Source organism: Panthera uncia, assembly GCF_023721935.1.
Source record: "Panthera uncia isolate 11264 chromosome A1 unlocalized genomic scaffold, Puncia_PCG_1.0 HiC_scaffold_17, whole genome shotgun sequence".
NCBI lineage: Eukaryota > Metazoa > Chordata > Mammalia > Carnivora > Felidae > Panthera > Panthera uncia.
In genome coordinates, this window is record NW_026057577.1 from 128,849,935 (window position 1) to 128,922,023 (window position 72,089).

The window sequence follows — 72,089 nt, forward strand, 5'->3', positions numbered from 1 at the left end:
TAAATTACAAAATTCATAGTATAAGCATATTGACCCGGTATAATTTGTCTTTTCTTTGTCAATCTGTTCTGTTTCTTGCTATGCTCCCAGAGTAATTTATATTTTCAGTGCTGCAGTCTTTTCTTTCTTTCTTTCTTTCTTTCTTTCTTTCTTTCTTATTGGTTAGTTATCTTTCTGAGGCTTACACTTTCCTTTTCCTTAATTTTCATTTAGAAAGTTTATTTAACATACAATTGGCTGATACGTGGAACTGCTTCTTTTCTACCTACACTATGTTTACCTAATCTTTTCTTTAAATTGTCTCATTCTTTTTTTAATATAATAAGTTTATTCTTCTAAAAGAAAACTTCTACAATGCTATAAATTTAAGATCATTACATTTGCAGTAAGTAGGAGGTAATCATTAGCGTTAATGCAATGAGAACAAAATAATTTTATTACATTCTAGTTAGATCTCATGACCTAGCAAAGAGGCAGTAGACTGAGATATTATATTCTTTTTCCAAGTGAAGAAAAATGTTGTATAGTAAAAGTAATTTTCATAAGCCCTAAAAGCTGGGAGGTGAGGTTTTATTACAAAGCCTTTCATATGCAGAAGACAATCTATCCTATTTTTGGATTTCAACAAATATTTTTAATGCTGCTGTTTATTTCCTTTTTTAATGCAACATTTTTTTCTTCATATTGCTCATAAGTTCCCTTATCTGTTTTAGTGTATTTATCAGTAGTCTCACCATAAGTCAATTTACATGTGGCTGTCCAATTTTATCCCTACCTGTTATGCCAGTGTAATGATTAATAGTAATAGTAATATTTAACTCTCCAAAGTGTACCAATACAAATGATAGAGTATATGGTTGCATTTTTTTTTCTAATCTGTGTGCTTCTGATAGGGGCTATGATCAGTATTATTATTATTACTTTTTCTTTTGAAGTAACTGTGCTTCTTATTTGGGCCCATGAGTTCATAATCCCTTGGCATCACTGGCTATGCATTATTACCCATCAGTCAGTGCATCTGGGAAAAGGCCAGACTGCCATACCTGTTGCCCCTGACTTTCATACTGAAGCTGAATGTGCTCAGCTGAAAAAGCCTCAAGCACCAAAATCACCTTCAGTCATTTCTCACTCTTACTTCTCAAATCAAGGTTTCACCCTTTGCTTCCAGTAGAGAAGTGGCTTTAGGAAGGACTACGCTTTTGATCTTAATCCAAGTCATAATAGTTTGGAGGATAGCAATAAGCCTAGAGTTACCTGAGCCCCATCCATTTCTCTCAGCAATTTAAATCACACACATTTGGTGATGTCCTAATTTTACTGATGAGGACACACATGGACCAGAGCATCAGTCATTGCTGTGGACTGCGGTTGGCACTGTTTGTTCAAAGGCAATGGTGAGGTGGGGCTGGGATGGTAGAGACGGCAGAGGGGGGTGGGAGGTGAATGATCATGGCCCAGTGGAGGTGGCCCATGTGAGAGCAGCACTCCATAATTTACTGCCTTATGTTATCCTGCCATAGTGGTGCCTGGATGCCTCCTGCTCCAGTCTGAAGCCACCACTCAAGCCATACCAGTTCAACACTGACTTCTGTCACTTCATGGTCTTCACATCATTTTCTCTGTTTCTCATTTTCCTTCTGTCATTCTTCCAGGCATTGATCCTTGAGGAGAGAACAAAGAGTGATACTAAGTTCTGTATCTTCGTAGGAAGTAGAATCCAGTCAGAATCGAGTCAGGGCCTGTTTTAATTTCTTTTATGTCCTAAAAGGCACCTATTAAAGCTCGGATGGTGACCAGCAAGACTCTCTCAGAGGAAGGATGTTCTGCCTTTGGTGGGAACTTGCTGCTATTGCTGCTAAAATTGTGCACGATTTGCCACATGGCACTCCTCATACCATCCCTTTCTGAATATTTCAAAGTTTCACCAAGACTTAAATAATGGGAGCTTGCACACAAATAAGAGGGCTGTGTTTGTTTTCTATCATAGAGCGACACATGACTGTTTATTTTGCAGCTCTTATTACCTCACAGTTCTATCAGTTGGAATTCTGAGCACTCTGTGGTGGCAGAGTTCTCTGCTCAGGGTATCACATACTGAAATCAAAGCGTCAGCCCAGTCTTCTATCTCACCTGAGGCTTGGGGATCTCTTCTAAGCTCACTAGTTGTGGCAGAATTTATTTCCTTGCAGTGACAGGGCTGAAATAACTGTGGTTACCTTGCTGGCTGTCAAAAGGGGCTGTTATTAGCTGCTAGCGGCTGTCTGCCATTCTCTGCCATGTGATCTCCAAAACATGGCATCTTGCTTCTCCAAGGCTATCGTCACAATCTATCTCACTCCTTTTAAGGATTTTGCCAACCCAGCGTACTATCCTTTTCAATCAACTCAAAGTCAACTCATTAGAGACCATAATTCCTTCTGCCATAAACCATAACATAATCATCAGATTATGATGACAGTCCTATCATATTCACAAATCCCCCTGGCATTAAGGCTAGGAAATTACAGAGGGCATAGGCCAGGGGGCCTTATTAGAATGCTAAGAATCTGCAGTAGCATAAAATAAATTCAAATATATATTACATTAATTATAAGGTCAATACCTTGGTCAATAAAGAATAAATCACAATTTCTATACCACCCAAAAACAATTTAAGATGTATACCATTACGAGTCAAGTCCTTCCAAAATCTAAACTAAAGTGCACAGAAATTAAAGACCACTGAATAATTTAAGACGGTCTTTTGCCAGGATTTGGTCCTAGGGAAAATACTAGCACCTTAAAAATAGTTCATAAATGAGCAATAATGTATTTTCTTCTTTTGAATTCAGAGTAGGTGGCTTTATGAAACTCTATAATTTAATTATAAAGGATCAATAGACTACAAATAATAAGTCCCTAATATTAACTTAATTATACCTCCACATGGTAGACTCCACTCCTTTTTGTTACATTCTTCTCAGAAATCTCAAGTCTACCTTTCCAACCCTCTTAATAATTGTTTAAATATATGTAAATTTGCTAAATCATCAGGCAATATAGTTTAAATTGATCTTTCATATCTGAACATAAAAGAACAAATCTAAGACTGATAATTTCAGGAGAGTCCTATAAAAATCCCAGCTATTGAACCAAGCATAAAGTAAGGATACTTTAGTTAAAGAAAAGGCTACCAAATCATACAACTTCTTCTTTAATCTCTAACAGTTTATGATAATCTGATGCACAACAATTTTTATTTTATAGGTCCTGTTTCATAACACTGTATGAAAGTTGATAACTTTTAGAGATGGTCAGTTTGAACGAGGCTGAAAAAGAAAAAAAATAAGGCATCATTTTCACATGAAAAGCAGCAAGTTGAGTACTGAGGGAGCCATTTTTCTGAAACAAATGTTAAGTGGTTCTGAAAACTTTGTAAAAGTCACAAGGAAATGTACATTGCAGTCTTTCTCCTATATATAGGCTGCAATAGAAATTTTATCTGTTTTGAAGTTCTGTCATAATGCATTACACTGACATTAAACTGGGACATGGAATTTTGACAAAAATTAAGCTTTTAAAAATATTTCAGTTGCATAAGTCATAAAATTCAAATAGAACAAACTATTGAGCTTAAGGAATAATTAAAATATTGGCAAAAATGAACTGCTGTGATAGTTAATAGTGGTCATATACTACATAGAAAACTGTGTACGTTTGAATGCAATTAATGTAATCTTCCACTTTATATTGTGATCCCTTGTGTCAATAATAAGTTAATCCACCTGAAAATAGAGGCATTGCTAATGGTAAATTGCAGTAGGTTATATGTGCTGAATGGGGGTCTAATGGCAATCACTCCTTCATGAGATTTATCTCTGTGCTTAAAAATGATCACAAATACCAGTGAACATTCTTTCAGGGGTTGCATATTCTGTATTGATCTATGATTCAGGTTATACTTTGGGAAGTAACAGAGCACAGTGGGAAGGACAGAAGATATGGGAATCAGGGAGAGAGGGTTCAATTGTATTCCCACTTTGGCTATCTTGGTCAAATTGCTTCACCACTGAGAATTTGATTTCACGTCTACAAACTGAAATAATAAAAAGACATTGCTCATAAAATGATATGATGATTAAAGAATCAAATAAGATATATGAAGTGCTTAACTGAGTGCCTGGCATGTAATATATATTCAATAAATGGTGGTACTTTTAATTCCCTAAAAAATTAGTTACATAATCCAGTGAGTTTGGGAATACAGGTTTTCCCCTCTCTTTAAAAGTTTGCTTTACACCACTTAGCTTTTATGAAAGACCTACATCAGCACCTGTTTTTTGTTTTTTTTCTAACTAAAAGAAATCCAAAGAGGATTTTCACTTTAATGAAGTGGTAATTTCTTCTTCACCTTACATGAGTCCCACTTACAGAAGGTTTCATAAGAATGCTCTACTTTCTGATAGAGGGGGAAGCCTGTGTCCCACCCTTCAACTATTTTTTGACAACTCACAGTGCACAAAGGTTAATGAAATGCTCTGGGGGGAACTTGTGGTCTCTTTATATATTTATTTAAGACTAATATTATGGTAATTATTTCATAGGGAGTGTGTGTGTGTGTGTGTGTGTGTGTGAGAGAGAGAGAGAGAGAGAGATGTTTCATTTTACTTTCATTCTGAAATAAACTACACCAATGCTGTATTTCTACTTTATCTTTTCATCATCAGAAATAAGGCTCTTTCTGTTATATTAGGCCTATAATATAATTTAAGTTGACAAAGCTAAAATTGCATGTGAAAGCATTTTCTGTTGATTTGAACAGTTCTTGAAATTCTAGACAGAAATTTTTATTTTACTTTTTCCTTCATAGTGGAGGTGTGGTGTCTTTTTAGTTTGGCTAATGAGATATATTGGTTTGGAAAAAAAAATTAGAGTCCTAGAGATTTCTTTACTAACTTATCTGGAAGCAATTCAAGTTCTGTTAGTGTAAACTCACATCGTTTTAGATCTCCCTATTTGATAATTAAATTTCCCATAGACATTTCTGTGCACATACCAAATAGTGAAGTTTTTATACTGGGAATTGTGTCGCACTTTCCACCATTATAAATATCCTCCATTCTGTAACATGGGGTCAGTTAATTACTTAATGCTAAAAGAAAGCACTATGAGAATTTATCAAAATGATTTGTTTTGGGATTAAATACTTTTTAATACGTGTGAATTGCAAATCAAACACACTTCAGACAAATTCTAAATTTAGGAAAAATGCTGCTATGTTTAAGGCATGGTTTTTTTTTCTTTTTTTTTAGTTATAAGCTGGGGACTGAGGAAGAGGGAGGGGAAAGCTATAAGGAAAGATGTGCATTTGCACCTAAATGGCAATGATTTAATCAATTGGGGAACTCTCTTTCCAGATGTTACCCTTGGAGCATATTTGTAGCAGCTGTGCACATTTTCTAATATTACAGGAGCAGGAAAATGTCCTTCTTTTAACTTGCCTCTTTTCCCAGAGACAACATTGGCAGGTAGAAATGGCTCTCTGAACACAGTTGAATGCACAGCTTTTAAAAAGAAGTGTGGAGGAGGCGGGGGAAGCAGAGGGTAGTCTTATGGGTTAGTGGCAGCTTTCCGGAAATCAAAATCAGAGAGTTAAGTATATTCACTTTCTTTTAACTATTATTGCCTTTATTCCCTTCTCAGGGTTCAAATATATGAAGGTTTATTGAAAACAACGTTTCGTTTTGTCTTGCTTTCTGTTATTGTTATTTTCCTAAAGATCCTAATGTCATGTCAGGACAAAATTCAGGATGGACTGTCACCCAAGAATAATAGCCATGCGGGACGTTTCTATTCCTCATCTTCCATAGTCCCCTCATCTTTCCTTTGCCCCCGTTCGCTCCCTCCTTTACATGCCATGTGGCACATAATCATAATTCCCTAAACAAATCTGCTCACAAAAAGATTTTATATTTTTTTCATGAATATACACCCAAATGTTATCTCTCTAAAGTTTATTTGCATTTTAAACCTTATCTCAGTCTGTGGAAGCAAAGAATTTAACACCCTGTAAAGGGGATTTTAAGCATCACTTGGCAGGCAGAGGTATGTTTTCTGTGAGCAAATCCTTTCTCTGCTTCTCAGAAATTGTATTCTCTGTAGTCGCTCCTCCAGGTGGGAAGGCAAAATAGCTTAGAAATAAAATCACAGGGTTTAGGGGCAGGCAGACATGAATTTGGATCCTTGCTTCTGTCAGTTACCTCTTGAATGATCTGGAAAAAAGTCACTTGACCTCTCATTTTCCATTTCCAGTTAAGTAAGCTAAGAAGTCAACTCTACCTGTGGCTATGTGAGAATTGAATAGGGTATTGACAAAAATATGTAGTTAATAAATGGTAACTATTATTATTGCATTAACCTGGTTTTCGTTGAACAGAGTAATCGATTGACCTTTCATTATTATTTTTTTAAATAGAATGATGTGAATCTTACCTGCTCTTGTATGAAATGTTAAAAACTCTTAAAATATTTATCAGCTTAGATGGCTGCCTATGTCCAGTCCAGCATCCTTGGAATTCTCCTCGATGTTTCCACTTGAGTGCCTGCCTGCCACCTCGTATCTAGAATTTTCTCAGTTCTTCTTTGCGCTAGGATCAATACTTACCTATAGCTGCCTGGCCTCCTTCTGACAAGATATAATGCCTGAGAACAGGAATGCCTCAGGCTCAGCAAGAATAAAACAGATTAGAGAGCAAGGAAAGTCAACTATAAACTCACAGATTAACATAGCATCACCAGCACAGAAATTCAAATTCATACCTTCTTACCACTCAGGGTTGACATTCTATCTCCATAAACTAAGACCTGACTTAACTGGTTTTCTGGACATGAAAAAACTAGTGGTGATATCCAGTGATGTTTTTAAGACTTTCTTTTCTCAATATAATAATGTTCAGTTATCTGATAACACCTCCTTATTCATCCTATCCTATGGCCTACTGCTTTTATTCATTAAGCAATTTACATTCATTCAGCAAGCGTTTACTGGATGCCAGTGATAAGTTTCTGGCGAGTCAAAGCACTAATGTGTTCACCCAGGATCTGGGCCTTTTTAAAATAATCTGTTGTAATGTGGTCAGAGATAAATCCTTTATTATCACTTCAGCCAAATTCTTCTCTTTGTTTTACATTTTAGTCTAACATGACCCCCATTAGGTAATAATGCAATAACAAAATTTCCTGGCTATAATGTCTGGCTAAATCTTCCTGAGTAATGGTTCCTGTATCTCCCACACTACTGTTTTAAAATTCTGATTGCCATCAAGTTAATTCAGATTCTTACCATTTTACGCTAATACACATTCTTTGATTCCCTCTTTACTTTAGACCCAAAACATTGAGTGAAAGATCTATTTAAGTCACCTTCCACCTTGCCATTCATATACAAATAAGCAAATAAGGAAACAGCCTAAATGTATCTTCCCATCTCACATCACACACAAATATAAATTCCTAGTGGAGTAAAGATCTGAATGTAAAAGATTTAAAAATGATGCCGAGGGGCACCTGGGTGGCTCAGTTGTTTGAGCATCGGCTTTGGCTCAGGTCATGATCTCACAGGTCATGAATTTGAGCCCTGATTTGGGCTCTATGCTGACACCTCAGAACCTGGAGCCTGCTTCAGATTCTGTCTCACTCTCTCTCTGCCCCTCCCCTGCTCGATCGCTCTCTCTCTCTCTCTCTCTCAAAAATAAATAAACATTAATTTTTTTAAATGAAGCTGAAAAATACTGAAGCCTATCTTAATGATATCTGGTTAGGAAAAGATTTCTTAAACATTATATAAAAAGAAAATATCAGGAAGGAAAACTCATTAATTTGAACACTTTGTTATAAAAAGTTCTGTTTACCAAGTAGCATCATAAAACAGTGCAAGTAGATACCTTAGACTCTAAGAAAATATTTGATTTGCAAAGTGCAGACAATGCCCGTGGAATTCAGAATATATTAGAAATCCCACGGGGAAAATGTGGCAAATTTCTATTTTAATCAAGAGAATGCAAATACTGTTTCACACTGTCACATGGGTAAAGTTAGAACCTCTAAAAATAGCCACTGTTAAAGTATAAGGATCCTTCTATACTGCTACTAAGAGTATTTTAAGTAATGGGGCTATTTTAAATAGGATACATGTTCTGTAACATGAGTATAAAATTAGAAAATAATTTTATTTATCTGTCATGAAGAAGTCCAAACTCTGGTACCTCTTTGTAACTTGGAAATCTTCAAAGAATTCAAACTCTATTTAATTGTTTTACATTTTGGTGGATCCAAGATGACCCACTACCATTTGTTAATCAACAGCAATGAAGAATGTACTGAAAAATCAAGATGAAAAAGGGTACAGAGATGTTTATTATCTAGAGAGAAAATCATATTTAAGAGATAGTTTTTTTATTCAATGGTATATTCAGTAAGTACTGAACAACCATTATGTGACAGGCACTGGCCTGGAATCTTTCTTTATATGGCATTCTATACAGAGAAGTTACCACCACTGGAGCTGGACACTTAGATAAAACATTTTCATCATCTATATATATCGATAAATCAAGCTACATGTTATGAAATATAATGCCAATGCTATATATAATATCAATGTGCCAGTTATCCACCTGAAAACTTGGAGCAGGGAAATGTTTTATGTTTTGTTTTTTCATAACATCTAATATGGTTCCCAAACCAAAGCAAATAGTTAAATACATGCTAATGAAATTAATTTATTGGTTTATATATTTATGTATTCCTCATATACATTTGGAACCTTGACATATTTCAGGTACAATGACAGACTCAAAGTATAATAAGAATATTTGACAAATATTTGTTCCCAAAACATTTCTACATTTTTGTGGGAAAAGACATATAAATAAGTAATTGTAAAAGAATAGATTAAATATAATGATAAAGCTACATCTAGAAATTTATTGGATCATGAAGGAAGATTGGCTATATGATGCAGTTAAGAAGCTAAGCAAATCTTTGTAGAGAATATGATGCCTGAACTGAGGATGAAATGGAACTGGTCAAAGACAAAGAAAAAAAAAAAGTAGGACATTTTTAGTAGACAGAAGAGCATAAACATGATTTGAGATAAAAAAGGATATGGACTGTAATCAAAATTAAGAATATTCAGCATAAATATTTCCATTTCAACACACTGGTATGCATTTTTTTTGGAGAAAAGTGTTAGATTATCAAACGCTTTTATTTTTGGCCCATGTTATAATTTATTACAGTGCTGAGATTATGAAAGAAGAAAGAGGTGGGGAAGGAGGATAAAGATGAGAGGGTGGCGGGCAGGAAGAAGATCAGGGCAATGGGTACAAAGATCTTCAGCAACCAGTTGTGGTAATTACGTTATTATAGGAGACTCATTAATGTATCAATTTACTAATTATTCTTTCCTTATATTCTTAATATTTTCTCACCTATATTTGATTATAATTTTCAAAAATAAAAAGAAACAGATACTAATCATTAGTTCAGACATCTGCTAGTACAAAGATATTATGCATTCATGTTTGTTTCTGTTGTAAGAAAGCCTTCATGATGGTCTGCCCTGAGTATTCCACAATTGCCCAATAATTGCTCAGCTAAGAGATTGTTAATGGTGTATTATTTATATGTATTAATGGTGCATTATTTATAATGTCTTTTGAAAGCCAGATTTACATGACAGAATTTTAATCAACAGGTAAGGCAAATGGTAATTCTGGTCGTGATGTTACAAAAGCAAAGCTATAAGAGGTTTACCAAAAAAGAAGAAGAAGAAGAAGAAGAAGAAGAAGAAGAAGAAGAAAAGAAGAAAAGAAAAAGAAAACTCTCTGTGTCCCAAGTTATTTTTATAAAAATTTATTTAACTAATAATGTAGGTGACTTTTGATGATGAAAAAGCACAATGCAGGCTACTTAAACTCAAAACCTTTTATTTACTTATGGTTATTTTGTCTGTATTCTTTAATTACTAACAAATATGTACAGGCGACTTTTTCTGATAACCCCCTGACTCCAGACCAAAAAAAAAAAAAAGTATTTCATGTGGAGTCTAATGTTTTATCTGTTATTCACATTTTTCATTTTATCCAACTTTACCCCTCATAAGAAGGTGTTTTCTTCATGTGTTGCTGCTGGATCCTATCCGTTGTGTTTCATGCCTTGATACTATGAACACATGTAAAGTACAAATGTCTCAGTCTTTATGGGCAATATCTGCCTCCTCTAACTTCTCAACGAACGTAAAAGGATGTTTGTTGGCTCTGGTTATTGTGATTCTGGCTGATCGTGTGTTGATGGCAAGTACATTTTTATCACTTCATCTGAATAATTGAACTAATAAATTCAAAGAGAAAAGTATTGTTTATTGACATATCTAGGGAAAATACCACATATTGTGTGGATAATTTGTTCTTAATTTAGAAACTCTGCAAATGAAAACTATCATATATATGCTTATTTATGTTTATGGAAGTGGAGTTTTAAAAAATGAACTTATTTCCTCATCTAGTATATTTCCTAAATTATCCTAATATGTCTTTGTCTCCCTTTTTTTAAAATTTGGGTGGAGGAGAGGAGTACAAGATGATAAGTTATAGTCAAATTGATTAATAAGGTGATTCAGTTCTCCAACAAATGTTTGTACTCTACTATTAACAAAACTGAAAGATAAATTATTTTGTTACTGGTTTCTTTCTGCTAGCTTGGGATTCATTTCTCAATTGCATAGGTTAATAAATTCATATTAATATACTCTTCAGTGAATCAGAAAAAAATACTTAAAAGGATACCACATTAGAATAGAACCCTTGATTTTCTATGGGTGATATCTAATTCAATGAATACATTTATTTCCCTAGATGTTTGATTTTAAAACATGTATTTTATATGATAAGAACAATTAGCATAGGGATGTTTGGCTGGCTTGCTTGGGAGAGTATGCAACTCTTGATCTCAAGGTTATAAGTTGGAGCCCCACATTGGCTATAGAGTTTACTTAAAAATAAAATCTTAATAAAAAGAATAATTAGTATATAATTTAATTTATATTTTAAGAATTCTAGCATTAAAATTTTAATTTTTAAAATAATAACAAAAGAAAGAACATGATATGCTATCTTTCCCAATTATATCGTATTTTTTTTGGTCTTCCAGACCCAATTTAATAAGTTTGACTAGGATACACAACCTTAATAACCACCACAAAGTGACATTTTTAGCACAGTTTTATGAGTGTGTGTGTGTGTGTGTGTGTGTGTATGTAATATAGGGATTATTTTACTCTAGGTATCTAACATTTTTCTAAGTTTTTAAATTTAAAGTAGATTGAATCACTTATCTCATAATACCCTCATCTCATTTTATATTTTGCAATGTTGTAACTTGCTCCCTGTGAGAAGTGCATTCATAGAGTTGCAAAAATCTGTCATTTAGTCAAACATATTAAGTTGAACAATTATAATACTTTCAGCACACATTTTATATATTGTCATCTACTTTATAAATACTTTAGTTAGCAGTAGCTAGATACTGAGTGAGATCATTTATGCTTACCCAGAGTTGTCACAAAATTTACAGTTAATTTAAAATTTACAGTTAAGACATCCAAGTCTCCTTACCTCTTTTTTGAAATGTTTATTTATTTTTTGAGAGAAAGAGGGCACAAGCTGGGGAGCGGCAGACAGAGGGAGAGAGAGAGAATCTAAAGCAGGCTCTGTGCTGTCAGCACAGAGCCCAGTGTGGGGCTCAATCTCACAAACTGTGAGATCATGACCTGAGTCAAAATCGAGACTAGGACGCTTAACCGACTGAGCCACCCAGGTGCCCCCCAAGTCTCCTTACTTCTAAATTCAGAAAGATTCTATCAGTTGAGGCCAACCACATTCCTAGGGGTCCTCTAATAATTGGTAAAAGCCACTCTTCCAATATCTGCCCTCATGCCTTCTACTGCGCATAACTTGAAAATAAATCTGGGGAGAAAGCAGAATCACCTTTCAGGGAGTGTAGTGTTTGAAGAGAATGGTACTTCCCAAAAGAATAACTACATGTGAGCTAGAATGACATTTCTTCTCCTGTATGGCCACATGCTCACTCAGGAGGAAGAGGTGGAAGAGAGAGCTGTGATTACCCAATGAAGCTGAGGACTACCCTTCATGTGTGTGTTCATCAGTGTGAAAGAGTGGAGACATCCCACAGACAAATGGCCTAGAATAAGAGGGACGACCCACATGGACAGTACTGTGAGCTTATGAGTCAGTAAGGAGTCTGCCTTGTGCCAGTTCCCCCAAGCTGCCTGTGGACTAAGCACTTGGAACGAGGAAGAAAAGTTGCTATGGAAAAGCAGACCACACGACCCCATCCACTCCAAGTCTCAAGAGGAACAGGCTTAGCCTTAGCTGGTGGAGAGAAGAGCTCTGAACTGAATAAGAGACTGAGATTTGCATAAAGTCCTAAGTAATAGAAGTGAGTTTTTAATAATGAAGAATTGCTGAGAAACTGTAGAAGTAAACTGCAATATTGTTAAGGAGTGGACACCCCCAGTGATAAGATGGAGACAGGTTGGGGTGGGGGTGGTGTTCAATGTATTATAGATGGGACAGTTTTTGAAAGGCAAACAAACTTCTCATTCCGTTTTCCTGAATTGATCTTCAATAAAATAATTACATGCACATATCATATTAATTACATTTATACTATTAATATGATGTCCAGTAAGTGTCATGTTGCCCTTTTGTGGCTCTAGACTCTGCTTATCTCTGTCATTTCACAGACCATGTATTTACACTATAATCCCAAATGCTAATTTTTAAATCCTATCATGGTTAGAGGTATTATTTGTTTTCGTATAAATTATCTTAGTAGCAGCATTTTATAAAGTATTCATAAGAACCTTGAATAATCCTTACAAAAAAAAAAAGATCTCTTCTTCCTTATAGTTAAGCATTTATAGCTTCCTTAACTGTGGAATGGACACAGTGATAATAGTTTCCCTCTATCATAGAAAATCTGAGGTAATTAGACGTACTCTAACATATTTCTCATCATCATTATTAGTATTATCATTATCTGAGAGAACACTAATAGGCCAATAAGAATATGTCTTCTTAGTAGATGTCAAGAAAGCACTCCTTAGAGATAATTGCTGTAGGACTTGTAAAAGATATTTCCTCTCCATTCTCCAGCAGGCAGATTCTTCTCCTCAAATATAATCTGGTTCTTTATTTTCTACAAAATCTGGTCATTGAGATGAGAATTTTGGATCTTGAGGCAGGACAGATTGTGTAGCCCAGTCTCCTTATTTCATCAGTGTGACATCTAAGGAATCAGGATGGCCTTCACGGTATTTTGTAAAAGCTATAGCTCAGGACACAAGCCAGCCTTTGTCCTCCTATGCATGCATATTCTATTGGTCTTCCTTCTTTTCTAAGCCATTTGAGCTTAAAGACCCATTTAGTACCCAGTAGATCATTCCTAGAAGACCAGGCACAAAATCCTGACTTTAAAACTTGATATTTGTGGAAGTAAATAAAGTACAACCAAATGAGAGAAGCAAAGGCTATTTATTCAGAGCTTGTCACAGCAAGGTTGTCAGCCACCATTACATGCGTTTTGGCAGAGAATCAAAAGCAGGCAGAGGAGTAGACTGGACACAAGGAAAGGCTTCAGCTGAGCCCTGATTGTAGGCTGTTGGCATGAAAAAGCTGTAGGCATGATGTTTAAAAGCTGAAGCATAGGAACAAAGTGAAGATATATGATTAGTTAGGATTTTGAGAAGTCTTTTCGCCAGGTTAGAAAGTGTAGAGAATATCATTGAACAATGTATGCAGGAAAGTGATAATCAAGTTTGCATTGTGCCAAAATCACTCTGATGTGGTGATGAAGCACGCAATGGGAGGCAGAAAGCCTCCAGAAAGCGGCCCAAGAGTGACCCAGGTATATAATTTGTATTTTATCCACCCCTTCTCCCTTTCTAAATCATCCAGTTAGAACTGTGAATATATTTACTAAGGTGATAGAATTTAAATAAATGATACAAGTATTACATAATTTAAACTTACTTCGTTATTAAACCAAGAAGACAATAGATACATCTTAAATGGAAAAAAAGCTTCATATTTTCTGCCCTGTCATACTTTTTCCATTTCCATTTTCCCCTTCCTTGTTCTTGTCTATTTTGCATCTGTTTTTTTTTTTTTAATAAATATATCTCCTCCTGTGTATCTCCTCCTTGAAATCCAGAGGGGCATCACTTTTCCATAAGCCAAAGGAACAAGATCATCATTACTTGATGCCCTTAAATAAATGCATTAGTCAAAATGACAACCACATTGGCAATCAATAAAGACATAGAAAAAATGGCTGAAGCAAGTAGTGAGTTCAGAAAAGCAGTCTAGTTAAACAATTGCTCACCTAACTGAACAAGATTAATAGTGATTGATTTCAAGTACACCTTACAGAGCATATTTGTCTAACTATTCATCCATTCCTATCTCCTTCCCACCTTTCCCCTTTCTCCCAGTGTCACATTTACTGATGACTTACAGATTTAGTGAAAGAGCTAATTATGAAGTCTTACTTTCTCAATACAAATTGAAGGTTGGAAATATGTTAATATCAGTGATTTATCTGTATTGAAGAATTTTATACTTTATAAGAATGATATTAATACTTGTTTGTGCTGAAAATACTATAATTCTATAAATTGCCTATGTGTACATGGTTGAAATTTCTAGAAGAAAATGAAAATGACCCTTCCCTACCATCTCTTCATACCCCAATTCAATTCAGTTTTGTGCACATCTAAAAAGCCAACTTTTCTGATAATACCTTTCTTTACTTAATTATTTTTTTTATTCTTTATTTATTTTTGAGAGAGAGGTAGAGTATGAGCAGGGGAGGAACAGAGAGAGGGAGATAAAGAATCCAAAGTAGGCTCCAGGTTCTGAGCTGTCAGCACAAAGCCCAACACGGGACTCCAACTCACAAACCGCGAGTTCATGACCTGAGCCGAAGTCAGACGCTTAACCAGCTGAGCCCCCCAGGCGCCACTCTAATAATACCTTTCTGATCTTGGTCATCCTCTGCCTCTTTCTTTTTCTTTCTTTCTTTCTTTTTTTTTTTTTTTATACTTACATTTATTTTCGGAATGAGTTATATATGAGAGGAGAGGGTCAGTGATGACAGCCAGGTTTTTAGTTTGGGCAACTGAACAAATTTGAGGTTGTTTTCTTGTAGCAAAATCTGATGAAAGCTGACTAATTTGAGTGTGACAGACACCATTCTCTCAGATAAATTGCACAGGAAAAGTAAAATATTTCTTTCACAGGTATTGAGTTCAGTCACTGCTGTTTTGAGTTTGAGGCACCTATAAAATGTCTAAGAAGTGTTATGAAATCAACTTGGCTGGAGCTAAAGATGTAAGAGTATCAGAAAATCTTTGGTAGTCTTGTTTGTGGAAATTGTATACAGAAAGAAGACAAAGAAGACAAAAGACTGAGCCTGATATTTAAGGTCCCCTAATCAGAAGAAAAGCAAATGGGAAAAACAAACAACGACAACAACTTCACAGGAAAAAAGAAAATAAAATAACCAAATGGGAATTGATAGATAGAAAGCAAACCAGGATAAAACGGGGCTAAGGGGAGAAAAAGGATATTTCAAGAAATGAGGGAGAAACAGCTTTTGTTTTAAGATAAGGAACCAAAAAGTTACCTTCAGTTACAAATTACTGTCTTAGGGCAATTCTACTGACACTTATAGTATAGTCCTGACTATTGACCAGGATTTTACAATAAGCCTGAATGTTGTTAGTGGAATTATCCTGCTTGCCCATAAATCTGGTTGTTTTTTTTTTATTCATTAAATACAACTGTTATTATAAAAATACTCTGTGCCTTTGACATACATGACTAGACTCTCTGGGTGTGTGTCAACATGCCATAGAGACAAAACTATTTGCCCTTGAGAAAGACAGGAGTGACAAATTGGAGTGTGTATGTGTGTGTGTGTGTGTGTGTGTAGTATGTGTGTATGTGTGAATTTAATACCTATGAACATGTTTTACAACATTCACAGAATGGAACTTATTTACAGTTACATATATAGTTATGGAGAATGTAGGAAGAAGGTAAATTTTGAAATTTTGGGGAGTAAACAACCATGTGAGGAAGAAGAAAATATCTATGTATGAGGCTATCTAGGGATAGAAAGATGGAATCAACTACTTAAAAGCTATAATTTTATCCTTGTTCATGAAGTTAACTCATATAGGACAAAACAGACCGGTTCCTATGGCACCCATAAACACAACATTGTGTGAAACTTTCATTTACATCAGGTTAAAACACAATTTTATATTCCATAAGAAATTAAGGGGCATCGCAGAATTATTTACCCCATGTTTGCCACACTACATTAATATTTCTGTTAATCTAATTTATAAATCAAAATACTAACCACTTGAAAAAATATATATTGTAGTTTATGTATGCAAAGTGGTTTCTATTTAAATGAGTCATCAGAAGAGAAAGAGTTTTGTTTACCTTGCAGTTTCCATAAATATACTTTTACTTTCCAAAACCCTGATGTAGAAAACGCCACTGTATTCAAGTTGGTCTCGGCTGGCTTAGTGACATTAAGGGAACAAACCAATTTCTGCAGTGACAAGGACAAAAGAAATAAAGAGTAAAATATATATGTGGAAAAAAAAAACAAAGCAAAACAAAACAAAACCCCAAACTCGTTTTCATTGTCTTTGAGTCAATATGAAATTGCAAGAATGAACTTGCCGTGTGTTTGGAGAATATCTTTTAATGCTTCTTGCTGTACCAGATAAAATAGAAGAAATAAAAGAGAATAAGGAGAACTATGTAATAATGCTAGTAGCTTCTCCTGTGACCTTGGGCAAGTGGTTTAACCTTCTGGTGACTCAGCTTTTCCATCTGTAAAACTGAATGGTAATTACCTCATTTATTCTGCACTCAATAGGTTGCAATTTGTATAAGCCTTGTTCAGCATCAAGGACATTTCTTCAAGGCTTCCTTCTTTTCATTGCCTGATGTCTATTTTTCACAATTTTAATAACGATTAATGTGATCACTATAACAAAATGGGGAGGGGGGACGCATAATTTATCTACTTTTGCTGAGCAATAGCTCATAGTTAAGCCATATCTTATACATTTTCCTGTGGGTAAAAAATGGCAAATGAAAGGCAGGAGCCAAAGACTAGAACAAACTACATTTAAGTAGATAATTACCTACCAGTTATTTCTTAGTGATTTCTGTATTTTAATTCAGCTCCTAAAATTTGATAAACAACCTCAAATCAGAATCAAAGCCATCCATGGAGGGGACACCATCTGTCGTTCATGCCCATTTTTACTGAACTCTTTTTCAGTGTTTATTCATGAGGTCAACTACTTACCTCACTCTTCTACTTTGGAAAAATGCAAACAGATGTTCTGTTTTTCTCTTGCATATCATCAGTTCTGACTAATGATGGTACAGTTCACGTTGGTGAATTTTCCCTGGCCCGCATTATATCTTCCAAATAACTTTGAGTCTCACCAGCTTCTTGACATCGCTTTTATCATTCAGTAAACACATTGATTACTTGACAAAGAAGACTTCAGCTAAATTGAACATTTTTAAGATCGATTTAGACACTGTCTCACTATTAGAAGAGCTAATACAATTTTAAGCACATTTATTTTTCTCACATCTGGGATGCTGGCCTCCAAACGCACTTTAAACCAGTGTATAAAAATCTTCAGTGATTCTTACAACCCAGAATCCACAGTTATATTACAATTAACATCCATAATCACTAACTCTAGAATTGCATATAAGTAATAGAGGAATGCAATGTTTAGATTTAATGCATAATTAAAAACTCTGATAACTGTGGTTGTAAGTTTGTACATCCAAGTATCATAAAGAAGTGCTTAACTAGAAAATAATTTAAAAGGAGAAGGTGAGGATTAACATACAGTAAAAGTGGTGTTTCAAGTCACAGAAGCTTAGTGTTGCCCAAATCAACTATAAACCAACCGTGAAACATTCTTATTGGACTAATAAAATACCATCGTGATACGCATTCCCAGTTTTTTTTTAATTCACATGTGTGTATCTTTATTATAAAATACTTATTATAATAAAATTTCACAGCAAACAATGTTATTGATTTCAGTGTGCCTCCTATTGCAGCAAACATACACTGTCAAAAGCTTTCTTGAACACATGGTATAAAGAACATCTGTCCATTGTTCTAGTTTTCCACAAGTCCAGTGTCATCAAATCTTTCACCATGTAATAGACGTCTCCTTTTCTCCAGGTTGCAATAACATTTTCCTTATTGTCTTTAAAACCCTTACCAACTCTTCTGGAAAAAGAAAAAGAAAGAAAACAACAACAACAACAAACAACGAAGAAGTCACCAGTGTGTACCAGCATACGCAAATATTAATATTTGGCTGTGTTGTATAATTAATTTTCATTGGCAGCATGCCTCCTTGTGTGTTTAGATTTGCTAATGCAACAACTAAATGCACTTTGCCAGTTCTTGTGAAAGTTGACAGACATCAGCTAAATTAAACTGTGCTACAGACAAAAGCTGGAAGCTTTTCCAGCTTTTGCTAATAGCCCCCTTAAGTCCCATAGCATCTGCCCTCTGTTCCATCCCCAAAGAAATGTCATATGTTGAGGATATCTGGGGAAAACCCCTCTTTTAAGTACTAGATTCTTCTTTGGTTTCCTATTTCTGCATAGCAAACTACCCAGCACTAACTATCCAGCACTAACTGCTTTAAACAGCAACTTTAAAAATTAGTTAGCATGCTTTCCTAGGTCAGGCATTTGGGTAGAGCTTGGCTAGTTAAGTCTTCTGCACCATGTGACGTCACATGAGAACATGCACTTGGCATTGGGGCTCAAATGGAAGATACACAATGTCTTCACTCACATGTCCAGTAGCTTCGGAAGGATGACTGGAAGGCTGGGCTGAGCTGGAACTGACAGAGGCGCCCGTAAGCTTTTGGTGGAAACAGGGTACAGCTCAGAGACCCAAAGGGAGGGTTATGAACTAACAACCTGTGGCTATTCCCTACGGACGTGGCAGCAGCGTGCCACGTGACTATGGACGTGGCAGCAGCTAATTCTCTCGTGGCAAGCAGGCATGAGGAAGTAATGCAATAAAATGGAATTATTTGGAATTGTAGTCAGTTGTAAAGGAAAAACAAGCAAATAAATCTTTGTCACATTTTGGAGGATTTCAAAGAAACGAGGGTGCTAAAGAAGAACAATACCTATCAACAAATAATTTCTCCAATAAGGTATTAGAGTACAACAAAGATGTATTTTTAAAGCAGTTGGTTCTGCCTTAGTGTCAAGAGAAGTTAGATCTGAGTCAATCATGTACCAATTGGGGTTCCAGTAGAAAAAGATGTTATGGCTTCATTAGGATGAATCAACGGATGTTTAATAAAAGGACTGTTTACAAAGGTGTGTGTGAGGGGTGGAGAAATTGCGAGGGGTAATACAGTAATCTAGGAACAGGAAGAATAAAGATACAATTACTTTTAATCCCAGAAGTGACAAGGAGAGGAATGGCTACAAGAACTTGAGAACTGTAGATCGAGACTCCCTCAGTGGAGCTATGCGCTGTGTTCAAGGGATACAGTCAGCCCAAGATGTAAACATGGAGAGAGTCACGGAAATATAAAATATAACCATATCCCTCTCTGATTTTCTACTCGGGTTCTTTATTGGCCAAATCCAACTGAAAGCCAGAGACTATGGCCTAATCAATCTGATCATTAAAATATCAGACAAATCCCAGTTGAGGGACATTCTACCTGAATAATACTGCCCCCCCCCCCGAATGTCAAGGTTATCAAAGGAAAAAAAAAGAAAAAGAAAATGTAGGAGACTATCACAGCCGAGAAGAACCTAAAAAGACATGACAACTAAATGTGATAGGGTATTCTTGGTGGGATCATGAAACAGAAAAAGGACATTAGGTAAAAAATGGGCAAATGTGCCTCAAATACGGGTTTGAGTTAAAAAAATGTATCAATATTAGTTTACTAATTGTAAAATATGTACCATATCAAAGATATTAAACACTATGGGAAAGTTTCTTTTCCTACATTTTGCAATTTTCTGTAAATTAAGAACTGTTCTAAAGTTAAAGTTTATTAAAAAAAACAAACTTTAAACATCTTTTTAGTGTTTTTCACCTTATTGTCACCCAGCTTTGACTGAAATATATCTCCCATTTCATTTATAAAGAGGAAACCACCTTAAAGGACAGAACATGCCTCTGAATCTCAAAAACTCTAAGGAATATCAGTTGCTTCAGGTATTTGTGGTTCTTTTCCCATACCTAGTAGACGGCCTGTTATATTGATGGAACTCAAATTTAAAAGTAACTTTTTAAGTTCATAAATGTTAAAGATGTATCCACAGTTTGAAATAAGTCATTTTGCAGAGATTTATAACATTGATGATATTCAAGAATGAAAAGATTTTAGCATTAAATAATTTTCTTATTGATTTAATAGTAATTATGAAATGTTGAACTACATACATGACTTCACCTAAAAGTTGAAATGTATATAAATAAGGTATAACTTGTAAAAACAAAAGAAAAAGAAAAAGAAAGACAACAACAACAACAAACAACGAAGAAGTCACCAGTGTGTACCAGCATACGCAAATATTAATATTTGGCTGTGTTGTATAATTAATTTTCATTGGCAGCATGCCTCCTTGTGTGTTTAGATTTGCTAATGCAACAACTAAATGCACTTTGCCAGTTCTTGTGAAAGTTGACAGACATCAGCTAAATTAAACTGTGCTACAGACAAAGCTTAAATAAATACTGTACTGTGTTAAAAATAATGACTGTAATGGTTATTCCAATAACCCTGTGTAAAGTCGCTTCTCATCATCTTTTGGAATCTTAAAGTAACCGTATGAGCTATGGAAAGAATCCATTTCAGAGGGACACGGAAAAAAGGCAATGTATTTGAACATATTAACTCGCAAAACAATCCGTTAACCTATGTATGGGATTGTGCAACTGGTTGTTAGAGCTCTCTTGCTGGTATTCTGACATGAGAATTGTTTAACAAGCATCCTGGGAATTAGAGGCTCTTCCTCAGTAGTCGCATATGGCCTTCTCTGCTGCATACATAGCAGCGCTTCTGCACCTCCCAGACTGACCTAGCATTAACTAAATTGGATGTCAAGAGTGTCAACATGCTTTAACTGCCAGTGACATTGTTCTGTGGGCTTCTCAGATGAAAGACAAAAGAGGAACAGAACACAGGATTTAAAAAAGCAGGGTGGAATGCAGAGGATTTCTTTTATTTTTGGATTTATTATCTTCTGATATTTTAGTGCTTTACTGAAACAACTGCCATAAACTTTCCATCAAACATGGAATTAGAGGCATGCTTGCATCCATAGATGCACCTAGACTCACGGAGCAGCGCCATTAAAACCGTGTGCTGAAACCTGCAGGCCTCAGTTCCTCTTAGATCTTATTTCATAGCATGAACCTACCTCTTACTGGCACCTAACGAAATTTTGAAAGGTATTATCGTAGAAGTGATTTTTTCTTTATTTGCATTTTCCTAAATATTGGTAACATTTAAAAACATGGCCACAGATATAACTACTCAGGTTTCTAATAGAATGAAATTTAGTGCAACCGTGTTATCACCATAAAATAAATAAAACATTTACAAACTCAACTCACTTCCTGTGATAGAAATGCTACTTCTTTATAAAAACTGGTCAATGGTCTCATCTAGATTTGATTTCACTCTGTTTCTGAACTATGAATTCATAATACCAAATGAAGAAATTCTTGTTTTAATCCACTCTTTAATACCCAGCTGAAAGTATATCCACTTCAGTCAGCTTCTCTGAATTTCTCCAGATTTTAATGGTGTTATATTTATAGTTCTGTTAATGTTTCCGGCCTAGGCCATGGAATTTGTATTGCTTATTTATTATATTGATTGTTTCCCTTCAAGGGAGCACATTATCTAATATGGAAGGAGAAACAATATATATAATAAAGTGAAAAAAATAAATCGACAAATAATTGTAGCAATCGCTGTTGGACATTTATCAGTAACCATCACCCCCCATCTTTTGTAGTCACTAAAGTCCAAATTTTTATCCCACACAGTTGTCCAGAATAAAAGATCACATTTCCCAGCATCTTTTACAGGCCAGTGAGATTATGTGTTAATGTCTCAACAGTGAAATACCAGAACGATTTATGTGAAGGGCTTTCAGGAAATCTTTATATTAGGACATTATTCTTCTACTCTGCTGCCTAGAAGGTCTGTGGTGATTGCTGTTGCTCTAGCTACTGTTCTGAAGCAACAGGCGTAATTGAGGATTTTAGAGCAGGAGAGCAGTACCTGAAGATGTATCAGCAAGTTTCTATAATGTCCAAGACACCCAACTTCAGATTTACTTTTTGTGGGGTGCCTGGGTGGCTCAGTTGGTTAAGCATCTGACTTTGGCTCAGGTCATGATCTCATGGTTTGTGAGTTCGAGCCCCACATCAGGCTCTGTGTTGATTGGTCAGAGCCTGGAGCCTGCTTCAGATTCTGTGTCTCCCTCTCTCTCTGTCCCTCCCCCACTCGCGCTCTGTCTCTCTCTCTGTCAGAAGTGAATAACATTAAAAAAATTAACGAAAAAACACATTTATTTTTTGAGATAAGCTCATATTTTCTTTTAGCCACACTAATATGGTATGTTTTCTTCTAGGATCAAACCTGATCCTAACTAACAGGGAAGAAGAGAGAGGGATGATAACACCTTAGCGCAATTATAAATGCAGATTTTAACACTCTACTTTCAGTAATTGAAAATAAATTTTGAGAGAAAACCAATAAGGAATTAGAAGGTCTGAACAACACAATCACACTTGACCTAACTGCTTTTTTCTAGAACATGACATTTAAGAATGGCAGGAAGCACGTTCATTTTAAGTATAAATAGTAGATTCCCAATATTAATTGCATACTGAATAATGAAACATGTCTCATTACTTTGAGAGACACATTCAAATATTCAAATATTTCTAAGTGAATAAAAAAATAAATCACAACATATTTAAGGTAGTGGGAAGGAGATAAGCAAGGCTTAGAGTGAAATTAGTAGACTTAAATGCTTATTTTTTAAAATAATAACAGTCTACATTAATGATATAAAGTAAATTTTATCCCACATAAGCAGAAAGAAGAAAATAGCAATTATATACGTAGAAATCAATGAAGAAAATATAAGATAAGAAATCAAAGATTTGAGAACAGAAACAAATCCGTGAATTTTTTAGTTGATTGAAAAATTTACTAGAATCAATAAAATTCTAGCAAAAGAGATCAAGAAAAAAGAGAAATACATATCACAAATATCATATGTGAAAGAGGGGACACAACTAGAAATCATATAGATATTAAAACATAGTGAGAAAATAATATGAATAAGATTAGATCAATAAATTGAAAATTGAGATGAAATGAACAGATTTACTTAAAGATATATATTACTGAATCTGACTCAAATAGAGAAAATCAGCCTATCCCTCTTTACACTAAAGAAATTGAATTCATAGTTATAAAACAGATACACACACACACACACACACACATCACATATGCACGCACGCACGCACATCTGGTCTCCATGACATGATTGCATAATCCTATCAAATTCTTAAGGAAGAAATTATATCACTCATATGTAAAATCCTTTCTAAAAGTAGACTGTAAAGGGAGAAATTCTTTCCAGCTCACTTTATTAGGCCAACATTACCCTGAAAGGAAAACTAATCAAAATCATTGTGATAAAATAAAAATATAGACAAGCACCATTTATGACGACAGATATTTTGTCCTTAACAAAATATTAGCAAATTGAGTCCAGCAATTTGGGAATGCACCATGACCAATTGGTGTTCTTTCCAGGAATATAACATTGGTTTAACAATCAAAAAATAATTAATTCAAGTTGCCATATAAATGAAATAAAGGAGGGAAAATAAACAACTTATTAGATTCACAGAAAACATTTAACAAAATTAAGCTATTAAGATAAAATATCTCAATAAATTAAGAAGAGCAAGGATTTTCTCAATTTATAAAGATTATCTATAGATAACCTGCAGCTAACATCAACTTACTGGTAAAAATTTGAATTCTCTCCCTATAAGATTGAGAATAAAACAAGAATATCTGCTCTGATCATTTCCATTTAACATTAAACTAGAAGTCTTAGTGAAATATGGCAAAAAGAAAAGAAGGAGCTTTTATATAAATTGAAAAGGTAAAACTGTCTCTTTGCAGATGACAATAGTGTGTATAGAGAAAATCTGAAGAGATATATACAAAGTCACTAAAACTCATGAATAAACTTACTGAGTCCGTATACAGAAATAAATTATATGTCTGTATATTTCCTTTAAGTAAATAACAAAATACAGCAGATCATTTATAGTAACATCAGAAAAGATTAAATATCTAAGGATATATTTGATAAAATATGTGCAAGACTGGTACAGTGAAAGTATAAAATATTGCTGACAGAGATTAAACAATATCTATGTGTACGTATGTGGTTAGGAAGACACAATATTGATACAATGTTCATTGTCTCAAAAATGATATATTGGTTCAATATAATTTCATAACAGAACGTTTTGGGTGCAAGTTGATTGTAAAATTTATATGGAAAGGCAGAGACCTAAAATAGCCAAAATATTTTTTATCATTTGATTGATCGAATGATTGATTTTTCATCATGAGAAGTGTACTCGTGAATCCCCATCCCCTATTTCACCAATCTTCCCACCTAACTAACCTCAGGTAATCATCAGTTTGTTTCGTGTGTGTGTGTGTGTGTGTTTGTGTGTGTGCTTTCTCTCTCTTTTTTCTTTCTTGTTTGTTTTGTTTCTTAAATTCCACATATGAGTGAGATCATATGGTATTTGTCTTTCTCTGACTAACTTATTCTGCTTAGCATCATATTCTCTAGCTCTATCCATGTTGCAAATGGCAAGATTTCATTCCTTTTCATGGCCAAATAACATTCCAGTGTGTGTGTGTGTGTGTGTGTGTGTGTGTGTGTGTATCACATCTTCTTTATCCACTCATCAATTGATGATGGACACTTGGGCTGTTTCTATAGCTTGACTATTGTAAAAAAATGCTGCAACAAACATAGGGGTGCATGTATCCCTTTGAGTTAGTGTTTTTTGTATTTTTGGTGTAAATACCCAATAGAGTGATTCCTGGGTCATAGGGTAGTTCTATTTTTAAATTTTAAGGAACCTCCGTACTGTTTTCCACACTGCCTGCTCCAGGTTGCACTCCTACCAACAGTGCACGAAGATTTCTTTCTCTCCACATTCTCCTCAACACTTGGTGTTTCTTACGCTGTTGATTTTAGCCAATTTGACGCATGTGAGGTAGTAACTCCTTGTAGTTTTGATTTGCATTTCCCTGATGAGTGATGTTGAACAACTTTTCATATGTCTGTAGCCATCTGTATGTCTTCTTTGGAGAAATGTCTGTTCATGTTTTCTGCCCATTAAAATTTTTTTTAATGTTTGTTTATTTGTGTGTGTGTGTGAGAGAGAGAGAGAGAGACAGAGACAGAGAGGGGTAGAGAGGGAGAGAGAGAGCATGAGTGGGGGAAGATATCTTCTGCCCATTTTTAATGGGATTATTTGTTTTGGGGGTATTGAGTTATATCAGTTCTTTATATATTTTGGACACTAACCCTTTATTGGATATGTCATTTGCAAATATCCTTTCACATTCATTAGGTTGCATTAGTTTTGTTGATTGTTTCCTTCACTGTACAGAAACTTTTTAATTTTGATGTACTCCCAATAGTTTATTTTTACCTTTATATCCCTTGCCTCAGGAAACATATCTAGAAAAACGTTGCTATGGTTACCGTCAGAGAGATTACTTCCTTTGCTCTCTTCAAGTATTTTTGTGGTTTCAGATCTCACATTTAGGTCTTTAATCCATTTTTAGTTTATTTTTCTGTATGGTGAAAGAAAGTGGTCCAGTTTCATTCTTTTGAATGTGACTATCCAGTTTTCCCAACACCATTTGTTGAAGAGATTCTTTTCCCATTGTATAATCTTTCTTCCTTTGTCAGAGTAATTAATCATATAATGTGGGTTTATTTCTGGGTTTTCTGCTCTTCTATTGATCTATGTGTATATTTTTATTCCAGTACCATACTGTTTTACTTACTATTGCTTTGTAGTATAACTTGAAATCTGAAATTGTGATAACACCATTTTGTTTTTCTTTTTCAACCAAAACAACTTTCTAAATGCTTATTTATTTTGAGAAAGAGAGCATGCACTAGTGGGGGAGGGGTAGAGAGAGAGGGAGAGAGAGAATCCCAAGTAGTCTCTGTGCTGTCAGCACAGAGCCTGATGCAGGGCTTGATCCCACCAACCATGAGATCATAACCTGAGCCAAAACCCAAGAGTCAGACACCCAACCAACTGAGCCACCCAGGTGCCCCCAGCCAAAATAATTTTTGAGGTGAACAACAAAGTTGGAGAACTTACAGTGCTTTATTTTAAGATATACTATAAAGCTACAGGAATTGAGACAATGTAATATTGGTATGACCTATAAATCAAAGGAACAAAATAGAGGCTAGAAACAGAGATATATGTGTGTATATATATATACATATATATATATATAAATCTATTGGTTTGTGAGCATAATTGGTTCTGGAAACATGCTTGTAATCCAAAGCACTTGTATATCAAAGCAAATTTATCCATAAGAAATAATGAAAACTCAGATGATTTGTTCCACAACCCAAAAATATTCATATGAAAATGATTAAAATACTGTAATGTAACATAAAATAATAAATAAAAATACAAAATATAAATAAAAATAAACTAACCTGCATTTAACTTTGAAAACCTTCGTGGCTAATGTGAGGGAGACAAGAGATAGGAGGGTTATTGTGTAGGACGACTTTCACTATCACTAATGGAATCACTGCTGTCTATTGTCTCAATGGAATATCTTTCTTTTCTTGCAACTTTAACAAGGAACCTATCCAATGACACTTGCTTTTGCCTCCTTTTGAGGATTTTGCAGAAATGTGACATTGCATTGTTAAACAGATTCATTGCTCCCACTGCTTTAGACTAATTCAGGTGGTGTTTTTCTACAAAATTTTGCACTGTTTCCCACATTTTACACATCTCCTTAATCTAATTTGAAGTGAGGGATCCTCACCTTTTTCTCTTCCTCCTCTGCAGATGAGATGCAAAGACGTCTTATAAAATCTTGCAAATTTGGCCACTCACATACCTCGTTCATACTTCTTCATGATTTCCTTCTTAACTTCCACCATAATCATCTTCTTACCACCTTTCTTTGCAACTTTTTTCTGCATGGGGGCCATTGTATATGCTTGCATGGATGTTGACTACAGTACAGCATTAATAAACCCTTGTCATATACTGTAATGTAACTGGCAATAAGGCAGCAGAGCCAAGGGTCTGAATCTGCAGGCAGCCTGACCTAGAATGAAGCAAAGCATTCCTAAGTCACTCTTGTGTGGAAAAGCAAAGGACTGTCCATAGGTGCTTTGAAGTGACAAAAACTATACTAGTGCCAGTTGTGGGCACCTTTCAACTTTCTGAAAAATCATTGATTTATGCAAAGCACTGTGGCCTGAGACCAAGCATCCAAGCATGGGAGATGAACACCCACAATCACTCAGTGAGAGAGAGAGAGAGAAGAACCGTTGGTTCAGTTGTGATCATGTGACATTGTAAGACTCGTATTGCAAGACATCGCTTGTTTATCTTGCAGAACAAGTTACTTGCAATCCAAGGTTTTACTGTGTAATTTTTTTGTTTGTTTTTACAGGAAAGATAATCCACTAGGGAAAATGAGAGTTGTTGTTTTTTTTTTAATTTGGTGCTGGATGGTGCTGGGTAATTTGATATGAATATAGAAAAAATATAAACCTCTACCTTTTATCTTAAATTTACAAAATTTTTCTTTGGAACATAACATAAACCTAAACTTAAAACCTCAATCCTTAAAGTTTCTTTCCAAAAAATGTATAAGAAAAAAAGTTTGTGACCTTGGGATTGGCTATGATTTCTTAGGTAGGACTAAGAAGTACAAATTGTAAAATAAGAAAATTGGTTAAATGGATGATATAAAAATTAAGAAAATTAAGAGGTAATTCAAAGACTAGGAGAAATTCATATACATATGAATATAATTATATATATATATATATATAACATATCTATATGAATGGTTAATATGCACATAAAAATTGGTCATTGGGGAAATATTAGTTGATACCACAATGAGATACCACTACAGACTTACATAGCTAAAATAAAATAAATTCATAAAACCATGTGGTACAATGAATTTTGAAGTATAGGCATGCTTTGCTTGTAAAATGCTAATTTGACCACCACTTTAAAAAGTTTGGCATTTTAGTATAACATGCAGATATCACATGGTCGACCAATTCAATTCTTAATTATTTATCTAAAAGAAATGAAAACATATGTTCATGAATGTTTATTGCAGCTTATTTCTCATAATAGCTTTGCGTTCAAATGAATCTAATGTCCATCAACAGTGAATTAACAAATAAATTGCACCCCATAAATACAATGATATATTACTCGTCAAAAGTCAGCACAAGCTACTGATACACCCAAAATGTGTACATTATCTCCAAATGTTATTGAGGGAAAAGGAAGTCAGAGAGAAAACAAAGTGTGACTCCATTTATGTTAAATTATAGGAGAACCCCAAAATCACCTAAACAAAAATCAGACCCCAGATTGCCTTAAGTTAGGGGATATTGAGGAACTTACTACAAAGAGTCAAGAGCGTTATTTGGAGATGTAAGAAATATTCTGTCTTAATTATGGTTTAAGTTATATAGGTGTATACTTTGCCCAAAGGCACCGCACTGTATTTTATATATGGATATATTTTACTCTATATAAATTATGCTCCCCAAACTGATGAAAGGTCAGTGATACCTTGATTTAATCATGTATTCTCTGCCTATTTGCATATTGTGCTTGTGGGACAACACCCTACTACTGGCTTCAACATTATTCACAAATCTTTGCCATATTTTAAGAGCACATTCTTTATATTTATATGACCTTTTTCAGTTTTTTTGTTTTTTTTTTTTTTTTGCAGTTCAACACCCATTCTTTAATGCAGTTGTTTTTTCTTCATGTGGCTGTTTGAATAAATTATCAAATACAATTGACCCTTGAACGACGTTGGTTTGAACTGTGAAGTTCCACTTATAGACATATTTTTTTTTTCCCTGGAGAAAGATTTATTGTTTCCATTTGCTCCATGGCTTGGGAGAGGGGGCCAGGGTGGTTATAAAGCTACCTAGTGCCTTTCAGGAGAGGCTCAGATAGAAGCCCTGATACCAGGAGGGTGACCAAGGAGCCGTTTAAGAGCAGCTGGGCTTAGGAAGCTCCTAGTAATGCTTGGAGGTGAGCCTTTCTAAGATATACTCTCCTCGCCCAGCCTGGAGGCCAGCCAGCTGGTGGAGTTGAGTCAGGTGGTCACCACATTCTTAATAAGTTTCACCTCTTCATCTAGGAAGTGGTTCTCCAGGAAGTCACAGACATGAGGGTCTGCTCAGGCCGAACCCAGGGTATGCAGACCCCAAGGGCCTGGTTCAGATTTTTCTCTAGAACTGTGGCAGTTTCAGTTTCGTTCTGGGTTTTACCCTCACCCATCCTGGGACAGTTTCCGAATGTTCTGGGTGAGGGAGTGGTTGCTGTGCTGGTTTTGCGTTTTCAGAAGATGCTTGGCACCGTTGTGCTTCTCCTCTGCTGACTCATGAAAGAAGTGGCCTATGCGCTCCATCATCGAAATAGAAGCCCAGAGAAAGGTAGGTGTAAATGGCCCATAGATGCATGTTAAGCAGGTGCTTGATTGTGCCCCCAACTTGGGGGAATAAGTCTGACAGAATCTGTGAGCTTATGGTTGATTGCAAATAAGGAGTAAACTAAAAAAAAAAAAAAAATTGTGTCTGGTGTGTGGTCTGGAGGCAGAGGGCACCTGAGAAAAATGGTTTGTAGGCTTGGAACGGAAAAGAGGTTGGAAGATGGTTGAAGGCTGGAAGAAGGGGCATCCCGGGGCCACACTGTTGAAGGAAGGGTAGGTCTGCAGGACCCTGGACTCACGGATAGGCCGACTTTTTACAGTACATTACTGCAGATGTATTTTTCTCCTAGGATTTTCTTTTCTCTAGCTTGCTTACTTTATCATAAGAACACAATGTATGATACGTATACAAAATATGTTAATCAACCATTTATGTTATTTGTAAGGCTTTAGGTCAATAGTAGGTTATCAGTAGTTAAGTTTTATGGGAGTCAAAAGTTATAAGTAGCTTTTTGACTGCACAGAGGTCACTGCCCCTGACCCCTGAGCATTGTTGAAGAGTCAACTGTAATTGAATGCTTCACTGTGTGTTTGGCTTTCGGCTTTGTCCAGCAAAGCCAAGCTGAGGACAGCAGAAAGAATATCTCAAGACTCCATGCAAGTCAAGAGAGGTGAGAGTGAGGCTCAGGGAAGTCTCCCCAAGCTGCTCTCAAGCTCCCAGGTTTATTAAGCATACATTTAGGGAAACATCGCACAATATGTCAGTGAGCAAAGTCCCAGTAAGAAGATATAGAGAAACAATGCCTTCCCAGGGCGCCTGGGTGGCTCAGTCGGTTAGGCATCCTACTTCAGCTCGGGTCATGGTCTCACGGTCCGTGAGTTCGAGCCCTGCGTTGGGCTCTGTGCTGACAGCTTAGAGCCTGGAGCCTGCTTCAGATTCTCTGTCTCCCTCTCTCTTCTGCCCCTCCCCTGCTCATGCACTGTCTCTCTCAAAAATAAATAAAAACATTTAAAAAAAGAGAAACGATGCCTTCCCAAGACTACAAAAGAGCAGATTCAGAAAGCAGGGTGGGGAACAAGATAAGATATTCCATAGATAGCATGGTGTAAGGAATTCTTGAGGACAGGCAAAACCAACCCCTAATACGCATTAATTAACTAGATACTGGCCCACTGTTCTCAACAAGCCCAGAAAGCAGTGTTCTGCTTTGCAATGTGTTCCCTATAATCTGCTAACCCAGGACAGAGCTACTTGATTTCCCACACTTCATGTTTGTAACTGTGACAAATAGCACTGAGGCTGGGAGAGAAGTGAAATAATAAAAGACAGCCCCCCATACGTAGAAATTATTGTGTTGCTTTCTTTCTGTCTATAACCTACAACTAGATTTTAGTTACGCATTCCAGGTGGAATTGAGGTGAAGCCATCAGTAAGCAAGCCGAGTTTCACAATCTTGTACTCACCTATTACTGAAAGACAAAACACCTGGAAGAAATGGTCACAGCCTTGAGTATCATTTTTCTTGAATTAAGTGACTTCATGAGGAAAAGCTAAACCTTCTACCTACTTTCGACTCCCCACCCCTCTTGATTTCAAACTCCATTACTGATAAGACTGGTTAACCTATTGGACTGTTTTTATTTGGCTAAATTTTCTAGGTAATTGATTTCCTTGTGAACAGACTATAATTAGAAGCGTAAACTATTAGAGTAATATTAATCTGTGGTGTATTTTATATGCATAGGTTTGCAGTTTAGAAATTGCTTTGTTTCTTCTCTTTTCTTTTTTCCCTTAGTGTGAAGTAAAGTACCATGAATTAGTTTCCTTGTGAAAGGAGCAAAGGGACTTGGGGCATATATTTGTGTGTGTGTTTGCCTAAGTTCATTGTTTCTGGAGAAGAAAGCCCTCTAGTGACTTTGTTAGTTCTATAAGTTATGTCCTAAAAATGATTGAGTAGATAATACCTCAATTATCATTTTTTACAAGATTGTAAACAGAACGTCAGATAAACTTTGTGGACATTGTATTTACGCATACATATGCATTTTATGGATCTACACTTACGTTGAAAGAAAGTTGTGGCATATAGAAGAGGTCACATTGCAAGTGTAACAAATAGGAAAAGTCACAAAATGCAGAACTAATTTGAAGAAAATAAATGATTGATGGTGCAGTCACTGTGCAAATAGCTAAGGAGAAACTTGGGAAGCAAAAGGGCATCAGGACAATGGAACATATTAAATAAGAGTGGTGGGTGAATAAGTGTCAGTATCGTAGACACTCATAGAGGAGAAACAAATGATTAGAATGCACACTTTCAATGAGGACCATAAAGTATTTCCTGTGCGTAAATTTGTAATGTGCATCCACAATATCGTAGGAAGTGTTTACTTTCACATATTTTATTGTTACATGTTTACAAAATAATGAAATCCTTAAAGGTTAGATTTTTGGGTATTGAAAATAACTCGGTTGACAGTATATACCAGTTAGTTAACAGTATTGATATTGACAGTTCTACAAGGTAGTATACTAGCACATCAAATAACCCAAATCTCCAAAAGATAGGTTCATAAGTTAAATTTGAATTATAATCTTAGATAGAAACAGTTTTTTCTTTAGTTTGACCACAAGGTAACCAAACCAGTGGTAGTTTTCTGTTGGGCATAAATCTATTTAAAAACCAGCTTCCCATCATCAAATTTCATATAACTAGAAAATCCTCCAAAGATAATGAATCCAAAGAGAAACACAAACATACCAAAATGTCTCTTTAGTGTCTTGGCATATAATTTGCATAATAATGGCATCTGAAGTAAGTCAGCACATGTTTAGTAATAATGAAGTAAATTATTCATCAAGTACCCATATGTGGAACAGCAAAAATCAATAGGGTATCAAACTAATAGGGTCTGTATAGATGCATTTGCTTTTCTCTATATGTATAAGCCATTTTCATCATGGTTTGTTAATGGGAGGTATAAATGCCTGCATTAAAAGCTTTAAGTTATCTGCCTGTGATTTATGTTTGCTGTTCTGCAGTCTAGTTTAATGTAATGCTTCTGATGCTAATTGCAGCTTCACAGCGCTATTTGGTGAACAGAAGTTCTCATTTTTGTCAACATGCAGACCAGTTCCTTTTTTGGACACTCCAACTGGCTTATTCTGCTCGGTCTGTATCTCAGAGGTCAGGGAGAGATCAAGGGGCTGTGCAGCTGGGGCAAACATTACTCTGCTCTCAGAGATTTGTGGTTCCTGAAAAGACCATAGTTTTAAATTTGCTGTCTTTTATATAGTTGGAGAAGGAAGCAAATACCATTTAATGTGCAAATACTACCTTCTAGGTGCATCATACAGGTACACTTCCTTATCCCTCACCACTCTGAGAATGGTAAAGTTCTCATTTTATTGATGATGAAACCCTTCGATTAAGGAACTATATGCCATATCCGTACAACGGTCGAAAGCGGTATTCCTTCATACTTACCAGTGGTATGAAGATAAATGAGAAACTACTTGTAAAATTCTTGGAAGAGCGACATTTTAAAAGAATTGATTTAAGGGATGCCCGGGTGGCTCTGTCAGTTAAGCATCCAACTCTCGATTCAGCTCAGGTCGTGATCTCAGGTTGGTGAGATGGAGTCCGGCATTGATAGCCCCGCGCTGATAGCAGGGGGCCTACTTGGGATTCTCTCTCTCTGCCCCTCCCTCCTTCTCTCTCTTTCTCTCTTTCCCTCCCTCTCTCAAAATAAATAAACATAAATAAATAAAATAGTTAATTTAAAAAAAAACATTTAAATAACTTATGTCTTTATATGGGAGACCATGTTCTTTGCCTTCTAATAGGTGTCACAGAAAATTATATAGACAGGCCCTTGGAAATACAGGATTCCTTGTATAATCAACGTTCTAAAACATTCTGTGATGGAGCTAGCTCATCTGAACACTTTGAGTTAAAGAGTTTTTGAGTTTGTGGAATGCCTCACCACCAAACATTACTGTAGTAATCATCAGTGTTGGAAGATACCAGACACATAACACATGTGACCTATAGGGTGGGCAGCCACGGCTGTAACTTTTTCCTGGTAGAATCTTATGTCAGTGTTATGAAATCAAGGCAATAAATACCAGGGGGAAAAAAAAAAAGAATATTCCTATCCTGAAACAGTGAAATGTTCAATTTTTTTCTTTATCAATTAATTGACATCTAAAGTACAGATTTGTTAACATGTGTGATTGATAGACCGATATTAAATTAATCCTGTCTCTAGAGATCATTGAATCATTTCCATCACTTCCTGTGCCGTTCTTATGTTCTCACTTTCTATTACAACAGTTGATGACAAAGGAAAGCAGAATATTAAATCATTTGTTTTTCATTACAGTTAAGACTTTTAAAACTCCTATGTTCAAAAGTTCAAATTGTTTTCTCTGGATGCTTAAAAATGGAAATATGTTTAATAACTAATAGTTCATTAATCTCACTCAGTAATATTAAAATCACAAACTGACATTTTTTATTATAAATTATCCTCTGTTAAAAGCTGTTGCTTGATAATATATTTCCTTCTCCCTGTGAAACTAGCTATTTAACAGCCATTAGGTTTGTTTTTGTTTGTTTTCAGTGCGATTCCAAATGGCTAACTTCAGGCATTGTAACTCCTCCGCTGAGCTCAACCTCCTGAATTCAATCTCCATTAACTTCCCCAAAATGTTAGCGTTGACACTGATTAGTATATCAACTTGAGAGTTAAATGTTTCTTCTTCCTTTCATCAAAGGGACATTTCTGGATACATGATATGTCCCTTATGAAACACTTATTACTTCTTCAAAGATCCATACTTATTTTGTAAGATTTAATTATCTTTAATTTATCATTTACTCCATGACTTTTGAAAATTCTTTTAAAAAATAATCTACAAAGGTCTGCAGGTAAGGAAGTATATCCATGCCACCGTTCATCTGTTCATCTCAGAAAAGTCTGTCTTTTCTAAAAACATATTTAATCTCACAACATATAGAACTTTTGGGGGGTTTAGGTGAATAAAATTGGCAATGTGTCATTAAAGTAACAGTAAATGGTGCATTAGTTGGCAAGGGATAACAACCTTGTTTTCTTGAGTTATTTTCTTTGTTTTATTTTGATCTCCTGAGAGATTTCATGTTGTAAAGATGCAAAATATGTGTTCTAGGTTTCAGAGAGAAGTCACCCATGGCCTTATGATTTGTTAATAAATTAGAAAATACTTCTTTCCCATTGTTTTATTTTGGACAAAAAAAAATTCCCCAAAGGTATCTAACTTAGCCAGATTTCTTCAGGTGTGCTTTTAATGTAACTGTGTAATATTTACCTTCGTTTACATATAACAATGGATTCTTCAAACAAATATTGAATGGCATCTATGTCAGGCTCTGTTCTACACACTTGGGAGATAATTGTGAACACTTTCTCTCCCTTTGGAACTTATTCCATAGGAGAAGACACATTAGTAAACCGGAAAAATCAACACATAATAATTTACAGTGGCAAATAAAATTAAACAAGTGATATGATAGAAATTGCAGGTGGATTGTTCCTTAGAGTGATTGAGAAAGTTCCTTCAGAGGAAACATTGAAATTGAACAGTGAAAGAGGATGATACTAAGCATTATGAAGAGAAGTCTAAGAGGGAATAGCAAGTGCAACATTCTTGTTAGAACAAATTTGTCATGTTTAAGGGAAAAATATATCAGCATATCTGAGGATTATGAGGGAGGAAGACAGATTGAAAGCCTAGTGGGAAGCTATTGGGTGGCAATTGCAGGGGAGCAATAGTGTGATTTAAAAATTTTAAATCACTCTGACTGCTTAGTGGAAAAGAAATTTGGGGTAGCAAGGCAAAACCAAGGAGAATGCTGCAGTTGTGCAAGTGAGAAATGATTAAGGGTGTTGAAGAATGAATGCAAGATGGGAAGACATCTTCAAACAAACCTTCAGAGAAATAATACGAAGAAGGACTACAGAGATGGAAAAGAAATTTAGGGTTAAGAAAAGAACACCTAGGGGTGCCTGGCTGGTTCAGTCAGTAGAGACTGTTGATTTCAGGGTGGTGAGTTCAAGCCCCACTTTGGGCATGGAGCCTGGGAGGAAGGAAGAAAGGAGGATGGAAGGAAAGAGGAAAGGAAGGAAAAAAATCTTTCTTTGTTTCAAATAACGAGAAACACTAGAAGAGGTTATAGTTGTATGCCAAAGTGTATTTTCCAGTTGACAGAACTAAATTGATGTGGGAGAGAAAAATGAAAACTTTGAAAGCATGCTGTTGAAAGTTACTGAAGTATACAAATCCTTGTCGTGAGAGGTGTGGGATATTCCTTTCATTTAAATAAGAGAGGGAAGACTGAATGTGGGTGAATGAACACAGTTCATGGCAGTTGTTGTTAATGACACATGGAATGGATGGCGTTGGAGACAGCCTGCTGATCCAATGCTGTGCATGGCAACTGAAGGGAAAGGTTGTCTCAACAAGTCACCTGCCATGCTGTGTCCCTCTGCCAAGGATATGCTAGCGGTTAGTAAAATGGGTTTGAAGTTTCCATAGATAATCATTTGAAGACAGGCTGTTGCATACATACCAGATGATTTTGTCTTCAAAGGCTATTTTATAAATTCATTGCTGGCAGTCTCTGAATGATCTGAGATGTTTCACTCCATCTTCTCAGCCAGTCAGTGTCCTGTAGTTAGTATTCACCCAACTAGCTAAGAGTCCTGGTATGATAATTCACTACTCCAAGCATGGCAAGTTAACAGAGCAACTTTAAGTATCTATTCTGAAAAATAATAGAGAAATGTAACAGGAAGACCAAATGCATATGTCTTCATAAACATCTTCTACCAAATTCACAATGAGGGCCAAAACTAATTCAACTGAGACAGTATTAGCAGGAGGTACATATGAGTAGTTGGAGGGATCAGGCTTTCTTAATTATTCCAGCCCCTGCCTTATCCATGTTACCATTTCCTAAAAGCACATTAATTTTAAGTATCAGAAATTTCAGATTCTTCAGTTTGCCAAGGTTCATGATAATTCTGATCATGATCCTCAGCATGTCAATAGCTACTGGCAGAGAGGGCACTGAGCTGTGACAGAAAGCCGCCTATGAGCTTTCAGACTGGACAGATTTTCTCTTTCATAATCTTACTTTAGACCCCATAAGTAAATGATTCCATTCTTTATGTTAACATTTCTAAACCTTATAATATCTTCCGTGGAAGGCACATGATCTAAATTAGGTACAGCCTCTAGAAGTAATCCTTATTTCCAAAAATGTTTTTGATTAGGAAGGCAAACCAAAAATGGTCTCTATCCCAGATAAAGAAAATGAAGCTGAGAAATTATAAGTGAAATGGTCAGTACAGTTGACCCTTGAGTAACACAAGGTTAGGAGCACCTAACCTGCCCTCGGATGCAATAAAAAATCCATGAATACCTTCTGACTCCTCAAAAATTTAACTACTAATACCCTACTATCGATCAGAAGACTTACTGATAGCATGAACAGTTGATTAACACATATTTTATATGTTATATGTATTATACTGTATCCTTACCATAATGTAAGCTAAAGAAAATCTTAAGAAAAATATAATGAAGAGAAAATGCATTTACAGTACTACACTGTACTTATTAAAAAAAAAAATCCGCGTATAAGTGGACCTCCGCAGTTCAAACTCATGTTTGCAAGAATCAACTCTAATTCCCAGTGTTCCTGGGATTTTCTTGGCCTCTTCCTGTTCTTATGATGTAGTTAATAATTATTGGGCTTACATTAAAAAGAATCCGTATTTTAGACTATAAGATAAATAGTCTAACTTTTCCCATGTCATTTAGCTAATAGATGGCAGAGTGGGTTTCAAGCTTACATCTAGCTTAAAACTCTGCTCATTGTTCTACAACCCAATAAATATGCATCTCAGCTCATTAATTTAACCTTTCTATCCAAAAATTCTGTAATTACAAGATAAAAAGATTAAGATATATTAATTTCAATGTCAATTTGTCTTTTAGACCTTGACCATTTCTATATACCATATTAGCCATATAAGTTAAACAGAAATTAACTTCAGTCGCTTTTGTTTATTGAGAATTTTTTTCCTAGAAAAATATCTCTCTGATAGTTAATTTTTAGATGGATGATCTGTCAATGGATACTTGTTTTACAGTGAACTTTGAATTCAGTCTCAATTCTGTAGGACTAACTATGTGACTGCATGTTTCAGTTCAGATTTAATAGGAAATAATTTAAAAATATATTCAACACAATTTTATTGAGTATCTACTGGCAGGAAAAACTGATAGTCTGTTTTGGGGTGTTAATTATTCCTAGTTTGTTCTTAATAATCATTTTCAATTTTCCATATGTCTCTTCTCTAAGGTAAATGTTGGGGTGAGGCTTTATTTCTAACTGCGTATAAGTCACCCTTGTTTTGTTAGCTTATCTAATTTATAAGCATGAGCATAAGCCTGTAGTCTTATGTGTCAAAATATGATTTTTGAATATTATACCTCTTTTTAAATCATGAAAAGAACAAACAAATTCAAATTCCACCTATGGAAGTAGCTAGAACTTTTATAATAATAAAGGATTGGACTGAAGTTAGTATCATACCTCTTAAACACATAATTAAAGTGTGATATCTTATCTGACACAATTAGCTTTCTGCATTTCAGTTTATCCTAATTAACTTGGTTGAGTTTGACAGGTATCAGCATCTCTTGTCTTTGTGCCCTTGTTATATTCTGGCACATTAAATTTAGTCTTAGAACATAAAAAAATATGCCACCACATCCCTGGTAAACTCAAGCCTCTCTGGAGCACTGAAATGACAGTCATAATTTCCTTCATTAAGAGGAAGAGATTTAGAGGATAAAAGTATGGAAATTTAACCAATTTTTCACTGAATATTTTTGCATGAAGTATCCAGTAACTTTCAAGAAAACGTTTTCCTGATGATTTCAATATGATGCTGATATAGCTTATGATTACTCAAGATAAAAGGGAGAAAAAATAGTGACAAAACCCAGTTCTATGCATTTCTTCTGCATAAAGGATGACTACAATAGCTTGAGATTGAAAAATTATCTTAAATAATTTTACTATTTCTGTATCATCATGCTAAATAATTACAATTAATTAGTTTTTCAAAATTTAAATACATTTTTATATACAATGAACAATATTTTTTGTCAGTGATATGGAAATTAACCAAAGAAACCATTACATAGAATCACCCCTAAAAGTTGATCAGGCTCTGTTATTATTTATCTCAAAAATTTCCACATATTTTAGTGAAAATGCTCATATAGCAGTGAATCTCAAGAAGAAAAACTGAAGAAACCAATTGAAGCTCTTTATCAAGTGTGTTTTCCAATATGGTACCCTATTTATATATTTTTTTCTTTCTTTAACTTTTTTGGTGCATGTAATCACAATCCAACATTAGGGAAATATAATTATCACATCCTCACATCCTGGGGGGGGGGGAGGGGTTTGCAAAGTGCCAGATTCCCGAATTCCTAAAATAATCTTGAGAAGGTAGCTCGCCAATTATTTTTCAATGTTTATTTATTTATTTTTGAGATAGGGAGAGAAGGAGAGAGGGGCAGAGAGAGATAGAGGATCCAAAGCTGCCTCTGCTCTGACAACAGCAAGCCTGATGTGGGACTCGAACTCATGAACTGTGAGATCATGACCTGAGCTGAAGTCAGACGCTTAACCACCCAGGCACCCCAATAGCTTGCTAACTTTGTTGATGCTACTCTGTGGGTACTACACTCTTGGAATATCTGCTAAATAGATGAAAACATGAAATAGGATTGACTCCATCACTGATGAGATTAAAATGATACAACTTTCTAAAAATTAGAATTAGAGAGTAGACTTTGGTAATGTTTTCTGCTTATTAACTGATATTAGAAACATAGCTGCTGTGGATCAGGGTACTTTTTACTTGTTTTAATTTCTAGAGATTTTTGTTGACTTAACATTGAAGTTTGAAACTGATAATAATTTTGTTTGTAATTTGAGCCATACTATATGAGTAAAAGTATTCACTCCTTGATCCAAATGTTATGGTGCTTAAGAAAGGCATGTATTTCTTTTAAATTTAATTCTTTTTAACTTGCTCATGGGAATTTAATTCAGAAAAATATTGGATTCTTAATAAATTTTCCTACATTAAAAGGAGAAAAAATATTGTTTTATGCAGATGTCCTGTTTAAGAAATGAGTAAGTTTAGATAGCTATTGAGATATCTAATAACCTAGATGTTCTGATGTACCCTACAACAAAATTTGTCAATTCATATAACCATAAAATATCTTGAATTGCTACTTTACTATAAGTAATAAGAGTATCTACTAATTTATACTGCATAGGGCTAGCTTTACTTTTCAGAACATAAGACAGTCATTTTTCTAGACATTAGTCTTTATGTTCAACTAAATAGCTCCATTTAAGCAATTAATTTGTTCTTGTTTCTTTTTATTTTAAAAAGAGTATTTTCCATGAACCTAGAAGAATGGAAAAAAAGTTCATTAAAATGGAAATTACAAATTCTGGCACAGAACATGGACCAACTGGGACTCTCATACCTTTCTGGTAGCACAGTCACTTTGGAAAACAGATTCTCAGTTTCTTAGCTACATTTATATTAACCACCTATACCATTCACAGTATCTACCTAAAGAGTTGAAAGCTATTTTCACACAAAAACCTGTGTATGAATGTTTATAGGTAGCTTTAATCCTAATAACCAAAACTGGAGGCATTACTTTATCTGGTAAATGGATAAACTGTGGCATAAGCGTATAATCTTACAGTGGAATACTACTGAAGAATGAAAATGAATGAATTGCTGACAGCTGACAATGTGCAGTAGCATGGATGAATCTCAAATGAAAAAAGCCTTATTCAAAAGCTACATTCTCCATAATTCCATTTGCATGACATTCTAGAAAAGACAAATGTATATAGATAGGAGAGTCATCAGTGGTGGCATGGGGATAGAAGGGAATGACTGCAAAATGGTAGCATGAGGGAATCTTTTTTGGGTAATGGGTCTTTTCTGTATCTTGATCATTGTGATAAATTTTTAAGTTTATTTATTTTGAGAGAGAGAGAAAGAGTGCAAGCTGAGCAGGGGCAGAGAGAGAGGGAGAGAGAGAGAATCCTGAGCAGACTCCATGCTGTCAGTGCAATGCCTGATGTGGAGCTCGAACTTACAAACTAAGTGATCATGACCTGAACGAAAATCAAGAGCTGGTGACCCAAGTGACTGACCCACCCAGGCACCCCAGATTATGGTGAGAATTTCATGGTTGCATGTAATTTCGAAACACAAAACTATATCAAAGAAAGTGAATTTTACTACATCAGATTATAGCTCAATAAAACCTAATTATATATATCATATATATATGTTATCATATATATTTATCTTTAATCACATATAATTTAATTATAAATTATCATCCTCTTTTAATTCCATATTATTTCCCTTATAGGAGAGGTTTCTATTGCTTTCATCAAGTTGCCAAATAAATAACTATTTTGTAAGAATTACCGGTAATTATTTTGGAACAAATGCCACTTAAACACTATGTCAATTACTATCAAAAGTTAACTTTTGAATGATTAACAGCAAAATGTTGGAAATAATGGTTTGTTTTATTACATTAATGAAATAAGCAAGTTTTCCCTATAGAACAAGAACAAGGAGAAATAACTTTCTTGTGTGGGAACAAGAATTTGCAATTTACTAACAATGCTAGTTACCATTGTAAAAGCTTGTTTTATTTTTAGATTATTATTTTAAAAATGAAGCATAAAGACATTTCCTAAAAGGAAGGCAAAAAAGTGGAAATTATTCTCACACTACTCAATGTCATTCATTTCATTAGACTTTGTTTTGTATTCATTAAAATAACTGACTTTTTCTAGGCTTGAGTATATTACATGTGGGGGGCTTTGTCTCTTTTTTAAATAGTTTTGTTTGAAGTGATTTCATTTCTGTGAAAGAAGGACAAAGCAGAGATAATTACAGCAATATGCTCTACAAGCTCATGGGGTTTCAACTTTTCCATAGTTACTTCTTGAATTAGTTCTATTATAAAAATAAAACCCTTCACAGCTCATTGTCACTGCTGTTCTTGCCTTAAAATGAATCACTTCTCATCTTCTCTTCTTAATATTTGACAAGGCACAACTATTTTTTTAAAGCTTCTCACATCAAACTTTAAAATACTCTCTCAAAAAAAAAAAAAAAAGGAAAAAAAAAAACCTGTCTAGGCAGAAGAAAGGTAAGAAACTGGGCAAGTGAAAATGAATTATCAGCTTCACAAGAAAAGTTTTGATGATTAGTTAATTTATTTTTATGTGTCATACTGTCTTAATTATCTCAATAAATCTAAGCAGAGAAATTCCTAATGAATAACCTATTACCTTTTGAAAATTTATAAATTTTAAATTAATAAGTACATACTGGTTTTCAATATGGAGCATATCGAATACACGAAGTATGAGAAATGTTTCCAGAGTCCAAGTTTCAATAAGTAAAATACAATTATCATTTTATTACTAGATTATGGGCTAAGTATCACAACATATTTAAAGAAGACTTGATTATTTTGCCTCACTCATTATTAACTGTATCTTTTCTATCTTCCAAAACTTGAGATCTGTTTATAATTTAAAAAAAAGCATAGTTAATAATTGCAGGTTATTTTCTCTTAAGGCCCAGGCAGATGAGAGGAGATAGAGGGATTATTAACTATTGGCTTATCTAATTTATCTTATGGATACAAGTTTATTAAGGCACACCATTTTCATACCTGGATCTTATTGACCAGCAAAATTTTAATTGTTGGTTCTTTTTTAAAATTTTTTTTTACATTTACTTATTCATTTTTGAGAGAGAGACAGAGCCACAAGTGGGGGATGGGCAGAGAGAGAAGGAGACACAGAATCCGAAGCAGGCTCCAGGCTCTGAGCTGTCAGCAGAGACCGACGCAGGGCTCGAACTCACAAACTGCAAGATCATGACCTGAGCCGAAGTCGGATGCTCAACCGACTGAGCCACCCAGGTGCCCCAATTGTTGATTCTTGATTCATATTTGTCATCTATATTCTAAGTCCTAGCAGTAGCTTAGTCCCCATTATGTAAAGAAACGATTAAAATTCCAAGAGAAAAGTTTCTATTCTGAGACTTAAATCAGCTTCATTTAGTTTGCAGTTCTAATCCAAAAGATCTTTTGATCAAAAGCAGAACTTTAGGAAATATTTAAAATTATACTGAAAAGAGACAGATCTTAGCACTGAGACCTGAATCCAGAATTCACTCAAAAATAACAGAAACTTCGACAAAGTATTTAATTTTTTAGACCCTCAGTTTTTGCAGGCCTAAAATAGAAAATTCACACCTATTAACACAGATCATGTTAAAAATTAAATGAGATATGGATTATAAAATGCCTAGTATATAGTGGTTGCTCCTCTCATGTTAATTCCTCAGCCAACTAATGTTAACGTTTATGTTAGACCATGACTTCTCTCTCAATGAGAAAGCATAATTGAGAAGAATCTACATTTATGTAATTTATCATTCTGGTGTTTCTCATGGCTTCTGCTTACTTAATATTGGGAACATCATTACCATTCATTGATTACTTTTATCAATGAATTTATGATCTTTTATCCCAGTACTTTATAATTATCAAATATAATATCAAAAAGATCTAATTGGTGGCAATGTTACACAATTAAAATGAATAATATCTTTCATGATCTTGTCCAATTCAATTATTTGAAATTTCTTTCCAGCAGCTATAATCAGTGCTCTTATCCAAATTATCTATGATCCCCTTGCCAACTAGGCCGTCTGGGTGGCTTAGTCCATTAAGCATCCTACCCTTGATTTTGGCTTAGGTCATGATCTCACAGTAGTGAGATCGAGCCCCCTTGGGCTTGTGATGGGCGTGGAGCCCATTTGGGATTCTTTCTCTCCCTCTCTCTCTGCCTGTCCCCCACATATGTGCATGCTTTCTCTCTGAAAATAAACATTAAAAAAAAGAATATCCAATTCACCTGTGATCCCCTTAATGGTTCTGTGTACCAAATGTCCAGATGTTTAGACGTTCCAAGAGATAACTGTGCCTGGAGTTAGGCCCTCTCTCCACCAGCAATTGACGAGCAGAGGATTATGAAAATCCAGCTCCCTGCCCTTAATGGAGAACAAACTCTGCAGTGATTTTTATGGTCTTGATCCCTGTTTTATGAATGCAGCTAGCACTTCACTGGACTGAACTGGCTTCTTCCTGCTTGTTTATCCTGCTTTTCTTTTCTCCAGTTTCTTACCAGATTCTTCTTGGGCCGTCTTCTTAAAAATCTTAATAAGTCACTTCTGTAGGAATCCTTTCCTCAGATTCTGCTCCATGACATCATTAGCCATTATTCATGATGTTATAATACTGTGATCTAACACATGCTTAAAGAGAAATGTCCTCTCTACATTATAAACAATAACCAAACACTCTGATTGACATATTTTTCTGCAAAGATCTCAGAGATTCCACATCATCCACCAAAAACAAAAATGTGAGAACATTTATACAAAATGTTTATAAATGTGTGCTTAGTATAGATGATGTGATTTTACTTCACAAGGAGGTAACTTGTTAGTCACTGGCAAAGGCAACACACATTAGATCCACCTCAAAATTACACAATATACTCATTTAACCCGACTAAAAGTTCCTGGAGGACTTGCTTATATTTATTTACTTACCACTTTTACAAATGGATAGCTCCACCTTCTTTTTTATTTTTAATTTTTATATTACTCTTTTCACCTATGTAAATGTTCATTGTATTCAGGGTAGACAAAAAGCACTAACATAAGAGTTGTGTATGTGGGTTCATTCATAAATATAAAATGAATATGAGTCCTCCAGTAAAAGAATTTCTTAATATAAAAACATAAAAATTATCCATACAAATTTTAAATTAATTTTTCTCCCTTTTTCATATTTTACAAACGGTGTCTGTATAATGGGACAAAAGACATAAACTACTAGATGTTCAAAACAAAACTCTGTTTCACTAAAATTGTGTAATTTTTCATCTTTCTATTTTACAGTACACAGTTCAAAAAAGAATAAATCAAAATACATCTGAACATATATTTGTGTATATTTCATATAGCACATTAGTAAACCTGTTGCTTAAAGCTCAGAATTCTATGGGTGTGTTATTTATTTTCTTCTATTTTACTAATAAATCCAGTGTTTTATCAAGACACTTTTTTAACTCATCCATCTTAAATTTTCATAGTAGAATATTGGAAAAAATATTTCTGTTTAAATTTTTTTTAATGTTTATTTATTTTTGAGACAGAGACAGAGTGTGAGCAGGGGAGGGGCAGAGAGAGAGGGAGACACAGAATGTGAAGCAGGCTCCAGTCTCTGAGCTGTCAGCACAGAGCCGGACGCAGGGCTTGAACCCACAAACTGTGAGATCATGACCTGAGCCGAAGTCAAACGCTTAACTGACTGAGCCACCCAGGAACCCCAAAATATTCCTGTTTAAATCACGTAAAATTTCACTTCCAACACCCATTTTAAGTATATGTAAGCAACATTTTAAAATACTTTTATTGTGAATTCTGGTATAGAATTGTAGGTTTGCATTCATTACTAAATCTTTTTTAGAAAGTAAGAAGCTAATGTTCTCTGTGATAAATTTATCCAGATTGTACAAGTGGCAAATCGTGGAAGGGGGTCTGGAACATAGGCAGAGTCATATGACTTCAAAGTTCATGCTTATTTCCACTCACGTTGCCTTCCTCATGAGAAAGAAAATAAAAGGATGTTAATGTTAATATGCAACTCCATTATAAAAGGGTAATTCTGGGGTGCCTGGTTTGCTCAGTCAAGTGGCTGACTCTTGATTTTGGCTCCTCATCAGCTCATGGTTCTTGAATTCGAGCCACACATCAGGCTCTGCACTCACAGTACAGAGTCTGCTTCAGATCTTCCTCTTCCCTTCCCCTGCTCTCTTCGCTCTAAAAAATAAATTTTAAAAAAAGTTTAAAAAATTAAGGGTAATTAAAGTTTTAAATATAAGAAAATTGCAAGGGAATCTCACAGATAATTAGAATGAGGTAAATGAGGCCCTAGGTGGTCTAAGGGGAACATGGCATTAATATTGGCCTTAAAGGGTGAGTTGAATTCAGAAGTCAAGAAAGAATATGAATTTATCCAAACTTTCTGTCGGACCTATTTTAAAAGGTTTTACATAATTTCAAAATCTGCATACCCCTTTAATTATTATTTCTAATTCTAGATATATGTGCTAGATATACTCATATGCCCAAATATGTACTGAGTATTATCATTATGCCCCTAATATATAAAAATATAAAGTCTGAAATTATATAAATGTCCATCAAGAAAAGAATGGATAAAGTTGTAAGTACATAATGGAACAAATAAATTAGAGGTACAGTTTGAAATAGGAAGACATATATACTTGAGACATTATTAAAAAGGAACTTTCTGAACAATATGCATAGTTTGATTCCATGTATGTAAAACCCATTAAATCGATTTACCTGTTTATGTATAGATTACTAAAAATGTATTTTCAAACTCTGGGTGGATACACCAGAACTTGTGTTGCTAGCTTTAAAGGGGAGTAGGATTATCATGGGACAGTACAGGTTGGCATTGTGAGTATAACAACTAATGCATTTGTTTAGTTCTTATTCTCAATAATTTTTAGGGATCAAATTTTTGTTCATTACATGTATTCAAATATTATTTAAGTATTAAAATATTCTATATTGATCTAGAGGAATAGGCTCCTTGCCCAGGTTGCTTTCCTACTGTCATTCAGAAAGCAAAGAATTAACCCTTCCCAAACCATTAGCACAAAAGTATATGAAACAATAGTCAATCTTTATTACCTCTCTGCAACTGGCCTAGATACAGTCAGGAAACTTCAGGCAATTCTGGTGTTATAATAAGTTGTACGATAAGTTGTAAAGATACTGGAGACTAGTATCTTATCACCTCTCATTCTTATATGCTCTGATGGCTGGGAGAAGTAAGCATTTCTCAATCTCCATTTGCAAAATTGTACATTGTCTTTTGAATTTCCATTCCATTAAATATGCTCTTCATTATCTGATGTATTATCTAATTTTTCTCCTTTACCTCTCAACATATTTTTACTTTCCTTTCTGAAATCACTTTGACAGTATTCATTAAATATTTTGGGGTCTGTTTCATATCCTTCGGTCTCTTCCAAGTCTTGACAAAATCCAAAGTAAATTTTAAAATTTAAAAAAGATCTCCAGCAATTTCACTTCAAATTACTGGGCATTATCCAATACAGAAAAGTAAGAACAGGAAATGAATGGTAAATATTCTAAAGGAAGATATTATTTACAATGGTTTGTATAGGAAGTTTAAAAGAATCAAATAATTATAAATAAGTAAGATAATACAGTAAGGGGACCTCAGTGTGCAATGCTTCTGGGATATGACACCAAAATCACAGGCATCAAAAAAAATCAATTAAAAATATCAACAGAATAAAAAGGCAACCCTCAGAATAAAAGAAAATATTTAGAAATCATCTATCTGATAAGATATTGATGTCTAGAATATATAAAAAAACCTTCTACAACTCAAGAAAACAAACAATCCAGTCAAAAATGGGCGGAGGGCCCGAACAGACATTTCTCCAAGGAAGATACACAAATGGTCAATAAGCACATGAAAACATTCTCAACATTCCACTGATAATTAGAGAAATGCAAATCAAAACCACAATAAGATACTGCTTCACATCCATTAGGATGACTATTACCACTTCATACCTATTAGGAAGGCTATTATAAAAAAGAAAAGAAAAACAGATTTGGAGAGAATGAAGAAATTGGAAACGTGTGTAATGCTGATAGGAATGTAAAATGGTGTAGTCACTGTTGAAAATGGTATGCTGATTCTTCAAACAAAACAAAACAAAAACAGAATTACCATATAATCATATGATCCAACAATTCCACTTCTGGGCCTATTCCCAAAAGAATTAAAATCAGAGACTTGAACAGATATTGGTGCACCCATGTTCATAGTAGTGGTATTTATTATAGCCAAAATGAGGAAGCAACCCAAGTGTCCACTGAAGGATGAATAGATAAACAAAATGTATATAACAATGGAATATTATTCAACCTTAAGAAGGAAGAAAATCCTGATACATGGGACAAGGTAGATAAGGCTTAACATAATGCTAAGTGAAAAAATGAGCCTGTCACAGGACAGGTATTGCATGATAGCACTTATGTGAGATTCCTAGGATAATCAAATTCATAGTCAGAAAGTAGAATTGTGGTTGTTAGGGTCAGTGGGAGGGAACAATGTGGAATTAGTGTTTAATGGATACAAAATTTCATTTGGGAAATATGAAATTCTTAAAATGGTTGACGGCGATGGTTGCATAATAATATGACTGTATTTAGTGTCACAAAAATGCACTACCAATGCGTTCCATTGGCTGGAGCATTTTATAAAGAATTTCTCCCATGTTCCTATTAGCATGGATGTACAAAATTCTCCATGCTGTTTTTGTAGTATCCAAAATTTCAAACAACGTAATTTTCTATCACTAGTTATATTTCCTACTGTAAATCTGGTACTAACTCACCTGTCTTAAAGTCACCTTTGTTTTGCTAAGGAGAAGTTTCTTGTTTTCTTTTCCTTTATGGTCTAGGATAGTTTTTGGTAACTGGAGTGATTCTGGAAGTATTTGGAAGGCAGAAGAAGGCAGGGTCCTTTATTCTCATGAGTTGGTTGTAACCAGATGCCTGGGGAAAATGAGAGATTTTCAACAATTTCTTGGTGAGTGCCTGAGAGCCACCTGTTGGGCTATTGCCACCTGAGATAATTAGTGGAAAGTTTCACAGAGCCTCTTGAACATAGGGGCAGTTCCACATCAGAGCCACAGGCTGGGATTTTTAGTGTCTCCTCCAAAACCTCCTACCACCCTGATTTCTCTGGCTTCCCATGACAACATGCTGTTACTCTAGATCTTTCTTTAAAACTCTGTATCTGGATTACAGAGTACTTCTGTTTCACTGACTGAATATAGATTGATGTAATTAGACAAGCAGTTAACTTATGGTATGCATAAGATACACTCCAGTACTTAAAAAATATGAAGTAGCCCAGTGAATTCTAATTAAGAAAAAAATAATAAAGTTGTAGGGAAACACCAACAGTACTGTCCCACTTAAGACTGTGTTTATAAAATTGTTAACAGAAGTTGTCTCCAGAGAGACTATTGGAGGGCTGGGTGGGATGAATGAAGATGAACATTCACATTATTCTCTTTAAACTTCTGGTTCCCATTTGCATCTTTTGATAAAAACCTTAATGATACTCTTGAAATTAGAAATAACAACAAAAAGAACAACCAGAAAGGCTAAAAAATGCCTGACCCTTGGTAATCCCCAATGATTTTTGTCTCCTACGTAGTAATTTTTGATAGTTATGTCGAAGACTACAACTTGTATTTTTATCATTGCTTATATATTATAAATATTATACACACACACACCTCCTGCAGAAAATGTATACCTCACAAAAGCATTCTCCTAACATACAATCCTAACTTTACATTTTGTCATGAACACTAAACCACATTTCAGTATCGCAGAGACCTATTAGCAATTTCTTCAATTTTTCTTCAATCATTAGACTCCTTGTTCAGTTGTTTCTTTTTATTTATTTCAACTTTACCGAGAAAACCCTAACTCTCTAAGATACTTATATTTCTTTGCCATTCTCCTATGAAAATTCAAGCCCCATATCACTATTTCAATCCGATTCCTCCACTTCTAGATAAGGAAAAATGCATTCTGTTGAAGAATATGATACAACTTTTAGACTTGTTATTTGAAGAGAATAAACTACAACCATAGATGTTTTCTCAATGTTCAGTCACTATTTTAATTCCATAGTCCTCTCTTTTTTAAATTTCTGTCCAATAAGATTCCAAATTTATTTTCTCGAGATTTAGCATGAGACTCTTATTTCATAAATGTCTGTCCACCAAATAAATTTCTCGTGTTTTCACCTTCTTGCCAAAAATATGTTTATATAAATTCAGAATTGTTGTCCTAACATATCAGAGGTTCATTATTTCCTGCTGCATTGGTATGACTTCTCCATTCGACTTGGTTTTCCTCAGTACTTGCTCTACAGCTTGTATATATGGAAAAAAGACACACACACATATGTGTATATATACATATATACATATATATGTATGTATATATGTATGTATGTATATATGTATGTACGTGTGTGTGTGTGTGTGTGTGTGTGTAGTGATTTGGTAATGGAATTGGTGATTTTCCATAAGCACATTCTGACTGCTCTCATTATAAAAGTTTGACTTTAGGCAATCTTTTAAATAATCTCTCATGGATCCATTGCCCTTGGCCAAAACCTCTTAAAGGATACTAATTGTTTTCTCTATTTCCTTCTTGCTAAGAGTTAGCATTGTTATTAAATCTAAGAATAATAATAATGGTAATAAGTAATATTTACTGAGTACTTACTATATTCTAGGAATCTTTTAAATACATTAAATTTTTAAAATTCTCATATGTTTTCAACAGCCCTAACAGGTAAGTACTATTATAATTCAAATGTTAAGATTTGTAAACTGAACTATAGAGAATTTGGATAACTTGCCTGAGGTCACACAGTCAATAAGTGATTAAACAGTATTTTAAGCCAAAGCGGCCAACTCCAAAAACTAGCACCTTAATCATTATGTTGTCCTGCATTTCAACTGTACACATTAGTGAAATAATTTGCTCCTTTAAATAAGGAGAAGATTGTGTTTGGTTGATGATTCACAGGAATGGGTGGTACTCTATTTTTATGATGTGTATTATCTAAACTGTGCATATATGTAAACATTTTTTACATATTATAAAATTTTTAAAAATAACCTTACCACAGTGGTCAACTTTGGGATCATTGCCAAGATTGTAACTGATTGCTTTTGCCTTCAGTTTATATCTTGTCTGAACAGGAACTTATTAAAATTTTCCACAAGGCTTATGAAAGGGTTGTGAAGCTCTTGCTTTATTTTTCTAGGAGTAATGTCACTTCTAGAACGTTTACATTTTACAATTAGTGTAATTTATACATTTTGCATCTTTCTGGAATCATGTCTCAGTGGACATCATTAGGATAAACATTGGCCCTCAGAAAAATACCACATTCCAAAGAAGTTTCTAGGTAAGGAACATTCGAACACAATTAGTATCTAGGCATTGCCCATATTACCTCTTGCCCTTTACCTAAAGATGGAAAGCTTTATCATCTGAAGGTAGTAGGACTCTTCCACAGACTAAACGGGGTAGTGCACTAGGCATTTAGCGTCTATTGACAAACACACTTAACAGATAATGAGTGACTTTCAGCAAATGGTCAGGTACAGAGAAAGATAATTATGGATCAATGTTGAAATCCAATTAGAATTTCATTTTGTCTCATTTGGCTAAACAGATACAACCTATCTATGGAGACACATAAATTAACCACAAGTAAAGAGGATTCCTCATCAGGGGGATTTTAAGCTTTGGTTTTCTGATAATACACCTGTGAACCATCTTGTAAAGAGGGTGCTGTAACCTTAGCACGATCTGCTTAAGAAAAAATAGCAATAATGTTCTATCTGTTCCATAGTGTAGGGGAAATGGTTGTATGCTAGTACCAGATGCCTTAAGCAGTATTTGGACATTTTCTTCAAGTTCTACCAGGAGAATGTTATTCAAAGGAGAAGTACCACTTTGATTCACCAGAAAAGAGTGGACTGAGCTCTCTGTTTGAAATTACAGTCCTACAAACACTTTCCATATTTCTCTGCTGTGATTCACTCTTTCTCGGTGTTACTGTAAGTTTCAAAACTCATTATGTAGTTTTGGGTTTTGCTGTTCTAACATCAGTATCCAGAAGTCAATACAGAGTTTCTCAGTCTGGAATTCTGTTCTTTTAAATATTCGTATAATCAACAGTTTTTGGTCATATGCTTTCGGCCTAGTGATTATGTCCTTAAAAGGGCCTTCTTTTATCCACATTTCTGAATTTTGTTTCTTCATTAGAATTTAAGTTCCATGAGAACAGGAAATTTTTCATCTTCCTATAATACCTTGACCAATATGTAATACATATGATTCAGTGACTGTCTACTATAATGTTTGGCATAAAATATGTGTTCAACATTGATTTGGTGAATGTATGAGTCAACTATACTACATTTCTTAAAGCATGGAGTTGAAATCTGAATTTCACCAAAAGTTCATAAACTAGTGAAAATATATTGATCAATTTGCCTTTTTCAACAAATATTGATTAAGTAAATAAAACGTTACAAATAGTATTTCCTGAAAAGATTGAGAAAGTACTCTGGCAACCACATGTGATAATGCTGGATGCCAGAATTCTAAAAATAACCAAAAAAATATTGTACAAGTTTTCATCCAAAGTCCTCAAATATTTCGGTTAAGGAGGGCTTTTCTTTCTAATTTTGTGCCTTAAAATATACATTACTAACACCACATTAAAAATTCAAGTCTAAATCTTTATAGCCCAAAATACAAAATCTTTTAACACATTAATGTGTATGGAAAAAAAAGATCAATTTTTCTGTTGTTAATGGAAGTATTATTGAAATAAAAGTGCGGATTTCAATTTTTTTGATTTTCAATTTAAAACATAATCCACTGGATTATTTGTTTTTAGGGTATGGATTTGGTGAGTTCTTTATAGATTTTGGATACTAGCCCTTAGTCTGATATGTCATTTGCAAATATCTTTTCCCATTCCATTGGTTGCCTTTTAGTTTTGTTGATTGTTTCCTTTGCAGTGCAGAAACTTTTTATTTTCATGAGGTCCCAACACTCAGATACCACCTCACGCCAGTCAGAGTCGCCAAAATGAACAAATCAGGAGACTATAGATGCTGGAGAGGATGTGGAGAAACGGGAACCCTCTTGCACTGTTGGGAATGCAAAATGGTGCAGCCACTCTGGAAAACAGTGTGGAGGTTCCTCAAAAAATTAAAAATAGATCTACCCTATGACCCAGCAATAGCACTGCTAGGAATTTACCCAAGGGATACAGGAGTGCTGATGCATAGGGGCACTTGTACCCCAATGTTTATAGCAGCACTTTCAACAATAGCCAAATTATGGAAGGAGCCTAAATGTCCATCAACTGATGAATGGATAAAGAAATTGTGGTTTATATACACAATGGAATACTACTTAGCAATGAGAAAGAATGAAATATGGCCTTTTGTAGCAACGTGGATGGGACTGGATACCATCCATATGTTTTCAGTCTTATGTGGATCCTGAGAAACTTAACAGAAGACCATGGGGGAGGGGAAGGAAAAAAAAAGTTAGGGAGAGAGCCAAGCCATAAGAGACTCTTAAAAACTGAAAACAAACTGAGGGTTGATGGGGGGTGGGAGGGAGGGGAGGGTGGGTGATGGGTATTGAGGAGGGCACCTGTTGGGATGAGCCCTGGGTGTTGTATGGAAACCAATTTGACAATAAATTTCATATTAAAAAAATAAAATACTACATAAAAGACATAATCCATTTACCATGCACAATTATGTAAAAGTAATATGCTTATACTTTCATTTAAAGAAATAAAAACAGTGATTATTATTTGACAATTTGATTTCCTTACACCCAGCATATTTTTATTACCTGTTTGGCAAATGCCCATAGGAATTTAGGTTCTGAGCCCAGAAGTTAAAACCCTTCTAAGAAGGGAATTATTTCCTGTCTATGTTTTGTAAGATACCTTGATTCCTCACAGAGTCAGTAAATAAATCATTATCTAACCATGCAGAAAAGTGTTTATTGGTCTTCAGCTTAACAGAATATAATAAAAACCAAAATAAAACCAACCACAATATATTCCTTTTGGCTATTCCTTCAGTTTCATACATAGCACCTTTGACATGATGATAATAGTAAGGACTTGATTGAATTCTGAGGCTGGGATTTGTCTTTTTTAAATTCTTACATTGCTTTAATTATTTTACATCAGAAATAATAAAACATGTGACTCTATTATTCCAATAACTTCAATAATTCCTGCCAAAAGATCTACCAAAATGTAAGTAGGCACACAATCTGTATATGATGAAGCACAATTTGCTCATCTGAATGATCTTTTTGCTAAAAGAAAGACCTACCCCTTGATTTTCAATAGATCTTGCTCACCTTGACAACCCCTGGGATTCCTTCCCAATTTCAGGAGCACACACGAGCAGAAATTTTCTGTAGTTACTATTACTTTCTCCATCAACCATTGATGAATATTTTTAATCCTACCCAGTTTGTGTAAATCAGGGGTATGTTGTATCTGGCAGTGAGATAGGGGCCTTTGTTCAAGGGTGATTAGGAAGTTAACCAGCTTTCAGAATTCATTGAATGAATCTTGGTCATCTCCATGTGACCTATGCTGAAATCATTAGTTATAATCACAGAAGATTTTCAGTCCATAGAATTTGGCATCCCCATTGTTCCACACTCCCCCCTTTTTAAAACACTGCATGTCTCTGCTGTCATACAGGGACCCCCTTTTTATCTCTAATGGAGCCTCTGATTCTACCTCCGCTTAATCAGCCACCATCCTGCTCTGAAATGCGCTTCTACTTTCATTGTGTTTCATTACACCTGTTACTATGCCATACCCATCACTTCCTAGACCAGTGGCTATTGCCATTGACAGAAATCAAGACCTAATTCACTATGTATCTCAAGTTGAGTGTCCAACAAATTGGTAGATGATCCTGCTATAGTAGGACAGATTTTAAGACATTACAGATGTTTTTGAACTCCAGGGTAAGAAATTATGCTCTTTTTGATAGGAAATGAAAAGTTATTGTGAAACATTGAAGAGGGCAGTAAAAATGATTAAAGGTGCTCTTGAGGAAACATGTTGAATTGTATGTAAAGGTAAAATGGAAGCAGGAATTTTTTTTTTTTTATGTTCCAGTTAAGGGTACAGTGTTTAACAACCCTAAAAAGTTAGTGACTGGTAAAGAGAACTTTACCACTTTATATCCCTTTGTGGAATGTTTCAAAGAAACAAATTCACATGAACATTTCAACAGATTTTTTTTAATTTTTATGTTGGTGTGGTAAGAAACTCTTAATGTCAGATCTAACCTTTTAATAAAATTGCAAGTGTACAATACAGTATTGTTGCCTGTAGGTGCTATGTTGGACAGCAGATCTGTTCACAGATGGCAGGATCTTATATGTAGAAAATCCTAAAGATTCCCCAAATAAACCAACAAACAAAAACTTAAGAAAAGAACTCCATACTAGTTATAGGTCTGTTCAGGATTTCTATTTCTTCATGATTAAATCTTGGTAGGTTATATATTTCTAGGAATTCTTTTGTTCTGGGTTATTCAGTTTGTTGGCATAGAATTGTTTATAATAGCTCGTAGGATCCTTTTTAATTTTGTATCATTAGTTGTAATATCTCCTCTTTCATTTCTGATTTTGAGTCTTCTCTCTTTATTCACCTATTTAGCTAGCCTAGCTAAAATCTTATAAACTCTATCATTTTAAGAAATCACCCTTAGGGGCGCCTGGGTGGCGCAGTCGGTTAAGCGTCCGACTTCAGCCAGGTCACGATCTCACGGTCCGTGAGTTCGAGCCCCGCGTCAGGCTCTGGGCTGATGGCTCGGAGCCTGGAGCCTGTTTCCGATTCTGTGTCTCCCTCTCTCTCTGCCCCTCCCCCGTTCATGCTCTGTCTCTCTCTGTCCCAAAAAAAAAAAAAAAAAAAAAAAAGAAATCACCCTTAGTTTCACTGATTTTTTTTCTGTTGTTTTTCTATTCTCTATTTCATTTAATTCTCTAGTCTTTATTATCTCCTTCCTTCTGCTAACTTTGGGCTTAATTTGTTTCTTTTCTAGTTCTTAAAGTGTAAACTTAGTTATTTGTATCTTTTTTTTCTTTTTAAGTGTTCACTGCTATAAACTTCCCTTTTCTTAGTGCTTTCCTCATATTTCATAAATAGTGATATTTTATATTTTCATTTTTATTTCTCTTAAGACACCCCCTATTTTTATTTCTTTGTTGGGTGTTCAAAAGTATGTTTAATTTCCACATACTTGTGAATTTGTCTTTTTTTCTGATATTGGTTTCATGCCACTGTATTCCGAAAAGATATTTGGTATGATTTCAGTCTTCTTAAATTTGATAAGACTTGTGACCTGCAGTTTGATCTATCCTTAAGAAAGATTTATGTGCACTTAAGAAATTGTGTATTCTGCTGATCAGTGCAGTGTTCTGTATATGACTATTATATCCATTTTGTCTATAACATTGTCAATCAAGTCCACTCTTTGGTGATTTTCATATGGCTGATTTTTGTCCAGTATTGAAAGTGAGGTATGGAAGTCTTATAGTATTATTGTATTACTATTTTTCTGTTTGATATTTTAATATTTGACTTGGATTTTGTCTATCTATTTTGTCTGATATAAATATAGACAACAATTCTCTTTGGGGAGTCATTTGCATGGAATCCCTTCATTTCCCATCCCTTCACTTTCAACCTATGTGTGTCTTTGAATCTAAAGTAGTTTCTTGTGGGCAGCATGTAGCAATATTGTTTTTTATCCATTCATCCACTCTATGTCTTCTGATTGGTGAATTTATCAGTTTACATTTAATGTAATTATTGATAGGGAAGGATTTCATCTTGTTTTCTGTTTGTTTTATAGTTATTTTGTCCTTCTTGATTCCTTTGTGTTTTATTGATTTTCTGTATTGTTATATTTTGATTCCTTTTTTTCTTTTTTGTAATATCTATTAGGTGTGTGTGTGAGAAAGAGAGAGAGAGAGAGAGAGGGAGGGAGAGAGAGAGAGAGAGAGAGAGAGAGAGAGAGATTGATTGATTACCATAGGGCTTACATAAAATAACTAGCAGTTATAACAGTCCATTTTAAGCTGGTAACAACTTAATCTCAATCACATACAAACTCTATGCTTTTACTTTTCCTCCCCTGAACTTTGTTATTCATGTCATAACTTACATTTAATTTTATTGTGTATCTATTAACATATTTTAGTTAGTTATTTTTGATACTTTTGTCTTATAACTTTTATACCACAATTCAAAAGGATTTACCCACCACTATTACAATAATACAGGATTCTGTTGCTGTCTATATATTTACCTTTACTGATGGGTTTTAGAATTTCTTAATCTATTTTGCTATCTTTTCAACTTGAAGAACTTTTAGCATTTATTCTAAGTCAGGTCTAGTGGGAATAACTTTCTCAGCTTTTATTTGTCTGAGAATGTCTTCATCTCTTCTTCAGTTGTGAAGGACAGTTCTGATATGTATAGAATTCTTGGTTGGCACTTTGTTTTTTTCCTTTCAGTACTTTGAATACATCATCTCACTCTCTTTGGTGTATAAGTTTTTGGTGAGAAATCTGATTCTAATTTTATGGAGATTCCCTTGTATTTGACAAGTTGCTTTCATTTGCTACGTTCAAAATGACTTCTTTCTTTTTGTCTTTTGACAATTTGATTACAATTTGTCTTTGTTTGGGTTTCTTTGGATTTATTTATTAGAATATTATGGACTTTGTGGATCTGGATGTCCATAACTTTCACAGATTTGGTAAGTTTTAAGCCATCATTTTTTTGAATAAGTTTTCCAGTCCTTTCTCTTTCTCTCTGTCCTCCCCGAATTAATTTGATGGTGTGCTATAAATGCCTCAGGCCTTTTTCCGTTTTTTTCTTTCCTTTTTTTCTCCTCTGACCGAATAATTTCCAATGACTTGTCTTTAAGTTTACTGATCCTTTCTTCTGCTTGACCTAGTCTGGTATTGAATTCCATTAGTGAATTTTTCAGTCCAGTTATTGTGTTCTTCAGCTCCATGATTTCTGTTTGGTACTTTTTTATATCTTTTTTTTTTAATCTCACTTTATTTATGCATTGTTCTCATGATCTTAGTAAGCCTATGTGTGACAGTTAATATGAATCCTCTTTTAGGTAAATTCTACATCTCTGTTTTCTTAGAGCCTATTTCTGAAGATTTATCTTATTGAATTATTTGTAAAATATTTCCCTGTTTCTTTGTTTTCTTGACTCTGTATTGATATCTATGTATTAGACAAAAGAACCACCTCTCCTAGTGCTAATAGATAAGCCGTGTACTATAAAAGAGCTTCTCTATTAAGTCTTCCCAGATATCATCAAGTCTTTATGCTGTTCCAAACTACTTTGTTTTTAGAGGTCCCCAAGAATTTAGGGTGTGTTGGGTCCCATCACTATTCTGAGACAACAGAGACTGAAGCTAATTCCTCAGGAAGTCTCCAGATAAGTTGGGATGTTGGATGTTCAGTGCACCTCTCCCTCCCTTGGGAGAAACTGGGACCTGGAGTTTTTCAGCTACTAGCTCTGTGCTGGGTCAGAGACAGTGGCCTTGGTGAGATCCATTCAAATTGCCATCTCTGTTTTTACAGACCCCAGGCCATTATCATATTCCATATTATCTTAGCATTCTCAGATAGGCTAGATGGAAGCCAATTCTGTGGGTAACACATGGAAAAGTTGAAGCACTGGGCCCGTGAACGGATGGTGTACCTCTTTTCTTCCCTAAGGAGAAGCTGGGATCTTTCTTTCTTTCATTCGTTCATTTGTTCATTCATTCATTCATTTCTGATTGTGTGGCACTGTGTTGGGGGTAGAAATTATGACAAAAGGGTATTTTGAATTTCTGTATTGGTTTGGTTGTGTCCGGGACCACTCATCCAGGATATAGTGGCCTCTTAACTAGTTTCTGGATTTCTCACAAAGGTATTATGTTTATGAATTATTATTGCATAAGTGTGCTTTTGGGGGAAGGTGGGGGTGAGTGCTTCCTATTCCATCATATTGCTGTAAGTATACTAAGTACAGTTTTAAAAGGTCAGTTTCTTTTTGTATATCTTTACATAATATTCCCCAAAGTACTGCATACAAAAGTGAAAAATAAAACTGTGCAGTATGTTTGTTTTAGTTTCTTGTGTGTATGTATGTATCAGTAAAATCTATATTAGAGTTAATATAGCTTAATAAAGCTCTAAGCTGTCAGCACAGAGCCCAACACGGGACTCGAACCCACGGACCATGAAATCCTGACCTGAGCTGAAGTCAGATGCTCAATCGACGGAGCCACCTAGGAGCCCCAAAGAAAACATGACTTTTAAGAAAAAGCTGAATGTGGTAAGGGAAAACCCATTCCAGGCAGAGGAGTCACCAGTAGAAAAGCCTGAAGGTGGGAGACTCCCTGATATTTGGAGACCATCCAGGAAGTCTGCCTGTCTGGCATGGAGTGAACAAGGGAGAACATGATAGCAGACGGGGTCAGAGGTGGAAGCAGTGAGTGACCTGGTAGTCTCGGAGTGCCTTTGAGCAGAGGGTTAACACAAACTTATATCTGCATTTTAGAAGGGTAATCTTGGGTACTGTGTGGAGAAGATTCTGTAGGGAGGCAAAAATGGTGGCAGAGAGATCCATGAAGCAGCTGTTGCAATAATTGAGAAAAAAAGATGATGTGGTAGTTTAGAGAATATACAAAGGTTGTCCAGTCACACAGTAAGTGAGTTACCTCAAATCCACACTTCTTTTCTCTGTGTGTTTGGTCCAGCAATGCTGTAACTTAGTTAGTCTTGGGAATGTGTGCAAGTTTCTTTCTTGGCATGATAAGGGATACCAGAGTTTGTATTCTGAAGTATAGGGTAAAAGGATTGGCTTTTGTTTTGACAAACTTCTGACACCAGTAAATGTCATAGTTGTATCATTAGTTTTAAATATTTCCCTTTATTGGTCTGGATAGCTCTATATAGAGGAAGAAGAATAAGCATTTCAATAATAGTGACATAAATTAAGCAAGAAATAAAATAATGTCTTGCTACTGAGAGAAAGAAATCAACACATTTTCCAATGATTTTTTTAATTTAGCGTGTGATAACACTTTGTTCACAAAGGACATACTGTTGTGAATCCTTCTTATTGTTCTGCAGAGCATGGACATATAGCAGTACTATATTTAATTTTTCAGAAAGTAGATGACATTTCTGCCCTTCAGATCGTTCAAATCTTCTCCTTAATCAATAAACTTGAAGTGAGTATCTAGATCATTCTTAAGAGAATTAGAGAGATGTTATAGATACCAGGGAAACATTGAAATATATATCTTAATAAAGTAGAGTAAAACTAGATAAACATAATAACCTATATTCATGAATGATTTGTTTCTAGAAAAATAATAAAAATAATAAAAATGTTGCATGGATTAAAAATCTTCCTACATACATTTATTTGTGTTTCCATTTTCCTTAAAAATGCTGAATAAAACATTTTTCAACTAACTTTATATTTAATTAGACTTATTAGGATTATATTTCATAAAATACCAGTAATTAGGTGTTTCCTTTGAAAGCATAGATGTCAAATGAAACAGGAAAAAATGCCTGCATGTTTGCTTGATTCAGATGATGTTCAAGCCTCATATTTCCTGGCTTTGGATAGCAAAGTGGGAGCTTTCTATGCTTCTGGCCATCTATGTACCCAACATAGAGTACAGGAGATGATGGGATACATTTTCCAGTGTTCAAAAGAAAGCGTGGTTTATAAATGTATCAAGGACAAGGACACACACACACACACACACATACACACACACACCATCCTATAAAAACACTTGGAGAACATCAATAAATATGGTATTATTTCAGTTCTTAAAATTTAGCTACTGTGATTAGATAGGAATTCCTCTTCACCTGCATTGTTAGGAACTTCAGATTAGCAATGAAAGAATTAGCTTTGGTTTGACAGACTTCTTTGATTTCAGTCACAGAGGAATTTGAAAAATATTTAATATCAATTAAATAAATAGTGATACATAGTATCTTATTTTTCAATAGTTGCATCTTTTATAAAATTTTAATGAAAATTTTAAAACCTGTATTTCGGTTTCTTCTAAGAGCTTCAAGAATCTCATGCTCTTGTCACCCACTCACCCACACACAGGCACATTTTTTTCAACCTCTATCCTCTCCTATTACTGTGTGGACTCACCCTTCCTGTCATGGACAAATTAATTAGAAGAGTAATCAGCATTCTGCCATCACTTCCTCATTATCCATAACTACTCAACTTACTGCAATTTGCCTTTATCTTATCAAGACTCTATTGGACTTTGCTGGGATTCTCCTAACTTCAAAGTCAATGCTGCTTTAGCCTTGATTTTTCTTAATTTCGTGGCAGCATTTCTCTCCACTGGATATTACCCACTTCTTAAATAGCCTTTCTAATCAATTTCCTGAAAAACATGTTCCTTGTCTCCTACTATTCTTGCAGTTCATTCTAAGTCTCATTTCCTTTTATTATTTTATGCTATACACTGTTCCTCATATATCCATCCTTCAAATGTTCCCTAGATCTCCATAAAGAATCTTCTCTACGAGGGCATTCCATGAAACCATACCCATTTGCATTTTTTCACGTTACCAAACTCAGGGAAATCTAAATGTAAATAAACCACCTGAAGTCTGGTTCTCTAACATGACAACCAATATATTGCACCCTCTGCTTAATAAGTGCTTGCAATTTATCCCCAATTACTTCAAACACAGTTTTTCTAATAAATATATCTCTCTATCACAAATAATCTTCCTCTCAGTAATAATATCTATTAGAATGACTAGAACCTCCCTCAACAACTGTTCCAACTAAACAAACCAAAACTTGTTCTTCTCATTGACCCTATGTGGTCAAGTCACAAAGTTCTGCAGGTGTTCAATAGGTGCTAACTGTTCACACTTCACTCCTATCCCTCTTTCACTGTTTTCTCCAATCTCTCATTCTTTCTCTAAAAGAAATTCTTTCTGTTACTTACTGGGATCACTGTTTTGAATCTAGATTCTCACTCATTATTTTCAGTAACTGGAATGATATGTTGGTTTTAAAAAGAGATAGATGGAGAAATTGGAAAAGAGAAGAAGCAATGGGGGGGAGGAGTGGGGAGAGAGAACTTGTTCTGCTATAACACATTTTGTTTCTGAGATCTTGGGTTACCAACAATCATTAAATGAGGAAGTTTTACATTTTGCAGAAAACAGGCTAGGGAGTTTCTAACTAGCAAAACTCCCTTCCCCCAAAAGAATTTGAATCACAGAAATTCTTCATATTTATATAACTACATTGAGAAGATCTCCAATTTATAGCAGCAAATGTATACCCTAGAGAGGCCCTTATTTTTCTGAAATGAATGTATTAATAGGATCCTTGGGATATGTTCCTGAGGGTCGTAAGGCCCGCAAAGGGCATGCATTAGAAAATGTTTGTGGTTCTACTAATCACCAGGCTTCTGTTTGCTAAGCTAAGCATGTCAGCTGAGATTGAAAACTGAATTGTTTAGGAAAATACAGGAAAAAAAATTTAGCAGCTCTTTAAGTAAAGAATGAAGGGAAAAATAAATCATATATCAGAGACAAGAAACTTGGCTGGTGGAACAGAGCTTCTAAATTGGAAATGTCATGGCATTTTTCCTGATATAAGTACAATATGAGTCTTTTCCCCACTCACTATTGTTCCTCTCCTGCAAACAAATAGCTGTTGGCATAACACACACACATTGGTCTCTACTTATTTGATCTTATGATATCAGGTTTATGTGTTCATAACATATAGGAGAAGAAGAGAAATACCTGTGCCCTATGAGTGCATTCAATTGGCAACATAAAATCAAGCCTTCTCTATTCTCAATCTATACTTTGTGGACTTCTATTTCGATGACTCTCATCTGATATGTGTATTTGTCTGACTCTTCCCATCTATTGTAAGACTTTTAGAGCACAGAAGACATACCTTCATGCTGTATTATTTATTGTATTCTCTCCACAACCTCCCAACCTGTTCCATGGCTCTGGCATCTAAAATAATGCTTTAAATATAGCACAACAGTGATTAAAAAATAACTTTAAAAGGTGACAAAATAACACGTCATGACTTGTGAATTCAGTCCCTTCTACTAATTATGTTACCATTACCCAGTCTGCACAGAGTAAGCCAGAAAATAAAACAGAAGTTTCCAAACTCTTAGACTTATCTGTGGTTAAAATCAATCTCCAGAACAGAGAGGCCTTAAATAAACCTTTTATCTGTTACAGAATGAAGCAGTTTGCAATCAAATGCTGCCTGAGTAGTTTTTGAGGAACTCTTGCAAAGTTTGACGTGTACAAATAAACTTTTCTGGAAGCGTGTTAAGCCTTAGCAACAAGTATCTCTACATTCCCTTTCTTTTGAACATGACTGTTTAAAAATGGATTAGTTCTGTTACCTGCAGCATTACTATATTGTTACTTTTAGAAATAGATCATTATTTGCCTGTAAAACCGCTTGAAAATGTTACATAGGAGTTTGTTTTCTGCAGTTCTTACTACCACTGATAGCTACAAACATTGCATCCCCAAAAGTATTTTTGAAGTCAGAATGCTAGTACCCCCAGATAAGGGCTGTAAACCAAAACATTAGTATCACAAATTCACGCTTTATAGATATCCACATCAAAATGTATTTGTGATTATTATTTAATCAGAAAATAATATATTATTGGGTAAGAATATCTACTATTCTCTGATTTTATTAAAGGAAGTCTATTCTGTACAGAATGACATTTTGCAATGGGCTTCTGCTCTCCCGGCTTTGTCACAATCATTGTCCTAAGCTAGGGTTTGTTCTAATTCCTGCCAAATACATGGGTACTGCATAAAAACAAATACCTTTTTTTTAAAGAATAAACAAAGTATCTTGAAGCATGAAAGTGCAATTTTTATGTTTCTTCATCTCTTAAAAAAGTTCTTACTGTTGCTGTAAGTCCTAGTGAGTTATAGTTCTTTAATACACATGAAAAAAGATAATGGTTATAATCCCACTATGTGAATTTCAACTTTCACCCCTCTCTCTAAAGTTAAAAGTGAGCTTCCAAAGCTTTTAGAAGGCAGCTGCCCTTTTCAAACTGCATTTCTAGTGCATCAGTCTTATTGATTTATTCATAGTAAATGCTACCTGCTCATTCTTTGTGCGTGAAACTGAAGAAGGCTGCATAAGTGCTTCCTAAACTCTGGCAACCATCTCAGATGTAACTTGCCTACATGGTGAAAACTTACGCTTTCTGGGAGGACAATGCGCGGACTGGAGAGGGAAAATGGGGCTCTCAGTGCCAACCAGGATAGGTCATAAATTCTAGTTTACCACCAATATCAAATGTGAAATGTTTTAACATTCCAGGAACTATTACTTCCAGAAAGTGATAGACTCTCCAGTAATGAAAGCATTGATCCTGAACTGAACTCTAAGTGCATGGTGTAAATCGGTTAAGTTTTCCTGGAGAAATCCATTTCTGAGTCTAAAAGTCCTTACATGTGAATGCATATTAAAAAAAAAAAAAGTGAGGCATCTTAATTTTACCACCCAAGATACAGATTTACAAAGAGAAAAAAAAAATTATCTGTTTTGGTCATGCTAAGGAATCTCCTGTCCCTTTATTTACATATTTATTTATTCATGTTTTTTTTTTAACCTGTGACTACTGATTTCACATTGTGTAAGTTATTTTCTGTGCTAATGTATACTGAACTAGACGACTTCCTACCATGTAAATGTTTATAGGACAGAAAAACCCTGCAAAGTCATTGCTTTAGGCCAATAACCAAATAAATTATAGGGCAGGTAAAGTCTCTTATTTATTCTTTGTGGGTTATCCATTGAAAACATTAGGTAGGGACCACCTTGCTTCTCCTTATCTAATTCCATGAAAAAGTAAGAAGCTGATACGATCTGATTGAAATGGTTTGATACACAGCACACATTTTCCAGCTCAGTGTCTAGAACTCTAACAATCAAATGTATGATAGAAATAATGATGAAATTACTATTTTCCATAAAACAAATACAGCCAAAATATTTCCCACTGTTAATGTCTGGACCTGATCCAATCAGTCAGTGATGTAGCAGTGGGTCTGATGTATGGTGTAGGGTCTTCTGAACTGATTTTTAGTGTCTCACTGTCTCACATAAGTAGGCAAGGAGCACCTAACATTTGAGATAAACATTTTAGATGAAGTTACAATATAGCCTATGTGCTAAAATGGGAAACAGAGATAATGTTGGGAGGTGAGAAAAAATGTGAAGAAAATATATTTAAAGGGTAAAAATAAAGATTCTCCAAGGAAGGGAGGAAACTAGGAGAAAAGGAAGAAAGGAAAATATAAAAATTTCAAGAAAAAAAGGGAAATAATAGCAGTTTTTTTAGATAGAAAATTTGGCAGAAAAAAATGAGTAAATCTTGTGGAAAAGGTAACAAAAAAGGAGATTAAAGATTAGAAAATATAATTTTCATATTTTTTATTTTTGATATCACAATAGATAAGCAAATAATTCACATCCAGAGTTGTTCAATTGAAATAAATCAACATTCTAAGTTAACAATCCCAATAATTAATATGAACATTGTCAGTGATAGCATTAGCTAAGTTCTTTTCATTTCTTCAAATCCACAGATTTCCACTGACTTTATCTTTCAAAATTCAATCACTTGGTCTTTGTTCTCAAGAAAGAGGAAGGTGAATTACATCCCATCATGGCTGTGCCATCATGGCTGTGCTGTGCTCATCTGTGTGTCCTATTACCACACCAGTAGTCCTATTCTTTCAAATTTTTTTAATGTTCATTTATTTTTGAGAGACAGAGCACAAAAGGGGGAGAGGCAGATAGAGAAGGAGACACAGAATCCGAAGCAGGCTCCAGGCTCTGAGCTGTCAGTACAGAGCCCAATATGGGGCTACACCCTCAAACTGCCAGATCATGACCTGAGTTGAAGTCGGATGTTCAACTAACTGAGCCACACAGGCACCCCAAGAGTCTTATCCTTTTAAGTGGAAGATTAACATTTTGTATATATTTTCATATATTCAGCTTTACATATTCCAAAAAATAAAAGAATTTCTGTGCATTTAAGTTAATATCAATGTGTGAAATCTTTTGTGTGGTCTCATACCAAGAACGGTGCCAAGGATGATATCATTTTCACAACTGAATATTTATAACACCTTGACTTGAATAAAATCTGTGGACGTAAATTTATACAATATTTTAATTACACAAACCTAGATTGTTGGGATAGATTTTTTTAACATATATTGTTTATCATTATGAAAATACTTAATATTATATGTCATTATTTTCTCTACATGCATGTTAGATTTTAAAGGAATGCTTTTCCAGATTGATGATTTCTTTAAACTTTGTTTACCCCATATAGTATATATATTTGGATCTCAATAATCTATTCATCAATAAAAGAAAAATCAAGATGTAGGAAAATTATGAGAAAAATTTTCAGAGGAACTGTGCTCAAGTGAAATGGTTTGAAAATCACTGTGCATAATAAGTGATGATATTGATGAGATTATGGATAATCATGTTTTAAAAATCATTAGTATGATGTCTCAAGGAAGAAAAGGATGAGAATCTGCTCTCCTCTAGAATAGTTTTCTTTATTATGGATGATTCATTATCTGGTCTAGTTTTAGTCTTATTATGCAGAATACTTATCGCATTAAAATCATGGGCTTTATCAACATTTTGAGCACTTATTATGTGAAAGATACTAAGATCAATTAGGTTCTAAAAGATTTTGATAATTTTGCATTAATCTTTGGCTATATTTCGACAGTATCTGTTCCAAAACCTTTTCTAATTTTCTTAATTTTATATTCATTTGTGTTAATTGAATCCAACATATTTATTGAGAAATCAAAGTTATTTGAAATGATGTCTCTCCTCATTCTCTGTTTTCCTAGCTCCTTCCTACCCTCAAGCCTGAGGCCAAAAGGCATTTGTATTACTGCCAAAAAGCAGTTTCTCTACTTATGTTTTCACTGATAGCCCAACTTGTGTTCTGCACGCTTCAACTCATTCTCCTTTGTAACTTTTAATTTAGCAAAACAGGTAAATAACCAACAAATGGAGAGATAATCACTCAACTCTGCTGTTGCCATTTTTTTCTTCAAACTGTATCCTTTCTTTTAAATTATGGATTTCTAAGAATATCTCACAATCATTACCTTTCTATCCTAACACCTTATTTTTGCCTTACCTTCCCACATCTTCTAAATTTCTTACTCTCAACCTTCAAAAATAACAGGGATTCACAAATCACAACCTAAGATCTTCCAAGTCCACATTTTCCTTGACTTTCTTGAAGTAGATTTTATTTCCTTCTCTTGCTCATTAAACATCGGAACTCTATGTTTGTTTTTTTTTTTAATGCTTATTTATTTATTTTGAGAAAGACAGAAAGAGAGAGTGGGGGCTGGGCAGAGACAGCCTGAGAGGGGGAGAGAGAGTCTCAAGCAGGCTCTGCATTAAACAGCATGGAGCCTGACACAGGGCTCAGTCTCACAAACTGCGAGATTATGACCTGAGCTGAAATCGAGAGTCGGATGCTTAACCCGCTGAGCCACCGAGGCACCCCTGAAAGTTTTTTCCTATTTTAGCACAGTGCATTTATATCTAATTCACAATCATAAAATAAATTCCTTTTAGTGGCTCTCCTGTTTCTGTCAATTATGTAACTAAACAGGTTCAAATTCTTAATAATTTTCAGGGGTGCCTGGGTGGCTCAGTTGGCTAAGCCACCAACTCTTGATTTCAGGTCAGGTCAGGTCATGTGCTTTGTGGGTTCAAGCACAGAGCCTGTTTGTGATCCTCTCTCTCCCTCTCTCTCTGCCCGCCCCCCACCTGTGTGTTCTCTCTGTCTCTCTCAAAATAAGTAAATAAACTTATTTTTTAATTCTTAACTTCAAATCATTTTCTCTTCTTTCACTCACATTTCAGTTAAAACCTCTAAATGATATTATTCCTTGCCTGTCTCCCTACAAAAGGCAATGTACATATTCACCAATTTACAAATAACGCAATTGAAATATCTCTCACTTTATAGTGATAGGACTATGAATAGTGGTCCTTTGCCATTTTGTTTGTTTGTTTTGCTAACTAAGGACTTTAGGTCACAGAAAAATTAGAAATACACATTGAGCGCTATTTCCCTGGGAGTGGAGCAAGGATCAGGGTGAGGAATCCCCCAGGGCTAGGTCAATACCCTCATATGCTAGAGGAGTTGTGATAATCCCCTCCCTGGCCCCTATGATGGGGAACCTCAGCAAGTTCAGGACCCTGTGCCAGAGCCCATCTGTCAATAACTCAGGCTAGGGTTCAGTTCCTGAGGGGATAGAGTCCAGCAACAACACAGCTCTTGTCCAAACACAAGGTCAAGTCATAAGTACCAAGATTGTCCTGCCCATGAAAGTGATCTTGTTCAAGAAGACAGTCCCCCAACTTGGGGCTGCCCAGGGCCATGTACATCTGCTCCAACAGCTGCTCTTTGGTGAAACAGTGCTGGTCTCTCAGGAAGCATCTGAACAAAGCCCAGTGCAGAGTTTGTATCTGGTGCCATGACCTTCATCACAGCCTCCGTATGCTCCAGCTATCAGCTGACCAAAGCATGCCTGTCTCATGAAGCACAACCACTTTCTGTACTTCCTTTGAGAGGATCTTGCTCTTTTGTGCAGTCTGGACAATGATGCACTCCTCACGGTACCTGAAGTTCAATGTGTCAGTGGACACGTGGCCTCCCCACTCAGCCAGGCTTCCTTAAAGATGCTGAACACTGAACCCTGGAATCAGCGCCTCCAGAAGCGATGGGTGAAAGCTTCTGGCCTGGGTCAGCTTCAGGCTCTTCAGATGCTCTTCAGAAATGTCCCACCTTCCCTGCAGTGGGGGAAAGTGGATGGAAACATGTGGATTAAGTGGCCCTGCCTCCAGAAGAGGGTTGTTCAAAATAGCTTGATTGGTGAACGCTGCCAGGAATAGGACAGGGGGAGTGGTGCCCATCCCATCCATTTACACTTGGGCCCTGGTGGAGGGAAAGTTTTGTGGGTTTTTTTCCCCTACATGAAGCACCTTTTATTTGACTAGACCAACTAAATATGTTTAATACAAAAACTATTTTAAAACTTTTCTTTTAAAAAAATTTTTAATGTTTATTTCTGAGACAGAGACAGAGCATGAGTGGTGGAGGGGCAGAGAGAAAGGGAGACACAGAATCCGAAGCAGGCTCCAGGCTCTGAGCTGTCAGCACAGAGCCTGATGCGGGGCTCGAACTCACAAACGGTGAGATCATGACCTGAGCGGAAGTCAGTCGCTCAACCGACTGAGCCAACCAGGCGCCCCTTAAAACTGTTCTTAAAATGAAAATAAGTGAAGGGCTAACATGATTCACTAGATTATGACAATCTAGTTAGGAGATAAGAACAAATCATCCTTAAGCATAAAAAAATCGTCCAAATAAATGACCTAACCTGAAGATCAAAGAACTACAAAATGGGGGATAAGAAAAAGTGAGAAAAAAATGGCCAAGACTCCATGACCTTTGTGGCAATATCAGTCTCGCATATATGTGTTTCACATGCATAATGAGAAGGATGGGAGAAACACAGTTGAAAAATTAACACCAAAAATTCCCAGAATTTGGTGAAAAGGATAACTTAGATCAAAGAAACTCTTTGAACTGTGAGAAGGGTTACGTAAAAAGAATGCCATATAGAAACCCATGGGGGAGGGGAAGGAAAAAAAAAAAGAGGTTAGAGTGGGAGAGAGCCAAAGCATAAGAGACTGTTAAAAACTGAGAACAAACTGAGGGTTGATGGGGGGTGGGAGGGAGGGGAGGGTGGGTGATGGTTATTGAGGAGGGCACCTTTTGGGATGAGCCCTGGGTGTTGTATGGAAACCATTTTGACAGTAAATTTCATCTATTAAAAAAATAAAAAAAAATAAAAAATAAAAAAATAAAAATAAAAAAAAAGAACGTATGGTACGTGGAAGAACGATGATATGAAGAATAGTCATCTCTCTTTTAAAAGGGGGTGGCGCTGGGCAGGGAAACCAATATAGAGGCCAGGACATATCCTAAAAACTGAATGTGAAGAGAAGACCACATTCAGAGAGACAAAAGTTGAGAAGCTTTAAGTCATAACATGAAACTACCTAAGTCGTGTAGGATGCCGTTGGTATGAGAAGAGGAAAAAGTAGATCCATGGAACAGAATGAAGAATCCAGGAATAGACAAACACGTATAAGCTCATTTAATTTTGGACAGAGATGCTGAAGTATTTCCACGGGGGAAGGGCAGTCTTTTAAATGAATGGCCCTTCAGTAACTGGAGGCACATATGGAATAACCCTTAATCCCGCTTAGTGGCATACAAAAAACAGTTGAGGTGAAGCCAAATTTCAATGCAAAAGCTAACCTCTAAAAATTTAGGAAAAAAATTAGTGGATTTTCTGTGCAACCTGAGGTAGGCAAAGATTTCTTAGAACAGAGAAAGGAATAATAAGAAAGATAAAACATTATAAATTAGACTTCATTAAAATCAGACTTTGTCAACATAAGAAAATTAATAAAATGTACAAGCAGTCTTTAACAGGCAGAAGACCCGCATAAAGAATTATGTGAAGTACTTTCATAACTCAATAATGAGATAAGCATTCTAACAAAAATGGGTGGAAAATCTTGTATACTTCACAAAGAAATACGTGTAAGTGTTTAACAACACTTACACGTGAGAAATATGAGACATGAGAAATATGCAATATAAGAAAATGTGAATTAACTTCAAATTTATATACACTCACTAGAATGATGAAAATTTAAAAGGTTGTCAGCACCAAATGTTGGCCAGGGTATAGAACAACTAGATCTCTCATGCGTGCTGGTGAGAATATGAATAAAGAGAAAGTTTGGTAGCCTATCATAAAGGGATACGTCTGTGCCTAAAATTTTACCCTAATTATTTACTCAAGATCTAGAAATCTACAAATAATAGTTTTACACAAGAATGTCCAAAGCTGCTTTATACACAGCCGAAAACTAGAAGTGGCCCTAATTTACAAATAGGAAATCCCCTAATATTTTATGGTGAATTCATATAACAAATATACTGCTTATCACTTAAAAAAAACCTTAATATATACAAAATGACACATCTCACAGACACATTGGAAAATGAACCAGATACTAAAAATTATAAGCTACAGGATTCTTACAGTGTGTTCTATAACTGGTAAAACAAATCCATGATGGAAAAGAAAAAATTATAACATTTACCTCTGTGGACGGTGAGGGTATTGATTGAAAGCAGCTGCGTGTTTCTGACGTGACATAAATCTTATGTCTCAACAGTATATTCTTTTGTCAAAACTCATTAATTTTTACATTTAAGCTTTGCTCATTTCACTCTAATTAAATTTTATCTCAAGGAAACAAAGGAATGGTAAACAAATATTGAACTCTAGTTACAAGTGTTTTGTTTTAGTGGTGTAGGTTACCAATTTTGAAACTGTCTTCTGTGTTTGCTAAGCTTAAGCAAATGCATAAATATATTGAGGTTAATGAGAATCAGGATTGTCATTGTTTTCAAAAGGAGTTAAAAATATTAAAAAGAAAAAAAATCTAGGTGCCCTGAATTGTTGGATAAAATTAGAGACATCAATATGAACTTGTCATTTTAAAAGAGAGAGACATATTTCCAAGTTTGTTCACCGAGAGTCCTAGAAGCTGTGAATGTATTTGGCTCCCAGTTTTGTTTTCTAACAACTGTTGTCCGTTGGAAAAGGAATAGGGAATGTTGCTGATAGTTGGGCTGAGCCATAAAAAGTGAGATGCAAGCCTGGACCATCCTGTAGTGCCAGACATTAAAGAAGTACTCTAAGAATCATGGAAAGCTGTCTAAAGAACACAAGAGACAGCCCCATACATACAGAGAGAGTAAGGGAGAAAGAATGTTAAGA

General features: G+C 35.1%; 1 long non-coding RNA gene across 1 annotated transcript; it reads right to left on the reverse strand.

The window, feature by feature from the left end:
* Nucleotides 1–13,576: 13,576 nt before the first annotated feature.
* LOC125934688 (uncharacterized) lies at nt 13,577–44,445 on the reverse strand. Its single transcript, XR_007461492.1, has 6 exons — nt 44,140–44,445; nt 36,631–36,825; nt 27,350–27,637; nt 17,461–17,668; nt 16,578–16,689; nt 13,577–13,758 (listed from the first exon to the last, which is right to left on the reverse strand). It is a non-coding gene; the product is annotated as an uncharacterized LOC125934688 (long non-coding RNA).
* Nucleotides 44,446–72,089: the final 27,644 nt, after the last annotated feature.